The sequence below is a fragment of the Saccopteryx bilineata genome, chromosome 10 (genome assembly GCF_036850765.1).
Source record: "Saccopteryx bilineata isolate mSacBil1 chromosome 10, mSacBil1_pri_phased_curated, whole genome shotgun sequence".
NCBI classification, from domain to species: domain Eukaryota; kingdom Metazoa; phylum Chordata; class Mammalia; order Chiroptera; family Emballonuridae; genus Saccopteryx; species Saccopteryx bilineata.
In genome coordinates, this window is record NC_089499.1 from 45,981,809 (window position 1) to 46,043,744 (window position 61,936).

A 61,936-nucleotide genomic window follows, 5' to 3' on the forward strand; every position below is an offset into this window, starting at 1 on the left:
TATATAGTTTTATTAACCTATGTCACCTTAATACATTAAATAAATATTTTAAAAAATTAAATGAAATAAAAATTTCTAATTGATAGTATATAGAAATTCAGTTGATTTTTTGTATGTTGATTATATCCAGCAACCTTGCTAAATTTATTCATTCTAATAGTTTGTAGATTATTTGGGTTTCTTCATGTACAGTATTATCATCTGAAATAATGACAGTTTGTTTTCTTTCCAGTCTTTAGTTTTAAAAAGTTTTATTTCTTGCCTTATTGCAATAACCAGGTTCAATGTTGAATAGAAATGATAGTGGTGGACATACCTTTCTTATTCCTATACTTAGGAGAAAAATATTTAGTATTTCATCAACAATGATGATACTAGCTCTGTGTGTGTGTGTGTGTGTGTGTGTGTGTGTTTGACAGATACTCTTTATCAGATTAAGGAAGTTCTCTTTGATATTCCTTTGTTTTCTGAGTTTTTTTTAATCATGAATGGGTACTGAATTTTAACAATTATTTTCCTCTATCTATTGATTTTTAGCTCACATCTACAGATGTATCTCTCAAAAGCTGGGAAGTGGTTTGTGGCTGGTCTCAGGCCAGAGGTTTCAGAGGGAGTTGTATCCTGGTTAGGCCAAATGACTTGGCTGCAGGAGGACAGGAATGTTAAGTACCCCTGAAGAGACAAGGCAGTGACACTTACATGATCACCGATCTTAGGAGTCCTTGTCTCTCACTCCCCACAAAGACCTGGAATCTATTTTCTAAATGGAAACCAGTTCCTTTTATATATAATCCTATACCAGCCACTGGGGATCATGGAGGGACACATGACACAGGTACTGACTCTCCAGGGCCCTCAGGGGTTCCATGGGTCATGTCATCATGCAACTCTTAGGAGGAACCAAATTTGGGTTAGAATCATTGGGCCTGTGTCCCTCTCCTCCACCCCCACAACACCTCCCTGCCAGGGACTAAGGGCCCTTGGAGGTAGTTGGACCATATGTAAACAGGGAAAGAACAGTGGAAAATGCATCAAATTATTCCCACCCTCACCCATTTTATCCCCTGCCCAGTTGTCTTGTGGATTCTTGGCCTTCCCAATGTGGTCTGGGAAGACTTAGAAAGTTTTCTTCCAGAGCCCCAGGAAGCCAAGAACAGGAGTTGCCTCAGGCCATTTTTGTCCCTGGGTCTCCTTTCAAAGGATTTCTGGCTAGATTTCTGGCTTGTGGGCAATCAGGGGAGAAGGCCTGTCGTTTCAGATTTCTGACTTGGCTCAAAAAATTCAAATTCTCCAATTCCCACACTCAGTCCATTGGGAATAAAGGCTTTGCCTCCAAAGAATGACCAGAACATTTGTTGCTTCTGCTGTCTCTGCTCGGTCTCCCTCACTGCTTTCCAAAGCAAGTCTCTGAACCAGCCAGACTAGTGTGGACATTAGGACTCTTTGGGTTACACATAACAGAAATGGATGACAAACTATCCCAATCCTCCAGAGAGAGGGGATTTACTGGTTCACAGATCTGTAAAGTCTAGGGGCAATGGCTTCAGGTGTGGCTGAATCCAGGTGCTCAAAATGTCAATCTGGAATGTGATTTCATCTTTGGTTCTGGCTTCTTCTGCATGTGCTTTATTCTGAGGCAAGATCTCCCTATGCAGTGAGTGGCAAAGAAGATCCAGGCATATATCCTTGCAGTTTAGTAACTCCAGTGGAGAGACAAGGCCCCTTTTCAATAGATGAGGCAAAAATCCCAGGAAAGATTTTCATTGGCCAGGCTCTATTCACACACCCATATTGAGAATCAGCCCCACTAAAAACATATGCTCTGAGAATGTGGGAAGAGTAGATCCTGAAAGGGAAAAAGGGTGTTGCAACCAGAATTAAGGGCTCCAGGCAGGTCAAGTCACCAGGAGCTATCCCCTTCAGTGGCCTCTGTCCACCTTTATACCTTTGTTCAAATGTTCCCTTTCTAGAATGTTATATTCTTTCCCAGGCTTAATTCTTCCCTTCCTTTAATTCTTGCCATCCCTGGAAAACTTCTCTGGTTTTTCAGCCCACACAGAACTCCCCCTTCTTTGAATGCACCATTTGTCATTGGTCTATATATTTTATTTTATTTTAAATTAATATAACTAGATCGCTTTTTTTTAATTATATCAATATAATACTTGTTCTTCAGATAAATTAGAAAATACACTGATGAAATCCCATTACCCACAGAAGCTTCTCTGGGGTTGTGACAGTGTAAAGTTTGAGTAGAAATTAGGAGAGGAGCAGGGCTAGGTGTATATCAGGGTAGGGAACCAGCATATGCAAAGACTCAGGGGGCTGAGGAAGTGACAGAGGCTCAATGAGCAGGCACAGAGTGAGAGATGGTCAGGGTATGAGAGGAGCTGGCTGCAGGCTTGAGGCCACAGTGAGGCAGGAAGCCATTGGGGGATTTCATAAGGGAGGCAGCATGATCTGGCTGGAATTTGGGGAAGCTCTTTTGGCTGTGAAGTAGAGAAGACAGAGGGGCAAGGTTGGGACTTGGTAGGCCACTGCGGTCACCCAGGTTAGAAATGATGCTGGTTCTGCCCAAGGTGGTGGCCATGGATAGGGGGAGAAGTGGGGGGACAGTGTGCCGGTGAGGGTGGGGGAGAGGGGTTGAGTAATTTCTAGGCTTCTGGCTTGAGTAGTGGTGTGGATGGGGTATACACACAGCCATGGGGAAGACGAAGGGTAGCAGACATTCTCTTTAGATGGACAGCCAAAGTGGGTTTATACTCACATTTTACAGAAGTTGCCTGGAATTGCTTAGTACTCTTTCACCCAATCAACTGAGCATTTTTTCCATATCAATAATATATCTTTATGGCATCCTTAGCAATGCCTGTATACTATTTCATATGATCTACTGTAATTTTTTAAATCAATCTATGACAGATAGAAACTTAAGTTGTTTCTATACTGCCCATTTAGTACTTGATTAGCTGCCAGATGGCTTTAGCCTCAGTTTTTTTGTCCCATTTTTTTAAATCTACACTTTACAAAGTCCAGGAACTGCATCCTTTCTGTTCCTTCCCTCAGTTTATTGCATTTTGGCCACCAGGTGGCACTGTTGCATAGTATCCCCCAGTGGTTCCAGCCCACTCCAGTCCCAGTGCTGGGAACCCTTGAGAGGGCACCTAGCCTCCTAACTCTGACTTCTGCCTGGAACAGAACAGGACAGGACAGCCTTCCTCACAGACCCATGGTGAGTGGACTTCACATTTTCAGCGCCCAGAGAACTCCTACTCTTGCAAATGGATGTTTCCATGCTTCCCTGCAGAATGAGGTGGCTGGCTCCGTGGGCAGTGGCTTTGGAAATGTATTCAGATTGCTGACAGTGCCCGAGGTGGTTGGAGCCCCAGCCAGGACTTACATATTACCAAAACATATTTGGTATGTTTTTATAAAAATAGTGTTTATCCTTCAAATCCATGATTTCACAGATACTATTATTATTTAGAATGAAGTTAAAAGAAAAAGTATTAAAATTTAATTTAAAATGATAATTTAAAGAAAAACCACAGTAGAGGTGGCACACAGATAAATCATTGGCTTCACTGCAAATCGTGGTCTTCCAATAATGGAGCTAGATGAGAAAGTGTATGGATTCATAAAATCTTGGAATGACTGAATATAAATAACTGAGACCATGGAGAACATCAAATCTTAGACACTAGGAGCCTCAGAAGTGGTCTTGGAATCATATTAGACTTGGTTGCATTTTCAAAAATATCAGAGAAAGACAGAATTTAATAACATTATCTCACAATTCTTAGACTCCATGAGAACTTGAGATCATGGCGTCTTGAAAGATTAGACTGAGGGGGTCCTACACTCCTAGGACCCTCATGTGACAGGTCTGCTTTAGATCCCTTCTTTGTCAGAGGAGGACATTGCAATCCAAAAAGAGAAACTGAGTGACTTGCAGTAAGCCCTGCTGAATGGCGACCCTCTAGGCTCTTACCTTGTTACACCACACCTTCTGTCTCGTCTTTCCCTGGTGACCTTAGATCTCCCTCTGTGATGCTCAGGGATTTCAACTCTGACCCCTCCCTCCCAAGCAGCCTCATATTAGCTCTTTCTTTTCTCTTCATGTGCACTTATCCTTTCTCCTTCCCTGGAGCTCCCTCTCTGTGCTGGCAAACCTCAGGGGTTAATTAATCCATACTGCCTCATATTAGTGGGCAAATAAGTAATTTATATAAACACATCCTCCTTCGCAAGTAACACATGCCTCCTATAGAATGTTGCAATCTACACGGTGGTGCTGATCCTAGCATTTGAGGCAGTATGGTCAAGCAATGAGGACAGTATCTTGGGGGTCTGCCATCTTGGGTGTCCTTCATTCAAGTCACCACCTCCTAGAGCCTCAATTTTTGCTCTTCATTCCCACCTAGGAATGAGGAGATTGGATTTGGGATTGTAGAGGTTGGACCCCTAAGGGAAACTCCTTACTGTTGTGTCCTTCTTGATCTCAATGTTCAGATGTCCAACTGGAGATCAAATTTATTAGCTTTTAGAGTTTACAAATCTTTCCCATCTTTCATAACTTAGGGTGTTAACTCCTCTGGGGAGCCTTCTGGGATTACTCCCCTTCCCCCAAAGAGCTGAATGTCTTCCAGGGGCCTCATATCAGTATCCCTCATTTGTTTCCCAGCTCTATTCTCCAAACTGTGTTCACTGATAATCCCTGTGGGATGATTATTCCCCCCAGTGCGTTTCTAGTGTCTTAGAAGCAGTGACCTAGACTTTGCCGATTTAAGGGTCTGTAGGGGGCAGTTCAAAACCAGAGGATGTACCAGAGTGATCACTCCTCACCTGAGCCAGGGAGGCCATCTGGGAAAGAAGGCCCAGTGTTGCCAAATCTTTTGATTTTCCTGGGAATCTGGATTTTTGAAGTTAAATTGACCAATTTAAAATACTGATAAGCCCTGGCTGGATAGTTTAGTTGGTTAGAACATCCTCCCAAAGCATAGAGGTTTCCAGTTTGGTTCCTGGTCAGAGCACATACAGGGACAGATCGGTTTCTCTCTCTCTCTCACTCTCTTTCTCCCCCTCTTGTCTCTCCAAAACCAACAGAATTTAAAGACAATTATTTAAAAAAATAAAATACTGATAGTTATTTTTACATAAAAACTTCTTCTTTCAGGCCAAGTAAAGCACATGGACAGACTTGGTTCTTGAACTAATACTTTAGGACTCTGCTCAGGTCCTTGTCGAGTGTATTGTGGTTGGTACAGTCATAGATGACAATGTAGTTTTTGGCAGCCATGATGGTTGCTTTGCCATTCATCTATTTATCCGCTGCCTGTTAGAACATCTTGTACTCTGCATTACTGAAGGCTTGCAGCAGGAGTCATGTGTGTCAGTTTTAAAACATTACTTCCAAATTCTTTGACACTCCTTCCATCAAGGAGTGTGTCATAGGATACAACACAGAGCCTCCTTCGGACCCTGTGGTTGTTTCACCAATAGAGTGGAGCAGAAGTGACACTTCCAGTTTCTGGGACAATGGCTCTTGGAACCAAGCTGCTCTGCCCCGAGGAAGCCCAAGCAGCTCACGAAGGGGCTCTGCAGAGAAGAACTGAGACCCCACTGACTCTGGGATCTCAAGTCCTCTTCTTCCCTGGACTTCAGCTTTCTCACTTAACAAGGAGGGTTTGGTCCGCCACTGAGCAATAGTGTGAATGTGAATGATGCAGGTTTGACATGCAGCTGTGGGACTAAGAAGTGGCATCACCACCTTGGAAAGCAGTCAGGCACCACTTAGGGAAGCCAGGATGCTCAGACCCTGCACCCCAGTCATTGTACCCCTCGATCAATGTTTGCACCCAGAACAGCTGACTTATGAGGGCAAGCAATTAGAAACAGCCTAGTGTCCATCAGTGGGGAAGGGGATTAATGAATTGAAGCTTCTTTATAGACTGCCAGTGAATGATTTAGAGTTCTGTGGAGCAATGCAGAGCAGCCTCACTAACTGATGTTGAATCAAAAAAACAAGTTGCAAGTGACTCATACAATTAAGTCTCATTTATATGAAGTCTGAAAACAAGCAAAAACCAGTCATGTTTACGGATGCAGATGTATGTGTGGAACAAATATGGGCAGGATACATTCCAGATCCAGGGAGTGATTTTCCTTGGGAGGGAAGGAGGGAGAAAGGGAGGGAGGGAGGGGGAGAAATGCAATCAGGGAGAGGTTCCTGGGGCTCCTACTGTATCTCTAATAAGATCCTTGAAGAAGGAGGAGGAGCAGCAGCATGTGAGAATTTAATAGCACTGGTTGAGGAATCCACTGGCATTGTTACATTATTTTCCCTAGTTTTCTATATGTTTGAAATATTCCATAATAAAATGAGCAGAATTGAGGTCAACACTGAAGACTCTTCCAGTTTTCAGAGTCACTTTTGGATGGTACATCTGTGTCCTTGCTCTGTACAGCACCTGTTGGCTCTACATTATTACTTTTTCTAATCTTAGAATTGAATAACTAATATGTGATTCCCACCGTGGCTACTTTGAGAGAGAGAGAGAGAGAGAGAGAGAGAGAGAGAGAGGGAGACTGTATATGTTTGCATGCACCCCATGGAGTCTCCCTTCCTTCTACCCACATCCAAGTCATGGGGCCCCTCTTCACTGTGCACATTCCCTCCCAGGGCCATGCAAGAAGCCACCTAGCTAACAATGTTGGCTCCGTGGTCTGAGGAGCCTGGATCCCTGTGTGGTCTCCCTGGCTCCCTCTCCTAATTGCTCTGTGACCTTGGGTTTTGGGTTTCTTATTTGCAAAGTGTGTGGAGGAGGTCACCCGTAATTCTTGTTTTTTTCTGGGCTCTGGCATCCTTTTAATCTCTATGCCTTAGACAGCCACCACCACCAATGAGATAATAATAAAAATGACAATTGCAGCCACCATGTATCGAGCACCCGATAGGTGATTATCTCATTGAATTCCAACAGATCTCTGACAGATGGCAAGCCTGAAGGTCAGAGAGGCCCTGTAGCTTGCCCGGGAAATGCAGTGGAGATGCAGTAAAGCTGGGGCTTCCAGGAGTGGAGAGAAGAGCTGCCTTTGCATTGTCTGCCCACCCAGCGTTTCAGTACCTAACCACAGCCCCTCCCACTCAGCCCGTAGGCTCTGGATCCCCACCAATGCCTGAATCCTTCCTTGGGAAGATTTGGCCAGGCAGGGCTTGGGTCAGATAGACTTTGGCTGGCTGGGAATTCTGGGAGCCAGGCCTGGGGGAAGCTGGGGACAGCCAGTGGAGGCCCTGAGGTTCCACACATGCCAGACCCATTGGCACCAGGGCTGCCCACAGTCCCTGGCCTCAGAAGTAGAGGGAGTAGGTGTAGAGTATGCCCACTGGTTCAGAATGCCGCAGACTTCTGAGTATAAGCTCTGGCCAGGGCTGTGAGCCTTCTCAAATCACTTCCCCTGCTTCAAAACACCAATAATAATAGTTCACATCTGCTTAGTATTTGCCCCTGTGAGAGTCTTACACATATTAATTAACTTCATCCTCTCAACAATTCTGCCAAGTCTGTCCCCGTTATGCAGGTGAGCAAACTGAGACACGGAGAGGTTAGGTAACTTCTCCAGGCCACAGCCAGGGAACAGTCAAGCCAGAATTTTCTATTTCAAAAATTCTGGCCTAGAGTTTACAGCCTAAAGAAAGCACATGGCACAGCCCTGTCCTCATAGCGGCTAGGGGGCTGGCCTCCAACCATCCTCATTATGCAGACGAAGAGGCTGAGGCTGGAGAGTTGAGGTTCAAGGCTCGAGGCTCACTGTTAGTCATGAGTGGCATCTGGATCTGAAGCCAGGCAGCTACGCTGGTGCAGGGGAGGAGCAGGAAGAACTAGAGGACTGCCCTGTCCCCGGAAGAGCCCTCCTTCACTTCAGTGCTCCCCAGCCCCTCCTATGTGCCATACCCACCCTCTTAGCACAGAGTGGAGGAAGCCTGGAGGTGACAGTAAACCTGAGACTAGGGTGAGAAATCTGCTTTGTGAGGCTACTGGCCCCAGGGGGGTCCTGCTTCAACCTCCCAGTTCTTGCCTTATTAACGGCTTCAAGGCCCAAAAGAGATCTCAAATCCTGATGCCCCCACTCCCTGGCTGTGTGACTGTGGGCAAATTGCTTTGCCTCTCTGAGCCCCAGTTTCCTCCTTCATGAAGTAGAAATGACCTCTTGGGGTCATTGGGGCCCTACAGGTGGTTGTCAGGGAAATGTCTGCTTAGACGGGGCTTTGCCTCATCTCAGCTGAGGCTGAAAAGTTAAGAATAATGGGAGACAAGTACCTTCACATTCTAAGGAGAGGTGTAAGACAACATTCCACAATGTGGTCTGTCCTCCACCTGCAGGCTCAGGTTAAGGAGGGACCTTGGGAGAGCAAGGTTGGAAGCTACAGGTTGGAAGGGACCTGTGCTCTACCTCACTCCAGACCAAGCAACCCTGACTCTAGGATCTTCAGGGAACTAGGGGGGTGCATGGGTGGAGATCCCCAGGAGATTGCGACCAGTTCCTCCTAGGGTGTGAGGGGCACAGCCCTGCCTAGACTAGTCTAAAGAGCCCGGAGACTGCCAGTATGGGCAGAGTAGAGAGAGGTAGTTTGCAGGCAGGTGGGTTAAAAGGGGCTGGGAATATGTCCAGGCTGGGCCTGCCCTTAGAGACTTTTTCGCACCTGTGGCATGAGGTGACCGAGGTAGAAGTGGATTGTGTGGGGTGCCCTGTAAGGGTAGATGTCAAGGGGCCTCAGGAGTGCCTCTGCCGGTGTGTGGGGGACTCACAGAGCAACCCTGTGAGTGAGCACTGACGTGGAGGCAGCTGCCAAAGAGAAGAACGGATGCCAGTAGACAACAGCACTGCCCGGGTGGGGGTCTTTCCGCCCTCCTATGCACGCCCCACCCAGGAGGGACCAGCACTGGCCTGTGGGACTCGCCATTAGCCTCAGCTGGGGGGGGGGGAGGGGTGCAGGTCTCAGTATGGACACAAAATTCAAATGTTGATTTAATTTGGACCAGACTGGACCTCCTAATACGTAAAATAAGACCTCTGGTGACCCACAGAAGTGACCAGAAACACTACAGGGGCTGCTGTGTGTCTTGAGGAGTGGGGCAGTGCCTTCAACAGCCTTCACCTGAAAGCTGTGAGACAGAGTGGAGTGGCCTTAGCTCGCCACCACCCTCCGAGTGCCCTTCAGCTCCTTGCCAGGCACCAGTGGGGTCCACTGGGCACAGCAGGCTTCCCCTGACCTTGCGGGGGTTGGGGGGGTGGCCTTCAGGCTGGGCTGCCCCGCTAATGTGCTTCCCACAGGGTGCTATGGCTGAGAAATTCACAGCCCAAACATCCCCATGATGGCTTCTCGTGAAGTCATGAGAATATTGGCACGTACATACCACGAGGTGGCCTGCCTGTCGCCACACCCTCAGCAGACACGGCCCCTGGTCGCACTCACGTGCTGGGCGAGGAAACGCAGGCCTGCTGAGGGCCAGGCTCAGGCTGCCACTTCCCATCCAGTTAGAGGTCAGACCACATTCCTTGCTTCTGTTTGTTTTTAACTTGGGAAACACACATAAAATTTATCACCTTAGCCGTTTTTAAGTGTGCAGTTCAGTGGCATTAAGTACAGTTTGTATTGTTGTGCATCCGTCACCACCGTCCACCTCAGAACTCTTCATCTTCCCAAAGTGAAACACCTTCAACACAACTCCCCATTCCTCTCCCCCAGCCCCTGGCAACCACCATTCTACTTTCTGCCTCTATGAATTTGACTGCTCTGGGGACCTCATGTAAGTGGAACCCTACAGTATGTGTCCGTCTATAACTGGCTTATTTCACTTAGCATAATGTTCTAGTAGTGGTTGGCAAACTCATTAGTCAACAGAGCCAAATATCAACAGTACAACGATTGAAATTTTTTTTGAGAGCCAAATTTTTTAAACTTAAACTATATAGGTAGGTACATTCCTTATCGAGGTAGCGCCTGCACATGGTCTTTTGTGAAAGAGCCACACTCAAGGGGCCAAAGAGCCGCATGTGGCTCGTGAGCCAAGGTTTGCTGACCACTGTAGAGGTTTATCCATGTGGTACCACTTATCAGAATTTCCTTTCCTTTTGAGACTGAATAACATTCCATTGTGTGCCCAGACTGCATTTTGTTTATCCATTCTTCACTAGGAAAAAAATGTCAGTGGACACTTGGGCTGCTTCTACCTCTTGGCTATTGTGAATAACGCTGCTCTGAATGTGGATGTACAAATATTCCTTCAAGACCCTGCTGTCAATTCTTTTGAGTATATATCCATAAGTAGAATTCCTGGAGCATATGATAGTGCTATTTTTAATTTTTTGAGAAACCTCATCTTGTGTTCCACAGCAGCTGCACCATTTTACATTCCCACCAATAGTGTACAAGGGTTCCAGTTTCTCCAACATTTGTTATTTTTTTTTAAAGAATTTTATTTATTGATTTTATGGGGGCGGGTGGGAGAAGTAGCTGCTTCACTCTAGCTGTTTATTTGTTGCTTATTGTATGTACCTTGGCCAGGCAAGCGCAGGGTTTCAAACTAGCGACCTCAGCGCTCCAGGTTGGTGCTCTATCCACTGTGCAACCACAGGCCAGGCTGGTTTTCCTTTTTCTTTTCTTTCTTTCTTTCTTTTATTTTTTTTTATTATTAGCCATTCTAATAGGTGTGAGTGAGATGGTATCTCACTGTGGTTTTGGCATGCATTTCCCTAACGATTAGTGATGTTGAGCATCTTTTCATGTATTTCATGGCATTTGCATGACTATTCAAGTCCTTTGCCCAATTTTTAATCTAGTTGTTTGGTTTTTCGTTGTTGTTGAATTGTGGGAGTTCTTTACATTTTTTTTGGATATTAAACCGTTGACATATATGTGATTTGCAAGTGATTTCTCCCATTCTGCAGGTTGCTTACCTTTAGTTTTTTAAATAAGCCGTTCATTAAGGTATAATCTACATAAGGAAAACCGCATGGAACACAAGGCTACCGCTTGATGCGTTGTCACAAAGTGAGCACACCTGTGTGACTGACAGCCCCTCCCCTTCATTCTGCCTTCCAGTCCCTTCCCTTTCCCTCTTCCCCTGAAGCCACCAGGATCCTGACTTCTAAGAACATAGGTTAGTTTTGTCTATTTTAAATCTGTATTTAAGGGAAGTACCACAGTGTGTACTCTTTTTTTATTCCTGGCTTCTTTTGCTCATCACTCTTAGTGATTCATCATTACATGTAACTGTAATTGAGTTTTATTTGTTGCTGTATAATATTCCACGAATGCGTCTGCCACAGGTTACCCTTTCACCCCCAGGTGTCAAAGCTGCTGACTTTCTGGAGCTACTGTTGATGAGGCGTCCCCTGCCCGTGCCCGGGCGAGCCTCAGAGTGGGCTATTGAGGAGCACACTAATATGGTCCCCATCTGAGAGAAGGAAAGGGAGGGTGTAAGGAGAGATTAGAATCGCCTATCAGGGTCAGAGCTGGGGCTCTGCCCATGACTTTCGGACCAGCCTGCCCCAAAGGTGGCCTCTGCTCCGGCTCAGGCCTGCTCACTCCCCCTTTCACAATCCCTCCACCTCATGTGGCATGTTTGTCAGCTGCCTGCCCTTCCCCAGCAAGATCCACGAGAAAGCCCAGTATCTAGGTGTGCTTCTGCCTGACTCCCTCCCCCCATTCTTTCCACCAGCCTGGGTGAGGGTGGCAGGGGTGCTCCAGGCTGGGAGCCTTTTCCCTCCACACCCCAGCCCCCAGTCCAGCAACTGCTGTGTGGGATTCTGTCCAGAGGGCCCAGGGTGGAGGTCCTAGGAGTTACAGTGCTGCAAACTCCAGGTGGGACTTCGGGCAAGTTACTTCACTTCTGTGCCTTGGTTTCTTTTTTTATGCAATGATGTTGTTTAGAGTTATGTGAGTTGGCCCCTGGGAAGTGCTTAGTTGAGTGGCTAGGTAAGTGTCTATCATGGTGACTGTGATTATTAACCCTATTCATTATTGTTGTCATGGAGACAAAAGAGGCATCATTTTTCTGGGCCCTACCAACTGGAGCTGGGTGCTCTCACTGCTACACCCGTTATTATTTTGTGTTTCTAGCCTCCCTTGAGCTTGGTAAGATATTACCTTCCCAATAAAATCTTTGTGCTTGGGACACTGCCCCTCTCCCCTCTGGCCCTCTGAGGATCTCTGTTCTCTCATAGCCAATTAAATTAAAAGTTTTTAAAGGTAATAGATATAGTATAAAATTTAAAAATCTCAAGAGAAAAATGGAAAACTCAGGATTTTTTCCTTTACTCTCATCGCTGTGCCCCGATGTCTAGTCCCCTCCCATGGCTCCAATACTCCCAGTCCCTTGTGTATGTTTCCAGAAATACTGTCATAGACAGGAGAAACATCCGAACTTCCGTTTCACACAAATGAGACTCTTTCGCACACATTCTTTACCTTGCTACTATTATTATTTTTTGCTATTCTTTTTTTACAACAAAAAGATCAAGTTAAGCAAAGCAGCCCCAAATCATTGCTACTGTAATTTTTTTTTTATTTTGAAATAGCTTAAGACTCACAGAAGTTGCAAAAATAGTACAGAGTTCCCGTGCACCTTTCACCCAGCTCCCCCTGTTACCCCAGTGATAACATCTTACATAACCCTGGTGCATTGTCAAAACCAGGAAATTGAAATGGGTACAATATTATTAACTCAAAACCAAACCTTATTTGGACTTCACCAGTTTTAACATACAATAATTGTTTTGTTTTGTATTCCAGTGCATAGTTCTATGAAATTTTATCAAATGGACAGGTTTTGGGCCCTGGCCGCTTGGCTCAGTGGTAGAGCGTCTGCCTGGCGTGCAGAAGTCCCGGGTTCGATTCCCAGCCAGGGCACATAGGAGAAGCGCCCATCTGCTTCTCCACCCCTCCCCCTCTCCTTCCTCTCTGTCTCTCTCTTCCCCTCCCGCAGCCAAGGCTCCATTGGAGCAAAGATGGCCCGAGCGCTGGGGATGGCTCCTTGGCCTCTGCCCCAGGCGCTGGAGTGGCTCTGGTCACAGCAGAGCAACGCCCCGGAGAAGCAGAGCATCACCCCCTGGTGGGCAGAGCGTAGCTCCTGGTGGGCATGCCGGGTGGATCCTGGTCGGGCGCATGCGGGAGTCTGTCTGACTGTCTCTCCCCGTTTCTAGCTTCAGAAAAAAAAAAAATGGACGGGTTTTGTAACCATCAGAATATAAAATTGTTCCAATCACCGCAAAGAAACTCCCTCACGTTAACACTTTATAATCACACCCTTTTCAACTCTATCCTCTAGCAACCGCTGATCCGTTCTTCATCACTATAATTATGTCCCTTTGACAGTGTTATATAAATGAAACTATACAATTTGTAACCTTTTGAGATGGGCATTTTTTGCTCAGCATAATGCCCTTGAGATAAATCTAATGTGTTGTGTTTATTGATAATTCATTCCTTTCCATTGCTTTGTAGTGTTTCGTTGGATGAACACAGTTTGTTTATCCATTCACCTGTTAAGGATAGTTGCATTTTCAGTTTTGGTTTTCAATTACAAATCAAGCTGCTATGAATGTCCACACAGGTTTCTGTGTGAATCTAAGTCTTCAGTTTTTCAGGATAAATACTCAGAAGTACAACTGCTGAGTTGTATGGGAAGCATATGCCTAACTGGATAAGAAACTGCCAAACCATTTTCCAGAGTGGCTGTACTGTTTCACATTCCCACCAACAGTGTTGCAGAGTTCTGGTTACTGTGTGTCCTTGTCAGCCCTTGATTTTGTTACTATTTTCTTTTTAATTTTAGCCATTTTAATAGGTTTGTAATGCTTTTATGTCAGAGCCTTATTTTGTATTTCCCAGATGGCTAATGATGTTGAACATCTTTTCTTGTGCTTATTTACCATTTATATATACTTTTTGGTGAACTATCTGTTCAAATATTTTCACACACACCCCCCACCTTTTTTGTGTGAGAGAGACAGAGAGAGACAGACAGGAAGGGAGAGAGATGAGAAGCATCAACTTGTAGTTGTGGCACCTTAGTTAATTGATTGCTTTTTCCTATATGTCTTGACCAGGGAGGCCCCAGCCAAGCCAGTGACCCCTTGCTCAAGCCAGCAACCTTGGTCTTCAAGCCAGTGACCTTTTTAAACTGATAAGAACAGATACTACACTTGATCTTAGCCAAAAGGCCGAGAAGCGATATAGCCAGTGACCTTTTTAAAAAATTTTTATTGATTTTAATTTATTGTGTGTTCCACCAAATATATCTCTCCCCCACCCCCATGTTCCCCTCAACATCACCCTTATGCCCCTCTCCTCAACACCTTCCCCCCTTCCCTCCAGGATTTGCTTTCCTGCTCTCTATAACGCTGTGTTGTGTATATATAATTTCACCAATCTCTTTCCCTTCTCTGATCCCATCCTCTCATCCCCTTTCCCTTTGTCTGCTTTCCTTCTGGTTCTTTTGATCCCGACTCTGCCTCTATTCTGCTTCTCAGTTCACATTGTTCATTGAATTCCTCAAATGAGTATGATATTTTTCTTTCTCTGCCTGGCTTATTTCACTTAACATAATAGTTTCCAGGTCCATCCATGTTGTCACAAAAGGTAAGATTTCCTTCTTTTTCACGGCTGCATAGTATTCCATTGTGTATATGTACCACTGCCTTTTTTTTTTTTTTTTTTGTATTTTTCTGAAGTTGAAAACAGGAAGGCAGTCAGACAGACTCCCACATGCACCTGACTGGGATCCACCCGGCATGCCCACCAAGGGGTGATGCTCTGCCCATCTGGGGTGTTGCTCTCTTGCAACCAGAGCCATTCTAGCGCCAGAGGCAGAGGCCACAGAGCCATCTTCAGAGCCTGGGCCAACTTTGCTCCAATGGAGCCTTGGTTGCGGGAGGGGAAGAGAGAGACAGAAAGGAAGGAGAGGGGGAGGGGTGGAGAAGCAGATGGGTGCTTCCCCTGTGTGCCTTGTCCGGGAATCGAACCCAGGACTCCTGCATGCCAGGCTGACGCTCTACCACTGAGCCAACCGGCCAGGGCCTGTACCACTGCTTTTTAATCCACTCATCCATTGATGGACACTTGGGATGTTTCCAGATCTTGGATATTGTATACAATGCTGCAATAAACATGGGGGTGCATTTCTTCCTTTGAAACAGTGATGAGGTATTCTTGGGATATATTCCTAAGAGTGGGATGGCTGGGTCAAAAGGCAGTTTCATTTTTAATTTTTTGAGGAATCTCCATACTGTTTTCCACAGTGGCTGCACCAGTCTGCATTCCCACCAGCAGTGCAGGAGGGTTTCCTTTTCTCTTCATCCTCACCAGCACTTATTATGTATTTTGTTAATGAGCGCCATTCTGACTGGTGTGAGGTGGTATCTCATTGTGGTTTTAATTTGCATTTCTCTAATGATTAGTGATGTGGAACATTTTTTCATCTGCCTATTGGCCATCTGTATGTCCTCTTTGGAGAGGTGTCTATTCATTTCTTTTGCCTATTTTTTGATTGGATTGTTTGTCTTCCTGGTGTTGAGTTTTACAAGTTCTTTATAAATTTTGGTTATTAACTCCTTATCAGACATTTTGTTGAATATATTCTCCCATTGTGTGTTTTGTCTTTTTATTTTGCTCATATTGTCTTTAGCTATGCAAATCTTTTTAGTTTGATATAGTCCCATTTGTTCATCCTGTCCTTTATTTCACTTGCCCGTGGAGATAAATCAGCAAATATATTGCTGCGAGAGATGTCGAAGAGCTTACTGCCTATGTTTTCTTCCAAGATGATTATGGTTTCATGACTTACATTTAAGTCTTTTATTCATTTTGAGTTTATTTTTTTGAATTGTGTAAGTTGGTGATCCAGTTTCTTTTTTTTTTTTCTGGTAGCTGTTCAAATTTCCCAACACCATTTGTTAAAGAGACTGTCTTTACTCCATTGTATGCTCTTACCTCCCTTGTCATTTGTTCATAACGGTGTGGGTTTCTTTCTGGGTTCTCTGTTCTGTTCCATTGATCTATATGCCTGTTTTGAGTACAATGGCCTTGTAGTAAAACTTGACATCAGGAAGTGTGATACCATCCACTTTATTCTTCTTTTTTCAAGATTGCTGAGGCTATTTGTGTTCTTTTCTGGTTCCGTATAAATTTTTGGAATATTTGTTCTATATATTTGAAATATGCTATTGGTATTTTAATAGGAATTGCATTGAATTTATAAATTGCTTTGGGTAATATAGACATTTTAATGATGTTTATTCTTCCTATCCATGGACACAGTATATGCTTCCACTTGTTTGTATCTTCCTTGATTTCTTATATCAATGTTTTATAATTTTCCGAGTATAAGTCTTTAACTTTCTTGGTTAAATTTATTCCTAGGTACTTTATTATTTTTGTTGCAATAGTGAAGGGGATTGTTTTCTTAATTTCTCTTTCAGACAGTTCATTATTGGTGTATAAAAATGCTTCTGATTTCTGAATATTAATTTTATATCCTGCCACCTTGTTGAATTCATTTATCAGGTCCATTAGTTTTTTGACTGAGACGTTAGGGTTTTCTATGTATAGTATCATATCATCAGCAAATAATGATAGTTTTACTTCTTTTCCAATTTGGATGCCTTTTATTTCTTTTTCTTGTCTGATTGCTGTGGCTAGGACTTCCAGAACTATGTTGAATAAGAGTGGTAAAAGGGAGCACCCTGCCTTGTTCCTGAACTTAAGGGGATTGCTTTTAATTTTTGTCCATTGAGTATGATGTTGCCTGTGGGTTTGTCATAGATGGCCTTTATCATGTTGAGGTATGTTCCCTGTATTCCCACTTTGCTGAGAGTTTTGATCATAAATGGGTGCTGGATTTTATCAAATGCTTTTTCTGCAACTATTGATATTATCATGTGATTTTTCTCTTTCTTTTTGTTTATATGATGAATCACATTGATTGATTTGTGAATATTATACCAGCCTTGCCTCCCTAGAATAAATCCCACTTGATCATAATGTATGATTTGTTTCACATATTGCTAGATCCAGTTTGCTAATATTTTGTCAAGAATATTAGCATCTAAATTCATCAGGGATATTGGCTTATAGTTTTCTTTCTTTGTATTTTATCTTTGCCTGGTTTTGAAATGAGGATATGCTTGTCTCATAAAAAGAGCTTGGAAGTCTTCTCTCCTCTTGAATTTTTTGAAATAGGAGTTATTTCTTCTTTTGAATATTTGGCAGAATTTGCCTGTAAAACCATCTGGTGCAGGGTTTTTGTTTGTTGGGAGTTATTTATTTATTTATTTATTTATTTAGTATTTTTTCGAAGCTGGAAACGGGGAGGCAGTCCGACAGACTCCTGCATGCACCCGACCAGGATCCACCCGGCATGCCCACCAGAGGGCGATGCTCTGCCCATCTTGGGGCGTCGCTTTGCCGCAATCAGAGCCATCCTAGTGCCTGAGGCAGAGGCCACAGAGCCATCCTTGGCGCCTGGGCCAACTTTGCTCCAGTGGAACCTTGGCTGCGGGAGGGGAAGAGAAAGACAGAGAGGAAGGAGAGGGGGCAGGGTGGAGAAGCAGATAGGCGCTTCTCTTGTGTGCCCTGGCCGGGAATCGAACCCGGGACTCCTGCACGCCAGGCCGACGCTCTTCCACTGAACCAACCGGCGAGGGCCTGTTTGTTGGGAGTTTTTTGATAACTGTTTCAATCTCATTATTTGTAATCGGTCTGTTTAGGTTTTCTGATTCTTCCTGATTGATTTTTTTTTTTTTTTTTTTTTTTTTTACAGAGAGAGAGAGAGAGGGATAGACAGGGACAGACAGACAGGAATGGAGAGATGAGAAGCAGTAATCATTAGTTTTAGCGCATTGCAACACCTTAGTTGTTCATTGATTGCCATCTCATATGTGCCTTGACTGCGGGCCTTCAGCAGACTGAGTAACCCCTTGCTCGAGCCAGCGACCTTGGGTCCAAGCTGGTGAGCTTTTACTCAAACCAGATGAGCCTGTGCTCAAGTTGGTGACCTCAGGGGTCTTGAACCTGGGTCCTCGTCATCCCAGTTCAATGCTCTATCCACTGCACCACTGCCTGGTCAGGCTCTTCCTGATGGATTTTTGAAGGATTATATGTTTCAAGGAATTTGTCCATTTCATTTAGGTTGTCTAATTTTTTCACATACATTTCTTCATAGTATTTTCTTACAATCCTTTGTATTTCTGCTGTGTCAGTTGTTACTTCTCCACTCTCATTTCTAATTTTATTTATTTGAGTCCTCTCTCTGTTTTTCTTGGTGAGTCTGGTTAAAGGTTCATCAATCTTGTTTACTTTTTCAAAGAACCAGCTCTTGGTTTTATTGATCTTTTGTATTGTTTTTTAGCCTTCATGTCATTTATTTCTGCTCTGATCTTTATTATTTTCTTTCTTCTACTTCCTCTGGGCTTTGCTTGCTGTTCTTTTTCTAATTCTTTTAGATGAAAGGTTGTTTATTTGAGCTTCTTCTTGCTTCTTAAGGTATGCCTATAATGCTATAAACTTCCCTCTCAGGGCTGCTTTTGTTTTGTCTCATAAATTTTGAGTTGTTGTATGTTCATTTTCATTTGTTTCTAGAAAATTTTTGATTTCTTACTTGATCTCATTGTTAACCCATTTGTTATTTAATAACATGCTATTTAGTTTCCAAGTGTTGGAATGTTTTTCATTTTTTCTATTGTAGTTGATTTCTAGTTTCATGCCATTGTGATCAGAGAAGATGCTTGATATGATTTCAATCTTCTTAAATTTATTGAGACTCATTTTGTGTCCTAATATGTGGTCTATCCTAGAGAATGTACCATGAGCACTTGAAAAGAATGTATATTCTCCTGCTTTAGGGTAAAAGGTTCTGAAGATATCTATTAAATTCAATTGATCTAGTGTGTTCTTTAAGTTTGCTGTTTCTTTGTTAATTTTCTGTCTGGAGGATCTATCCATAGATGTTAGTGGGGTATTAAAATCCCCTACTACTATAGTATTGCTGTTGATCTTGCCCTTTATGTCCATCAAAACCTGCTTTATATATTTAGGTGCTCCTATATTAGGTGCATAGATATTTATAATGGTTATATCTTCCTGTTGGATCACTCCCTTTATCATTATGTAGTGAACTTCTTTATCTTTTACTATAGACTTTGTTTTAAAGTCTGTTTTGTCAGATATAAGTATTGCTACCCCAGCTTTTTTTTTCATTTCCATTTGCATGAAATATTTTTTTTCTATCCCTTTAGTTTCAGTCTATGTGTATCTTTTGTTTTGAAGTGGGTCTCTTGTAGACAGCATATGTACAGGTCTTGTTTTCTTATCCATGCAGCTACCCTATCTTTTGATTGGAGCATTTAATCCATTTACATTTAAGATTATTATTGATATGTAGTTCTTTATTTCCATTTTATTCTTTAAACCTACATTCCTCTTTTACTAGATTTTTTCCCCCTTTGTTCTGTTTACAACAGGCCCCTTAACATTTCTTGCAGCATTGGTTTGGTTGTAATGAATTCCTTGAATTTTTTTTGTCTGGGAATTTTTTATTTTTTCTTCAATTTTAAATGATAGCCTTGCTGGATAAAGAAGTCTTCATTGTAGGCTCTTGTTTTGCATAACTTTGAATATTTCTTGCCATTCCCTTCTGGCCTCAAGTTTTTCTGTAGAAAAGTTAAATGTCATTCTTATGGGGGCTTCTTTGTAGGTGATTGCTTTTTTCTTGCAGTTTTTAGTATTCTTTTTTATCTCTTTGCTTTGTTTTTTTCTTTTTTCTTTTAGAGAGGAGAGGGAGAGACAGAGAGAGAGAAGGGGGGGAGGAGCTGAAAGCATCAACTCCCATATGTGCCTTGACCAGGCAAGCCCAGGGTTTCAAACCAGCAACCTCAGCATTTCCAGGTCAATGCTTTATCCACTGCGCCACCACAGGTCAGGCCTGCTTTGGTATTTTAATTATGGTGTGTCTTGCTGTAGGTCTCTTTTGGTTCCTCTTTAATAGGATTCTCTGTGCTTCTTGAACTTGTGTGACTTTTTCCTTCATCAATTTAGAGAAGTTTTCAGTTATGATTCTTCAGTCAGGTTATCTATCCCTTGTTCTTTCTCTTCTCCTTCAGAAACCCCTATTATGTGGATATTGTTTCTCTTCATGTTGTCACAGAGATCTCTTAGAGTTTCCTCAGACTTTTTGATCCTCTTTTCTTTTTGCTGTTCTGCTTCTGTGCTTTTGTTTATTTTGTCTTCCAAATCGCTGATTCGATCCTCTGCTTTATCCAGCCTGCTTTTAATTCCTTCTAGTGTAGTCTTCATTTCTGATATTGTATTTGTCATTTCTGTCTGATTCTTTATAATAATTTTAAAGTCCTTTTTAATGATTGCTCTCTCTCTATTTAGGTGCTCATTATGCCTGTCTATTGTTGCTCTAAGATCCTTGAGCATCCTAACAATCATTATTCTAAACTCTGCATCCGGTATCTTGGTTATTTCCATTTCTTTCGGTTCTTTTTCTGGGTATTTCTTTTGTTGATTTATTTGAATTGCATTTTTCTGTCTTCTCATTTTGTTTCTGTATTGACTGCTCCTTTGGGTGTTCTGTTTGTGTAGCTAGCTGAGTACAGAGTTGGTGTTTTCTGCCTCCAGCTTTCAGTTGTGTTGTTTTTAGACCTTCTTGGGTTGGCCTCAGCTGTTGTTTGTAATCTGCTGTGGGCTACTTGTCTGCTGCTACTGCTCTATTTGCTGTTTGTGACAACATTTTCTATGAGGAGCCCTTCCTCAAGATACCACTTGAAGTAGGGTTGTTAAGTCCTGAGCTGATGCTCTCCATATCTGGCCACTGGATGTACCAGCCCTGGTCCTCCCTGGTCAGAACCTGGTGCACACCAGTGGGGGTCAGTGCTTATGACTGGCCCTTAGCAACCTTCTTGTACCTACAGGTGATACAGAATTTGTGGCCGCCTCTGCTGGGCTCAGATGCCATTGTGAATGTCAGCTGTACTCCTAGGCTGGCTTTTTATCTACTTTTGGCTAGTGTGCATGGCCTTTCTATTCCCAAAATGTGATCTTTCTGCCCACCTGCTGCTGCTGCCTCCTTGGGCACTCTGGCACTGGCACTGCTGGGTACGTGGGCCACAGCTCAGACTGCCCCTCGGGCGTGTGGGCTGCCTCACCGGGCTCCACCCCACACTGCCGCTGTGCAAGCTGCCTCACCAGGTTCCACAACACCACCCCCGTGGTCACCCTGGCAGCGGGCGCTTCCACCCTTTAGAGGGCTCTCAGCAGTTTGAGGGGGCAGTGTAGCCCAGACCTCAGCACTCAAAATCTGTATCCCTGATGTGCCCCCTGCTTCTAAGCGACTCTTTGCACTGACTGGAGCAAGAGAGCCTCTGGTGGGCAGGGTAATTGCTTCCCTTTGCTGGCGTTGGTTCTCCCAGGAAACATGGCCACTTTTGGTTTGGTTTGGGGAGTGACCCAGTACAGTAGTCAGGGTGGCTGTCTCCCACAGTCTCTCCCTATACCCTGGAGACTACACTCTCCTCTCACAACTCCAGTTCTCTCAGTGCTCCCTGCTCTCAGAGCCCTCAGTAAGTGGCTGTGAATGAGGTTTTCTGCATGGTCCCTTTAAGACAGAGCCTGGGTCTGAGAGTTCTGTCTCCCTCTCACAAACAGTAACCCAGCTCTTCTTTCAGCTAAATACTGTCCATAAGCCTCCTCTAGTCTCTGGCACCTCAGGCTGGAGTTCCGGTCTCGGGGCTGAGGACCCACAAATCTCTGGGAAACCCACCCCACCATGAGAGATCCTCTGGGCCGCCACTCACTCCTGGGAGTGGGGCAACCCTTTTTTCCTCTCTACCCTTCCTACCAGCTCAGGGTGGTTTCTTCAGTGTTGCTTGGTTATAAATTCCTCTTAGTTTAGTCTAAAGTTGGTTTTTCAAGATGATTGTTCTTAAGTTAAGTTGTAATCCACTTTGGTTCTGGGAGGTGGGAGTTGTAACATCTGCCTACTCTGTCGCCGTTTTCTCTTCCCCACCAGTGACCTTTTGTGCTCAAGCCAGTGACCTGCACTCAAGCTGGTGAGCCTGTGCTCAAGCCAGATGAGCCTGCGCTCAAGCAGGCAACCTTGTGGTTTTGAACCTGGGTCCTCAGCATCCCAGGTTGACACTCTATCCCAGGGGTCGGGAAACTTTTTGGCTGAGAAAGCCACGAATGCCACATATTTTAAAATGTAATTCCACGAGAGCCATACAATGACCCGTGTATGTTATGCATTATCCAATAAAAATTTGGTGTTGTCCCAGAGGACAGCTGTGATTGGCTCCAGCCATGGCTCCTCCTTGGCTCCACAACCATGAACATGAGTGGAAATGAATGGATTGTAATACATGAGAATGTTTTATATTTTTAACATTATTATTATTATTATTTTGTATTTTTCCGAAGCTGGAAACGGGGAGAGACAGTCAGACAGACTCCCGCATGCGCCTGACCGGGATCCACCCGGCACGCCCACCAGGGGCGACGCTCTGCCCACCAGGGGGTGATGCTCTGCTTCTCCGGGGCATTGCTCTGCTGTGACCAGAGCCACTCCAGCACCTGGGGCAGAGGCCAAGGAGCCATCCCCAGCGCCCGGGCCATCTTTGCTCCAATGGAGCCTTGGCTGCGGGAGGGGAAGAGAGAGACAGAGAGGAAGGAGAGGGGGAGGGGTGGAGAAGCAGATGGGCGCTTCTCCTTTGTGCCCTGGCCGGGAATCGAACCCGGGACTTCTGCACGCCAGGCCGATGCTCTACCACTAAGCCAACCGGCCAGGGCCAACATTATTATTTTTTAATTAAAGATTTGTCTGTGAGCCAGATGCAGCCATCAAAAGAGCCACATCAGGCCCTGGCCGGTTGGCTTAGTGGTAGAGCGTCGGTCTGGCATGCAGGAGTCCTGGGTTCGATTCCTGGCCAGGGCACACAGGAGAAGCACCCATCTGCTTCTCCACCCCTCCCCCTCTCCTTCCTCTCTGTCTCTCTCTTCCTCTCCCGCAGCCAAGGCTCCATTGGAGCAAAGTTGGCCCAGGTGCTGAGGATGACTCTATGGCCTCTGCCTCAGGCACTAGAATGGCTCCAGCTGCAACAGAGCAACGCCCCAGATGGGCAAAGCATTGCCCCCTGGTGGGCATGCCGGGTGAATCCCGGTCAGGTGCATGCGGGAGTCTGTCTGACTGTCTCCCCGTTTCCAACTTCAGAAAAATACAAAAAAAAAAAAGAGCCACATCTGGCTGGTGAGCCATAGGTTCCCAACCCCTGCTCTATCCGCTTATGCCACCACTTGGTCAGGTAATGTTTTGTCTATTTTTAAATTAAATTTTTGTTTTCTTACTATTGAGTTTAGAGTGTTCTTTATATGTTCTAGATACAAATCCTTCCTGAGGGTTTTGCACAATAGCCATTTTTAATTTTGATGAGGTCCAATTTATTTAGTTTTTTCTTTTTATAGATTGTGCCTTTGGTGTCCTGTCTAGACATCTTGCCATTTACTTGAATATATCTTGTAGATAATTCCATATCAGCATGCTATGAGCTTTCTTATTATGTTTTTGTGGCTGCAAGTATGCCAACATACAAATAAAACATAATTAATTTAACCAGTTCCCTGTTGGGGACCTCACTGTTTAAACTTGTGCTACTGTAAACAGTACTGTAATAAATAACCTTGAGCATACATTGTTCTCACTCTGTGGCCTAATGTCTGTGGGTTAAATTCCCAATAGTGTGGTTGCTAGTCTAAGGGTTCAAACATTTGTAATATCTTCCTTGGGACCTCCCCTTATAATGTCTGAGCAATTATTATTCCTTCCACCTCTTAACCTCTTAATTTCATCAGATCATTTTGATCTTTACCGATTTGAGAAGTGAAGAATGATTTCTCCATGTGATATTAGTTTAGTTCTCTCTTAAAATGCTTCCTGTGTTTTCTTTCCTTTGAATGTCAGGCTCCTCTCCTGTGCCTACTTTTCTCCTTGGCTCCTGGCCTGATTGGTTAGGAAGAGCCCACCCTTCACTTTCTGCATGGGGTGGGCTGTGGAACCAGGGACTCCCTCCCAGGCCGGTCCTCACTTGCTGATGGGGCAGAGACCTGACCTGCTGCTGTGAATCTCTTCCCTTGTGTTGGCTCAGTGTACCTATCTGTGAAATGAGGATGAGAATAGCACCTACACATAGGACTACTGAGAGAAAATCTTGAGTAAATATGCACAAAAGCACTTAGAACGGTGCCAGGCACACAGTAAGTGATGTAGCAGTGTTAGCTCTGGTTAACTGTAGCTAGCAATACTATCCTGTAGCATGGACAGAGGCCTTGAGATGTGAAACTGCATGAAATGTGTGGGGAGCTTGAAGCTGCTGGGTATTTCTGGGGTAAGACATGGAGAGTGGAGGGGAGACGTTGGTGCTGAGAGGAGGGTGGGACCAGGTCAGAGTCCCTCAGCCAGAAGTCCCCGTGGAGATGGCCTGTAGCAGCAGAACCTGCGGGCCAGAGCAGTGGCAAGAGCAGTGGGACTCTGAGCTTGTTGCTAGGACAGGAAAGCTGAGGGACATAGAGGTCCAGGACCCAGGAGTTCACGTATGTGGGACCTCCAGATCACCTCCTCAGTATGGATGGGGTAGGGAGGGTCGAGCCTTCCCTTGTGGATGGCCTTGGAGATGCCAGAGCCACTAATGATTGTCCACTCTGCACCCCACTGCCCTCAGAGAGACCCACTAGGGGGTAGGTAGTTATCCACATTGTTGGGGAAAACTGAGGGTCAGAGAGAGAAAGCACTTACCCCAGTTCACAGAGCCAGAAAATGGCAGAGTGAGTCTTGAACCCAGGATTTCCTGACTTTCCTCTGGGCTACCTGTCACCCCAGGGTAAGCTTTAGGCCATCCTTGCCCATTGCCACTGCACCACTGGAGATATCTTGAGAGACTTTCACTTAAAAAATGGTTGCCTGTTGAGCTTTTAAAAAACTATAGAGCCAAAATGCTTTGGTAAAATATAAAAAACAAACAAAAACACCTAAAGTACCCCAAAAAACTGAAGTGGAAAATAAAAGTTTCCTACCTCTCTGGCTCCCATAGCGGACACTGTTGGTGTCAGCCCAGATCCCCTCAGTGGTGCTGGGCCCCCTTCCCTGGCTTCTGCAGGCCTTGCTTCTAGCACCCACAACTGCAACGTTCCCCAAAGGACGGTCCTTGGGCTACTGGCAACATTTTGCCCACGAGTAAGAGAGCCTGGAATGCTCAGGGGGTTATGACCTCCATCCTGACTCCAGGTGGCCAATGAATAGATGATACAGGAGTCAGAACAACTCTGTAGTGTAATTTACCCTGAAACCCTCCTGCAGAATCAGCCTCGGGCTACTGTTTTGCCTGGTCACACCATGGCCTGATTTCTCCTCGTTCCCTGTCCTGTTCCCCCTGTTCCCCACTGCCTTAACAAGTCTCTCATATAGGAATCCTGGTCCCAGGATTGGCTTTTGTAAAAGACAACCACAGCAAGTTACAAAAACAGCCCCAATTCTTCTCCCCTCCCAGATCCATGTCCTTAGCTACCAAGATGCTAGGCTTGGCCATGTGACTTACTTTGGCCAAAGGGACATTAGCAATCTAGATACATGAGAGGCTTGAAAGCATTTTGCACAATCAAGCTTGCTTGGTCTTGTGCCTCTGTCATTACCATGATGATATGTCCAGGCTAGTAGGTTATAGGATGAGACCAAAGGCCCCAGGCTCAGCCTCTTCAGTTGTCCTAGCTGAGGCCATCCTACACTAGCCACTATGCCACTGGCCCCTCTCATCTAGCAAGCCTAGTCAAGATCAGCCGAGCTGCTAGATCTCAGCCTAGGGGAGATGCCTCCAGGCTACTGAGCAATCAATGCTTATGATCGTGTGCCACTGGCAGGTTTAGGTTGCTTGTTACACAGTATCATTGTGGTGTGATAGGTAACTGATCCAGCAACCTCACTCCACTCCCTTGGGTATCTTTTTGGTTATTGGTTTTTGCACATTGGAAAACATGACTCTTATACTATCTTAGTTGCAGATCAGTCTTCTACTTGATACCATCTCAACTTCCCCTTGACCCACACAGGTCCCCTTTATTCTTTTCAAGATGTGCATAATCACTATCTATGGGGCCACGCTAGCTTATGCCCAGTCCTTTATTGATGAGCATTGGGTCCTTACTTCATTTTCAGTATAGTAAATGCCTCTGTATTGATCCTTGTGCATTCATCTTTAAGTATGTATATAAGGATCTCTGGGATGCTCATCATGAACTTGAGGATCAAATCTCTATATTTCAAGGTTTGATAGATACCACTTAATTTGAAAGGCCAGACTTTCAGTACTCTCCATCTACCCTCCGATATTGAACTCATAAAACAAAAAGGGCACCAAAAGCCTTGTGGTATAGTAAAGTACCATGCAAAGGATTTCCGAGCATTTCTGGGTGTTTTATAACATCTATCCATGCATCCACTCATTCATTCATCCAATAAATATTTATTGAGTATCTGCTGTGTGCCAAGTGTCATTCTGGGCCCTGAGGACAGAGCAATGAATACAACAGACAAAAATCCCTGCCTTGATTAAGCTTATATTCTATGAGAGTTAACAGATCTCTCTCTCTCTCTCTCTCTCTCTCTCTCTCTTTCTCCCTCCCTCCCTCTCCCCCCCATCTCACACACACACACACACACAGACACACACACACACACACACACACACACACACACACACACACACGAAAACCGAAAACATTAAGGACATTAGAAGGTGATAATGTTACAGAGAAAAACTGGCAGAAAAAAAGGGACAGAAACCATTGAAGTACAAGTGGAAGGAGAGGCTGTAATCTTTAAAAATATGGCAAGGGCAATATATTAGTTTGTTATGGTTGCTGTAACAAAGTACCACAGACTGGGTGGCTTAAACAACAGAAATTTATTTTCTCATTTTTGGAGGCTAAAGTCTGAGATCAAGGTGTTGTCAAGGTTGGTTTCTTCTTCCTTTTTTATTTTGTGACAGAGACAGAGAGACAGACAGATAGGGACAGAGAGACAAGAAGGGAGAGAGAAGAGAAGCATCAATTCTTTGTTGTGGCACCTTAGTTATTCATTGATTGCTTTCTCATATGTGCCTTGATGGGGGGCTACAGCAGAGTGAGTGACCCCTTGCTCAAGCCAGCAACCTTGGGATCATGTCTATGACCCCACACTCAAGCCAGCGACCCTGCACTCAAGGTGATTGAGCCTGTGCTCATGTCGGATGAGCCTGCGCTCAAGCCAGCAACCTTAGGGTTTCGAACCTGGGTCCTCTGCATCCCAGTCGGATGCTCTATCCACTGCGCCACCACCTGGTCAGGCAAGGTTGTTTTTTTCTGAGGCCTCTCTCCTTGACTTGCAGATAGCCAGCATCTCTCTGTGTTTTCACATCTGTCTTCCCTTTGTGTATGTCTGTGTCCTAATCTCTTTTTATAAGGACATCAGTCATATTGGATTAGGATACCCTATGACCTCATTTTAACTTAATCACCTCTGTAAAGATCCTATCTTCAGTTATGGTCACATCTAAGGTCCTAAGAGTTAGGACTTCAACACTATCTATTTACTTACTTACTTACTTATTATTTACTCCTCTTTCCTCCATCCCCTCCCTCAGGTAAACATAAATTTTTTAGTGGGGGGACACCATTCAGCCCATAACAGGGAGGCTTCAGTAAACTTGGAGGTGAGGCCTATGGATGCCTTTAGGAGCACTGCAGACAGGAGCAAAGACTCTGAAGTAAGAGCATGCCTGGTGTGTTTGAGAAAAAGCAAGGAGACCAGAGGAGAGTATAGGGAGTGAGGCGGAGAGAGTTGAAGGCAAGATCCAGGAGGTCCCAGGCAGCAGATTGCACTTGTTCTCGTAGATCATGGTGGGGACTCTGGCGTTTATCCTGTGGGAGGCAGGAGCCACAGAAGAGTTCTGAGCAGAGGAGGTACATGACCTGCTTCTGCTTTAACAGAATTCCTCTGGCTGCTATGCAGAGGAGAAATGGAAGGGATTGCTGTTGTCATTAGCACTGCTCACCGTGGGTTTTCAGGTCCGCAGCAGAGCACTGCTCTTCCCCATCCCTTTGGAGCCAGGCAGGGCACGTGACTTGCTTTGGTCAATAGAGTGTGACCAGAGTGCTGTCATGGCTTCTGGGGAATACTTATGAGCATACTCTAGACCAGGGGTAGTCAACCTTTTTATACCTACCGCCCACTTTTGTATCTCTGTTAGTAGTAAAATTTTCTAACCGCCCACCGGTTCCACCGTAATGGTGATTTATAAAGTACGGAAGTAATTTTACTTTATAAAATTTATAAAGCAGAGTTACAGCAAGTAAAAGCATATAATAATAATTACTTACCAAATATTTTATGTCAGATTTTCGCTAAATTTGGCAGAATAAATCTTTATAAAATAACTTACTATAGTTAAATCTATCTTTTTATTTATACTTTGGTTGCTCCACTACCGCCCACTATGAAAGCTGGAATGCCCACTAGTGGGCGGTAGGAACCAGGTTGACTACCACTGCTCTAGGCCATATTCTCTCTGTCTTTCCATGGCAACTGTCAGAGTTGAGTTCTTACTGGCTGCCCCATCAACCTGGGTCCCAGACCATGGTTAGAGGGACATGTAGTGTGCTTTTATGGTAATTAAACAAAGTAAATATGACAAAATTAAATTTATTCTGACATTAAAAAACATTCTTATGTTACATTTTTTAAGTTATGCTTTTTAGAATTTGTAAAAAAGAGGGGTTAAAAAATTTAAAAATGACATAAAAGTTATATCTATATCTATATCTATATCTATATCTAGATATAGATAGATACATTCTTAGTAAGATTTAGTAAATTTGGCAGGTCCTGGAGCAAATGTGTTAAGTTTTTTCATTCTTGTGTTTATGAGAAACATGAGCCTAATGTGTCCTAGTGATTTCTTTAATGTTTGGGCATATATTTGAAAGGCAAACTCTCATTTCCTCATTAATACATTGAAGAATTCCTCTCTTTTTACTCTTGTGTTGAGTGCAGAAAACCCTCACCATACATATCATCTTAACTTTACACCAAACAAAGGATAGAAGAAACTTGCCTCCAGTCTTTCCAGGGAACATGGGGGGTAGTGTAAACAATCCAGCACCACAGCTTAACAGCCTTTGCAACCTAATCAGGCAAGTGAGGTGGGGGTTGGACAAACTGTCAGTTTACAGCCAATTCCCCACACCTCTGTCCCCCAAAAATCTAAACTCCAAAAACCCTGTTGGTTTTTTGGTCCCCAACAGGCACATATTTCTCTGGAATACAATAGGGCTCACCTGGAAATCTTCTAGGGTGCACCAGTGCACCCTGGCGCACACTTTGAGAACCACTGGTTTATACCATTGGGATATGAGGCTTGTTTGTTACCACAGCACAACCTGTTAGTTAACCTTTTCTGACTAGGAGGGAAAGGAGACAGAAATAGGGCCACAGTGAAGAAGAGACTGATATATCCATGTGGGAGATGACAGGCCTTGGGCCATGGTGGTGGCAGTGGGAATGGTAAAGACATGGCTGGTCACTGGACATATTTTGAATGTGGAGCCAATAGAATTTGCTGACAGATTGAATGTAGATTATGAAAGAGATGAGCAAGGATGACTCCAAGATTTGTATCCTCAGCAGTAGAAAAAAATGTAGGAGCCATCAACTAAAGTAGCATGACCAAGGAAGACCATTGGGGAGGGCAGCCGGCCATGTGGAGTTGGACAGGTTCACTGAATTCAGTCCTAGGGGAGGCATCGAAGGGGCGGAAACCATGAGCTGTCAAAGTGAGCACAGCACACCCCTGTATTGTCTATGGGGCCTGGGACCCCTCTTACCACCAAACACGGGGATTCTGAAGAGCTGGAGTTGGTACAAACCCCTGGAAAATCTAGGGTTTAAAACAAGCCCAAACTGTTTTCAGCTGTATGGATGGACCTGGAAACTATTATGTTAAGTGAAATAAGCCAGGCAGAAAAAGAAAAATATCATATGACCTCACTCATGTGAGGAATCCAATGAACAATGTGAACTGAGGAACGGAATTGAGACAGAGGACAGATCAAAGGGATCAGAGGGAAAGACGACAGAGGTAAAGGGGATGATAGGATGGAATTAAACCTGAAGGGAATGGGGGAGGGCGCTATGGGGAGGAGGGGAAAGGAGATGTTGAGGGGAATATGGGGGAGGGGACAACACTAGAATCTATGTGAACACAATAAGTTAAAATCAATAAAAAAAAAAAAGAACTGACCCTGGCCGGTTGGCTCAGTGGTAGAGCATCAGCCTGGTGTGCAGGAGTCCTGGGTTTGATTCCCAACCAGGGCACACAGGAGAAGCGCCCATCTGCTTCTCCACCCCTCCCCCTCTCCTTCCTCTCTGTCTCTTTCTTCCCCTCCCACAGCCAAGGCTCCATTGGAGCAAAGTTGGCCCGGGCGCTGAGGATGGCTCTGTGGCCTCTGCCTCAGGCACTAGGATGGCTCTGGATGCAACAGAGTGATGCCCCAGAGGGGCAGAGCATTGCCCCCTGGGGGGCATGCTGGGGGGATCCTGGTCGGGTGCATGCGGGAGTCTGTCTGACTGCCTCCCCGTTTCCAGCTTCGGAAAAATGTAAAAAAAAAAAAAAAAAAAAAAAGAACTAATACCACCTGACCTGTGGTGGCACAGTGGATAGAGCATTGACCTGGATGCTGAGGTGCTGAGGTCGCCAGTTCGCAACCCTGGGCTTACCTGGTCAAGGCACATATGAGAAACCACTGCTATGTGTTGATACTTTCCACTCCTCCTCCCGTCTCTCTTTCTTGCTCTCTCTCTTCTCTCTAAAATCAATCAATAAAATATTTTTTTTTTAAAGGAATTTATTGAGTCTTGTAACAGGGAAAAAAAATTCCAAGGTAGTTTGGATTTCAAGTACAGCTGGTTTCAGGTGGTTAAAAAAAAATGTTCTCTCCCTCCCTCTCTCAGTTCTTCTCTAGGTTATGGTTTCTGTGAAGCTCTGCCCTGAGAAGGCAGACCTAGCTCCAGCAACTTCCAGCTGACCTCCTTCCCTTGTGGAAACTGACAGCCCTTTTTCTGAAAGCTCAGCCAGGGTCTCTGCCAGCTCACATAGCACTTGGGTGCAAACTAGAAGAAAAAAAAATAGGTAGACACAGGCAAGGGGTTTGGGCAGAATATAACTCACTTGCCCAGTGAACAACCTGGGCTAGTCTTCGCAGCCTCCCTAGATCCAGCAAATGGCCGGGAAGGCTCTCATTGGCCAGGCTTAGGCTGCATGCCCATCCCTGAACCAATCACTTTGGCTCAGAGGAGGTGATGCTCTGATTGGCTAGACCTGAGTCTCAGGGTCCCCTTGAAGCTGGGGGGTGGGGGGTTGAAGTGTACCATTAAATACAGTGGCCTGAGAGAGGGGCTGATTTCTGGGAAGAAAATGGGGAGGTGAGCGAGGTGAACTGTAGTCAAAAAGGAAGGCCAGGAGCTGGGCAGGCAGAACCAAGTGAGAAGATGGGGCTGGAGTTCCGGGCAGGGGCGTTGTGGCAGCTCCTCACCCCAAGGGACAAGGTGGCAAAGGAGCAGAAACAGCTCAGTGAATGTTTGTTAACTGAAGCAGTGAGAGTCAGGGTTTGTAGGAGCTGCCTGGGACCCGCACATGCAGTCTCCCTGATTAATGAACCTGAGCCCCCTAGTTCCCTGCCTCAATTCTCACCCCATCTCTTCTCACTCTTAACTCTGGATTCCTGTATGACTGCTATTGTCTCTGGGTTCATGGGAGCCTGGCCTTGGGATCCCTCCTTCCAGCATCCCAGACCCCCACCTTATATAAGCCTGTACCCCATATCCACCCAGCCTTGGCCACATTTAGGTGGTTGAGCTGGAAGAAAAGCAGACAGAGGGAGAGCTCGTCTCCTAGGCCCTGAGAGCTGTGCTGGGTCAGGGCTCCTGGAATAGGAGTGAGAAGGCTGCAGGGAAGGCAGCTCTAGAAGAGGGCCCTTCCTGGTAGGACTCCATCCATGGGCTGACTGCCCGGGGAGGGAGTGTGAAGATGCGGGAGGGTGCTATCGAAGTGATTTTGGAGCAGTCAGAGCTTGATCACTCTGCTGCATATCACCCAGGGCTCACTGGGTCTCTGGGAGGCCTAGGAATCTGCATTTTTAAAAGTGTCTCAGGGAATTCCCATGGGAACCAACTGGCCCCAAAGCATCTGGGAGTTTTTCCAACTCTGAGGTTCCTGGAAAAGGAAACTGTGCCCAAGGCCAGCATCAGACAGAGTTATCCAAGAGCTCTTGGCCTTCCCTTAAGGTGGGGCTCCCAGAGTTATGGGGATGGAACATTTGATAGGAAGGCTGTCTGAGCTGCCCACCTGCCCCTGAGCCCCTGGGCCCAGCTGTGCTCATGTCTGCTGTCTAGACATGGGCTTTGTGCCCAGGCAGCTGTTGGCAGCCAGATGTGACCACTGGGGCTCAGAGGGCTGAGGTCACTTGCCTGGGGCCTCTCAGGTAGTCAGTGGTGGAGCCAGGATTTGAACCCATGTCTGCCACCCCAACGCCTCTGTGGCTGTAACTGAAAGAAGTATGTGGCATTTGTCAGGCTCACATCTGGCCCCCAGTGGCTTGTTTTTGTGCCCTTTTATAACAAACAATTAAAAAAAAAGTACCCAATCACTGACATTTATGGAGTGTCAGTTACTGAGAGCCAGGCCCTTCCATGGTGATATCATTTAATCCCCTCAATTGCCCTCAAAGGGCCAGACCATTTTCATCCCTGTTTACAAAGAAAACTGAGGCAGAGTGACATAGTAGACATTTGTTTTCCTTGCCTGCTTAGCATTCTTCACCCCTTTTATGGGGGGACACCCCTATTTCCCTTTGGGGAACCTCCCCACCCTCAGTATTGGCAGTCCAGTCAAGACTGTCCTCTGACTAAGGGGCAGGCACAGGACCCAGGCTTGGATGCTTTTTCCTGGAAGTTGAACTCTTGAATCCTGAGACACATTTTCACCTTGAAAACTCCATCTTGCTCTAGGCTTCTCGTGTAAGCACCGCGGATTCTGAGACTGACTCCAAGAGTGGCCTCCCATCCTGCTGCTAAGGTCCCGTATCTTTGGCTGCACTTAGCTGAGCCCGCTTCTGTTGCCTGCAAGCCGGAGTCCTAGCCACACCAAGAACCTCCTCAAGTTTGCACAGGTGACTCAAGCCCAGATGGCTGGACACCAGAGTCCAGCTTAGCCACTGCCTGGGGTGGCACCTCTCAGGTGAAATAGGGAACAAACAATTCCTGGGGCCCAGGGACACTACCCAAAGTGGCTCTGAAATTTGCATTCCCTCCCACAGTACAGGCACACTGTTTTTGTAAAAGGGTAATGTTTTAAACTACACAGAAGATGATTTTCACTGTCCTCAATCTTCGGGGCTTCACAAACTCCGCAGATCAGATCCTGGCACTCCAAGAGGTGCATGTACCCTAGTTTGAGATATTTGGCTCCTTGTTACCACCCCAGGCTCAGAACCCCCTTCCAACCCCTTTATCCCACTGCTCTGGGGTTGTTGGCAGAGCTGGGCCATGGGCCCCTCTTCAGTGGTTGGGGTCGCGGGGGGCCAGCATGGCAGTGCTTCTTAGAACCCAGTGATTAACTCGCTCAAGTCTCCCTGGCTTTGGGTATTCTCACCCAACTCCACATTTTTGTCATGTCCACATCCCTCCTGTTCTATCATTTTCTTAACATTTTGTGTTCAATCGCCACATATTTGTTCTTTACTTTAAAAGACATCATTCATATCACTGCTGGAAAGAGCACTGTGTGTAATAGAATACAGCAATGCCCAGAAAACCACATTTATCACAGTCCAACTAGACACTGCCGTCTGCCCTGAGTGCCAGGTCAGTCGGGTCTTTGCCAGGGAGTTCCACAGGGGTTAACTAGGTGTTAAAGGTCCCCAGCCCCACACTGAACCTCCCTGCTGGGTGTGATCAGAAAGAATGGTTCAAAGGGAACCCAAAAAGCATCACTTCCTCTGTGTGTGAGCTGATGTTATTTCAGGCCATGTTGTGTACATATGCTTCACATTTCGGGGAACACTGGTCCTCACAATACAGGTGAAAACAGAGGGAGAAGGTCATGTCCATGGCTACACAGCACATCAGAGGAAGGGGGCAGCATGGCCACTCACATTCCAGCTCTTCCTGGAGCAGCTTGCTCTTTCTCTTTAAAGCAAGCACTCCAGATGCTCCCAAGCAACTCCTGTAGGTCTGGGGCCACATTTCCATCTCCAGCAGCCACTCCCCTGCCATCTGTTGGGCTGGAGCCCTCCTCCTCGCCCCCTGCTGCACCCACAGTGCCAGTTGGTGTGGGCTCTGCAAATGCAAACTCATTTAAATGTCAGCTGGAGCAACACCCAGCTAGAAAGGCAAACAGGTGACAAAAATAGATGTGACAATCACTGTATCCTAGACTGTCAGCAGGCGCTTCCAGGCCCTCTTAACCATGCCTGGGGTAAGTAGCCCTTGAAGAATCAAGATAACCAGAGATGCCTGCCCAAGGAAAAACTCATGCACACACGTCATTTTGCACGCAGTTTTGGAAGGGTCAACAACTCATGGTTTTTATCCGTCTCATGGACTGGTGTTCCAAGAAAGTTTGCTTGCAAAAAGCAATTTGATGCCAAGAATTTGGAAACAACTGGTCTTGGTGATTTTTCAGGCAGCTCCCAGTTAATGAGCTATGAGGAAAGGCTGAAGTCCACTGCAGAAGCAGTGGTTCAGGGTTCACCTTTTGCAACCAGAAACCTCACCCCCTGACTTATCTCTTTGGGAGGGTGAGCCTTGAGGTTTATCTTAAAGGTGGGGGCACTTCTATAGCATCAGTAAACCTCTTTAACCTCTTTGAAGAGGATCCAAGGTGAAATGCTGGCAGGGGAGGCAACACCAAGTCTCTGGGTCTCTGTTTCCAGCCTCCATGGCCATGGCCCCTACCCTCTGCTTGCACTCTCCCAGGACACCATCTAAGCAGAATACAAAAGCAGCCACGCCCTCTGGCTTAAGCAACTCTGAGGTCCTGGCCAAGGTCCTGAGGGGCCTTCATGTGTGTGCCTTGCCTTTGTCATCTGAGTTCCCTCATCTTCACAAGGGGAGAGTAGATCACTGGGACTAGGACCAGACCCCACAAGCTCTCCTCATTCTAAGACTTTGTGTGCGTAAGGTCTTGACTCGGCCCCACTTGAAATCTCTGTTCTCATGGTGGCTTTGTTTCTTAGCAAGGGTTTGGGTAAAACTTGTCCCATCCTGAAAGGAAGTGGTAGAGACAGAAGCTGAACAATAGGGCTGAAGAGAGAGGCCCTCAGGATAGGAATAATGGATAACTGATGAGAGGGAAATGAAAAATTGTTGAAAAGTGGCCTGCAGGGAGATGAGAAGTACGGATGGTGTCTGGCCATGGGACTAGCAATTTGAAGGTGCTGATGGAGCGTGTCATGTAGTTGGGAAGGGGCAGTTTTCAAGTGCCACGAGACTATCAGAAAGTTTATGGCTTGCCCTGGCCAGGTGGCTCAGTGGATAGAGCATTGTCCCAGCATGGAACGACTAAGTGAAACAATGAGTTAATTCTTCTCTCTCTCTCCCTTCATCGCTCTCTCTCTGTACCTATCCTCCTCTTCTCCTTCCTCTCTCTCTCTCTCTAATCAATGGGGGGGAAAACCCCAGAAATGTTATGGCTTGGTGCTAAAAGCCTCAGGGAGCTGACTCAGTGCAGGTGGATCTGAGAAGACAGTTCCTGTGTTAAGCTGGGCCAAGAGGCAGGCATGATGTGCCTACTGAGTCCCTCCCACAGGCCCCTTCCTGTGTGTGCCTTGCCTTTGTCATCTGAGTTCCCTCATCTTCACAAGGGGAGAGTAGATCACTGGGACTAGGACCAGCCCCCACAGGCTCTCCTCATTCTAAGACTTTGTGTGCGTAAGGTCACAGGTTTTCTGCACTCTGTATGCTGTAGAACATGCTCTCCGGCCAGGACTGTTGGGCTCTGTGTGCCACCAAGCACAGGATCTGAGGAGGACAGATGGTCCACCCTCGGTTGTCTCAGTTTCCTCATCCATGCAGTGGGGATGGAAACTCATCTCCAGTGTTGCTAGGAGTCAGAGATGGGTGGTGGGTGTTCAGGATCTGTCCAGGGTCAGGGAGTGGCGCACATGCCTCCTCCTTGGGACATCCTGCAACCAGGTAGGTAACCTTCTTGAGCCTACAAATCAGAGGTTACAAACTCAGATGCCTCTGGCATCTGAAAATGAGAGAACAGTGTTGCTGGTGGTTGCATATTCAACCCCAGGACCATTCCTTTAATCATGGAGAGGCAGAATAGTACTGTATAGTAGCCATGAGCATACTTAGAAGCCATATCTGGATCCAAATCTTGGTTCTTCCACTTACCAGCTGTGAACCTCTGAATCTTAATTTTCTCATCTACATATAAAGGGATTAATAAATGACAAGATGCATCATTGGCAAATAGCACACCTGCTGTTTTCTTTTCTTGCATCAGTAGCAGGCATTGCTAATCAATCAAGATATTTGTTTTCTTTTTTTGCACCATGGAAAACATTGCGAATTGATCAAGATATTCTTTCTCCCTGAGCCTCCAAATCTTTCTGTGTGTCTAGAGTTCCAGGCAGCCATTCCCAATAGGTAAGACTTGCCATCTTTGTTATAATGCCCTATACAGAACAATTCCTGGCACAAAACTAACCCTGTATAAATGTCAGTTCATCAGTCTCTGCTCAGTGCAGGTATCCTTATCCATTATCCCCAACTTCTTCTGACTCACCTCCAGTGACAGGGAGCTCACTACTTCCTCAAACTGGACGTTTTGTTGCCAGACAATTCTGATGATTAGGAAGTTCTCAAATCTCCCTCCTTGTATTTCCCTTTTCCTTCAGTCAATAATTCTGTGATAAAGTGCTCCCTTCTTTCCTGGTTTAGCTGCCACTACAGATTGAGGCGATTTATTCTGAGGTAAAGATTTGAACCACCCAATGAGTAAAACCTTCTCTCAGCTTGCTTGTATTTGATCCCAGACTAGCTAAGCTGCTTCAGGATTTGATGGACATGTTGGGAGAGTATGTGAGCATGTGTGTGTGCATGTGTGCATTAGAATGTGTGGGTGAAGGAGATTGAGAGAGAGAGAGGAAAGAGAGAGTAAGAATGTATTTTAAAGCCTCATAATACACCAGGCCAATGTCACTCCTTATGTAAGCCTAATAGCTTCTCTGTGGATTGGGGCTGCATTCGGGGCCCCATCATTAGCTGATTAAGGCTGATTATTCCAAGGGGAGGGACAGTAAAGAGGGACATGAAGTTACATAACTCTCCATTCATTTGGATTTAATCCACGCTTCTAAATTTAGGAGCTGAAGGACTGCAAAGATGAGCTCCTGGCATTGGGAGGTGGCACTGGCCACATGGGGAACGTGGGTCCAGTGAGTGCTGGAACCTCGTGGCACCCACAATCAAATTGTGGGGCTCTTTTCAGGGGGACATTTCAGGAGCCATCGCACAGTGCCAGGAGAACAGACATTTCACAGCCCAAAGTAGGTGACTATGCAATGGGGGTGGCGGGGAGCAGTGGCACTGAGGGTGTATAGTATAGTGATGAGGAGGTAAACTGGAACCCAATGTCCTGATGGGCTGGGAGGTTCTAGGGAAACCTGGGCAGTCACGGTTACCCCCGAGGCACAGCATGTGTTTGTGTGTGGTCTAGTTTGGCCACTTTCAAGTGGGTCTCCTTCCTGCTGGGGCTCCTAGCTTTCCTCTTCTAAATAGTTTATGCAGGGGCATGGAAAAGCACTCCAGTCATTCAGGCTGTGCACTGCACAAGGGTTCCATGTCTAAGCGAGTACCTCACACTCGGGAAGCTCGAAGTCAAGTATCTTGAGCAAAGGAAGCCTTTTTCTGATTTGCACAAAGACACTGTATGGGCTAGCAGCAGCCTTCTCTAACATCCACTGGGACTAGCTGGATCCAACTCTGAGTTCGAGCCACAGTGATCCTGTTCAGAGAGAAGTTGGTGAAAACTGAGGATAAAGAGCAGCTTCAGAGCTGTGACTAGTCATTCAAGGTCTCAGAAACATTTCCCAGGCTATGGCAAAGAGGTGATAACACTCAGTAATAGCACATGAGATAAAGTGTAGATTAAAAAGCACTTTATTAACTGTAAAGAATCCACACCCATTTTAGGAAGTGCTATGAAGTTGTGTCCCAGTAGAACATGAGCCAGACTTGGGTTCAGCTACTTGCTGGCCTTGTAACATGGGATGAATCACTTCACCTTTCTGGGCTTCAGTTGGATCAGCTGTGAGATGGAAATTAGGTGGCCCATCGCCACATAAGACTCAAATGGAAAAATGGCCCCATCTCAGAGTATTTCAATACTACTTTAAAAAGTGTCCAGGCCATTTGAACACTAGAAGCGTGTGTGTGTGTGTGTGTGTGTGTGTGTGTGTGTATGTTCCTTAATCCTATGTACTTAGAAAAAATTCATGTTCAATATCCTGGCTAAAAATATCCTTTATGTCTGACTCCCTGCCCATCAGTCTAAGCTTGTCGCCTGCCACACTCCCCAAGCTCACTCCAGTCTTTGCTGTTCCCTGAATGTGCCAGGCCTGTGCCCACCGCGTGACCATTGCACTTGCTGTTCCTCTCCCTGGAAAGCTCTCCCCTCATCTTTCCATGACTGGCTCCTTCTCACTGGCCAGGCCTCAGCGCAAATGTCACCTCCTCCCTCAATGTAGCTCCTGGTACTTCCTTCCACCTCACCCTGTCCTAATTTTCTGCATTGTTCTTTATTACTTTCTCATGCTTTATCTCTTGGCTCGTTTGTTTATTTTCTGTCTTTATCACCAAACTCTAAGCTGTACTAGAGTAGAGATTTTTTCTGTCTTGCCCACTACAGAATCCCAGACCACAGGGATCTAATAAATATTTGCTGATGCCTGAGCAGTGTTTGTGAGGAGAATGAAGCGAGGTCAGCTGCTTCCAAGCTCACCAAGCCCCTCTCTCCACCTCATCCTGCCTTGTCCCTTGCTCCTTCTTCCTACCTCTTCGTGGGATGGCCTCTCTCTTTGTCCACATTTCTTTTCTCTTCCACTAGATGTCTTCCTAGGCTCTTTCTTGATTTCTTTGCTTGTCTAACAGAGCTTACACCATCTTGTTCTTTCTGTTTTCAAGGTTAGGGTGATTTTCTCATCTTATGGAATCTCTGCTTGTCAGCTTGGGTCTTCCTCTCTTTGATGAGGGTAGGGACAGGCAGACACATGGAGCCAGAGTGGGAGACATGGGTGGAAGGTGGTGTTAGATGAATAAAAAGCCTGTTGCCTCCAGAGGTAGTGAGATCCTCACCTCTGAGGCTGTGAGTGGAGGCTGAATAACTGCTTCCTCAAGGTGCTCCCAGCTCCACCCTGTAGGGAGAGCCTCAACCCCAGCTGTTGCTACAGACAAGTTTACTTCTCTTCTTATAACCAGGCTTTTACAAATCTGCTCTGCAAGGGCTGCAATGAATTAGTTTGGCTCATATCAATTTTTAACTGGACTGAAGAATGTGAATGGCCTTTTTTTTTTTTTTTGTATTTTTCTGAAGCTGGAAACGGGGAGGCAGTAGACAGACTCCTGCATGCGCCCGACCAGGATTCACCCAGCACGCCCACCAGGGGGCGATGCTCTGCCCATCCAGCATCTGGGGCGTTGCTCTGTCACGACCAGAGCCACTCTAGCGCCTGGGGCAGAGGCCAAGGAGCCATCCCCAGCGCACGGGCCATCTTTTGCTCCAATGGAGCCTCGGCTGCGGGATGGGAAGAGGGAGACAGAGAGGAAAGAGAGGGGGAGGAGTGGAGAAGCAGATGGGCGCCTCTCCTGTGTGCCCTGGCTGGGAATTGAACCCGGGACTCCTGCACGCCAGGCCGAAGCTCTACCACTGAGCCAACCGGCCAGGGCCGTGAATGGCCCTTTACTTTGTGGTTTATAAGTCTCTTTTATTGGTCATTCAAGTCAGCAAATGTTTAAATAAGCACCTACTATGTGCCAGATAGGCTTCCAAGTGCTTTTCATATAATAATTTATTCATAAGGCAGGTAGTATTATTATCATTATCCCATTTTACAGGTAAGAAAGGTATGGTCCAGAGTAGAGTTTTTTATAAAGTTCAGTGTCTTAGACTGTTCCAAATACTGTAACAAAATACCACAGACTGAGTGGCTTATAAACAACTGAAATTTATTGCTCTCAGTTCTGGAGACTGGGAGTCCAAGATCAGGGTATCAGCATGGTCATGTGAGGGCCCTCTTCCTGGTCTCAAATGTCTTATATCCAAACCTGGTAGTAGAAGCAAGGGAGCTCTCTGGAGCCTCTTTTGTAAGGGTACCAATCCCATTCATGAGGGCTCTAACCTCATAACCTAATCACCTCCCAAAGGCCCCAGCTCCTAAAAACAATCACCTTTGGGATTAGGATTCAACATGTGAATTTGGGGGTGAGGGAGGGCATGGGGGCACACATTCAGCCCATAGCACTCAGAAAAGTTTTCAAAGTTTTCAGGATTTTTTCTGTGCACAGGCTCCTTCCTTATCGTCAGATGGAGCCTCAGCCCTATGTTCATGTGTGTAAAATTCTAAAAAGGAATATATTGCACCCGAAAGCAGCTAAGGGGATCCAGCTCAGGGGAAGTTAAGTTGTGGGTACATTTAAATTGAGTTTACTGATATAAATGCATGTGGGTTCAAAGTTAGCCATCTTGGTGTAGAAGACGGCTTCCCTAAAGTTCACCATGCACACTCACCTGGATCGTGGTTCTGAGATACTAGTCCAGAGTTTGTATAACCATATGAATGTGCTCTGTCACCCAGCACAGAAAGTGTGCAGAAAGTGAAGGAACATCAGGCCTGACATGTAAGGAGTCAGAAGCTGTTCTGCAGAAAGTCCTTTCTACCGATCAGATGTATTACATTGTAAATGCAGGGTTTGCTTCATCCTGCTGTCATCCACCCCTAGTGCAAACCAAAGTTCCTTCCTGTGGGAGAAGACAGAATAATGCAGAGTATACAATCACAAACATGATACATTGTTTTCATCTTTGGGGAAGATCATGCAAAATGCAATGATCAGACTTCTGTGTTTGTAGAGCACAAACTTATGGCTGGCCTGAAAACAACAATGGTCTTTGTAACAGATCATATACAAAAAAAAACTTGATGGGGGTTTTTCCAAATTTAATAATGGTGCTGAAATGCATGTGTTTATATGATCATTCCAAGTACATCTTGTGAAACTGAAACTTTCCTAAATAGTCTGTAGTAGCAAGAGCTTTATTCAACAGGCCCTGTTAAAGGAAAGACTGAAGTATCTTTTAATTCCCTGTTAACAATATGACAAACTGTCATCATGTGGAGGTGATCAATGAAATGTTGGGGAAAAGGATTACAAAGGTATGTCAGATGGTTGATTAATAAAAAAAAAAAGTTATTTTTCTGGACTTTGTGATGTTTGTGGCATTTGTCAACTTTCTAAAATTTCTAATTTTCTATGACTCCTTTTCTTATTCTAAATCTCACCTAATTTTCTGTTTTTCTCTGTAGGCTTTGGGCTTCACTTCTAAACTGTATGGTAGCTACCAGAATAGGGTGACTTCCTCATGCAAATACAAAGTCATACAATCCGTGCACTTTTTCTGTCCTTTTAACACAAAAGGTAGCTCACGACAATCACACTGGCAGCTGCAGCTGTGTCAGCTGTGCAGCAGGACAAGGTTGGGGGGGGGGGGTGAGGATGCGGTCTGAGGGAGAGGATGGTGGTTGTACACCCAGGGAGCAGTAGGAGGTAGAGGAGCCTCTGGATTTGGGCTCTGTTCTACAGAGCCAACAGGACTTGCTGACGATGAGGGGGCCAGCAAAAGAAAGGAAGACATCAAGGACGCTCGCCGCTGCCATTCTGATTTTCCTTCGGAGCTGTGACTTGGGGAGTCAGAATTCTGGAAAGGCTACTGTGGGCAGAAGGGAAGAAGGCCTCTCACCGACTGGCTGGACGTTATTCGCAAGCACCGATGCTCCCCCAGCGCCGACGCCCTCGCAGGACTGGAAGACGCCCCGGAAGCGCGCCCGTGGCGGGGAGCCAGCGGCCGGCCGCAGCCTGCCCGACCCTCCCAGCGCAGGCGGGCTGGCGCGGATCAACACGTGCGGCTCCTCCCGTGCGCGCCCCACGTGCAGCCCCGCGTGCGCCCCAACCTCTACCTCCCTGGCCTGGGGCCGGCTGTCCGGGCTGCTGCCAGCTCCAGAGAGGAGAGATGTGTACTGATGGGGGTGTCGGTGGAGGTGGGGCAGCGTGAAACTGGGATGCAGGAGTGGGAAACAGGGTCCCTGTCCCACCTCTGCTGCCCAGACCGCTCTGTGACCTGTGCCAATGGTTGTGCTTCCCTGAACCTCCCTTTTCTTTTAGACATATGAATGCATCCTTCTTGGAGAAGCCTGTGCTGGCTTGCCGAGCTTTACCAGGAGTAAAAGGACAACAGTGATGATAAAAACAGTAATAACAATCATAACAAACATTTACTGAGTGCTCACTCTGTGCCAGGAACTCTTACTCATATAATCCCCCAGCAAGCTCATGATGCCAGCCCTTTTATTGTCCCCACTTTACAAATGAGGAAATTAAGGCAGAGGAAGATGTTCATATGATAATTGTAATTACTACTAATAATCACAAAACAATGGCTATTATCAATAGGAGGGATGCTGATGGGGCTTTGGCTTAAGGACGGCTTGCGGTGTACAAGCAATGGACACACAGGATCATAATATATCCTATTCTAGTTAAGGATTTTTATATCATCCCCATTTTACAGATGAAGACAGGGAAATAAAGTCATTTGCCCATAAAGACAGCTGATAAAGGGGGCAGAATCAGGACTTGAACTCATCTCTGTCTAAATAAACTCTCAGCCATGAGCACTATTGGCCTTACCTGGAGGGGTCTTTTGCCTGTGATCCCTCATCTCCCGCCCTGACTCTGTCCCTAAATTGAGTAGAGCAGTAACAATCTCTGACCACAGGGTGCACATTCCTGCTCCAATGATCCGATCTGATCTTTGGGAAAAGTGGCTGCTCACCCCCGGACGCTCAGCTGGGCCCAGCAGAAGCTGGACTGAGAGTGGGCCTTGGGACATGCACTCGCCTGAGCCTGCTTCCTACCCTGGGACTCAGCTGAAGGAGCTCAGAAAAGCCACTTCTTGTAAATGGTCTTTTTTGTGGATTTTGGGCTGGCCAGCTTTCCAGAAGACACGTCTTTTTTTCTGCCGAGTGCCTGGTGTATTTGCCATCTTCCCTAGATCCCCTGGCCCTGGCCCTCATGATTTCTGATTTCTGCAGACCTGGACTACGAGGCTCCTAGGGAGGCCTGGAGCACTTCTGAGGAGTGGCTACCTTGCCCACCTGTCCAGAGGTCTCCCAGTCTTGGCCCCAGTGCTTCCTGGAAACCCTGCTTCGCTCCCATGCCATGCTTACTCCAACCTAGAGAGCCCCTGGGGCTGGTCGGAAACCTGGTGGGGCTATTAGGGTGGGGGTCAGGAAAGGTCACACAGCAATTGAGCAGCTGAGGCTGGTGTTTGTCACTTGGAAGGAGGTGGGTGCGGACCTCATGGCCTCCCCACTCCTGAAGAGGGCTGTGCAGCCCTGCAGTGTTGCCCGTCTCTGTGTGCCTGATGTCAGCTATGTGGCTCTCTCTGACCCACCACGTTGGGCTGCTGGGACATGAACTGAAAATCAGTCTGGGGTCAGCTTAGACCCTCAGAGGTTGGCCTGGGACTTTGTTGGCAGATGTCCTTGGCATGTGGATGTCTTCTTCCTCCTACTATGGTCTTGACCTGAGAGACCTTGATTCCTTACTGAGGGTATAAGGTGGTGCTTCTCCTTCGTATAAGAACCCCGAACTTGGAGGAGGTGATGTGGTTGATGGAAGAGGCCAGGCAAGAAAGGCACCTGAATGTTTATCTGCATTGGCCGTGTTCTGGGCACCTCGCTGAGCAGGGGGAAGAAACACCTGCAACTCAAACCTGTACCTCTGCCTCCTGACACAGTGTTTCCCTGCACTGTCTGTCCCCTCAAGGAAAATATATTCCAGGCCTTGATACTTCCCTTCTGCATAATGCACACATGTGCCCTGGGTGGGTTTCAGTTGTTCTTTTTTAACAGACTTTATTTTTTTATAGCAATTTTAGGTTTACAGCAAAATTGAAAGGAAGGTACAGAAATTTCATATGTACTTCCTGCCCCTGCACATGGACTGCCTACCCACCAGACTGGTGTATTTGTTATAGTATAGTATGATACAAAGTGGTCTCACTGCCCTAACCTCTGTGCTCCACCTATTCCTTTCCTCTTTTTTTTTTAAATAAAGATTTTATTTATTAGTTTTAGAGAGAGGAGAAAGAGAAACAGAGAAAGCAGGGGAAGAACAGAAAGCATCAACTCATAGTTGTTTCTTATATGTGCCTTGACTGGGCAAGCCTAGGGCTTTGAACTGACAACCTGAGAATTCCAGGTCATTGCTCCTTCCACTGTGCCACCAAAGGTCAGTCTCTCTCTCTCTCTCTCCCTCTCCCTTTCTCTCTTTAACTTTATTTCTCTATTTTGAGAATAGAAATGTCTTTCCTGTGGTTTCTGCCAATTTAAAAATCATGCATAGAAGTCCCTTGTTAATGGCACCCACCCATTCCTGGGATAACCACTGCTAGGAGTGCTGGTATGTTTCCTTCTCTTTGTTTTATGTCTTGGTAAATATACACCGCCCTGCAATTGTGAGAGTTAATCACACTAGAAGCCATGAGAGCCAGTCCCAGGAGCTGGCATTGACTGAGTGTCTGCTGTGTGCCTGACCTTTAATCTCCACAGCACCTCCGTGAGCCAGGCATGATTTGTATCTCCATTTTGCAGCTGAGAAGACTGAGGCTCACTGGTCCCAGGGAGGGTAAGTGTCAGAGCTGGGATTTGAGCCCAAGTCTCTCTGACTAGGCGCCGAACTCTGCACTTCGAAAAGCAGAAAGCATCTTGGTGTGTGAGGAATTCCGCTCTTACATCACGACCCTGGGGACGGAGACTATGAGCCAGCATGGGAGAGGCCTGAGGAAACAGCTTGTCTGGTGGCGGGGCTCCCGAAGGTGGAGAGAGAGGCCTCTGCAGCCTGCCGCGTGGCTCTTTCTCTTCTCAGGCATGGTTCCTAGAGGACCCAGGAGCCCAAGCCTGGGGGGAGGGAGTGATTGACCCCTCTCCCAAGTCCATGTCCACAGGACATGTCAGCAGAAAGTACATACCCATTCAGAGGAATGTATTGTTATATTGTACGCATGTACGCACATGCACACCCTTCCCCTCATGACAAGCAAAGCTCTCTCTGGTCCATGGTCTCATCTCATCCTCACATCCCGGCTGCCTCCTCTAGTTGCCCATGCTGCACGCTGCACAGTTGCAAGGGGCACCGGTCACATGGCCTATGATGTGAATGGCACACCCTGGCATTGTCTAACGCAGTGGCACTGGTCCCTGCTCACGGTGACCTGGGAGTGAGCCAGGGAGACTTGGCCCATTTTACCGCTGGTGGAAACTGATGCTCAGAGACAGCCAGTGACTGACTTCCCCATGGGTCACGGAGTGAGTCAGTGCTTGGAACAAAATCTGTGTCATCCTTTATCTCCCTTCCCCCAGGCATTTCAAAGAGAATTCTTTCTTTCTGAAACTTTGATTTACTTTAAAGACAAATCATTTTTAAGCTTCTACCTCTCTATTTTTTAAGAGGAGCCATATTCACATGATATACAATCTTAAGGGTACAAAAGAGTGCACAGAGAGAGCCGCTGCCGTCCACGCCGACCCCAGGCGGCCGCTGCTGCCGTTGGCTGCCCTTCCAGAGAGAGTCCACACACTTCTCCCACAGAGGGGTGCGTGTGATGCTAACCACACCTCGTTGTTTTCACTGTGTGCGCCTAGCAAAGTGTCTGAACATTTCAGACTGCTTCATTCCTTGTTTTGCTGTGACCAAAATTCTACTGTGTGGAGGCCTTGGCACTCACTGCTGCTTGCTGCGGGTGCTTCTGTCTCCCGCTAGAGCACTCGGTGCTGATGCACTCCCTGCACGCCTCATTTCACAAGTCTGAAAAAAAACACCTGAAGGGTCAAGTCTTTATTTTTCTAAATGGAAGTATTTCATTTTTGAAACAAAAGTAAAGGATCATGAAAGGACATATGTATAATAAAGTAAAGGAGAAGGTTTAACCTGCCCATCCACATAGATCCTGCTCTCTGGAAGTGATCACTCTTTCATGTTGTTTCACAGCTTGCTTACAATATGTGGTTGATTGCAAAAATGGCCACAGTCCTTTACACCTCCCTGTGTCCTTTCTAATGGGAATATGCAGTTCCTCCCATCAAGAGGCAGAGTTTATTTCTCTCTATTTTGAATCTACTTAGTCACATTTCTTTTTTTTTTTTTCTTTTTTTTTTCTGAAGCTGGAAATGGGGAGAGACAGTCAGACAGACTCCCGCAGGCGCCCGACCGGGATCCACCCGGCACGCCCACCAGGGGCGAAGCTCTGCCCACCAGGGGGCGATGCTCTGCCGCAACCAGAGCCACTCTAGCGCCTGGGGCAGAGGCCAAGGAGCCATCCCCAGCGCCCGGGCCATCCTTGCTCCAATGGAGCCTTGGCTGCGGGAGGGGAAGAGAGACAGAGAGGAAGGAGGGGGAGGGTGGAGAAGCAAATGGGCGCTTCTCCTATGTGCCCTGGCCGGGAATCGAACCCAGGTCCCCCGCACGCCAGGCCGACGCTCTACCGCTGAGCCAACCGGCCAGGGCTTCGTCACATTTCTTGTTTTGTCAAGCAGAATGTGGCGAAAGTGATGAAGCAGAATGTGGCCTGCCAGTCCTGACCCTAGGCCTCAAGAAACCGTGCATGCTGCTTCCAACTCTTCCAGGGCCTTTCTGCCCACAGTGAGCAAGCTGGGCTAGCCTGCGAGAGCAGGACTCTGGGGCCGTATCTGGGTCAGAAGGAGACTGTGCCTTGGTTGCTTAGTGGTACCTGCCATGTGCTTGCGGCAGGAGTAGTGAAAGAGGGGCGTGTGTCATTGTTCATTCATATCTCCATCTGAGCCTAAGAGGAGCTCGCTCCTATTCATTCAGAGGATTCTGAGAGACCAAATGACCTTCAAGACCTAAGAGGTGGGCACTGGGAGGATTTGGACCCAACTTGCTGTGTGATCCTGGACAATTGCCCTTTTCTTCCTGAACCTCAGTTTCCCTGTTTGTACAATGATCAGGTTGATGAGTGTAATGCCGGTGGCCGAGGCCAGGCAGGTTCACATTGGATTTGAGCAGACGGAAGAAAAATGGCGGAGTCAGAAAGGGTTGGGCCATTCCATTTAATAAAGTCTCACAACGGCAGACAAGCACACAGGCAGGGGAAACCACCCCTCAGGCAAACAAACAGCCAAATGGCCCCTCACAGTGGTGGGCAGGCAATCCATGCATCTGCAATCTGCAATCTCTAATCTCTCTAGAGCACTAGTACCCACAGCCTTTTATAGGCTATGCACATGTGCCTCTGCCACGTGCTCATGCACTAATCAAGCAAAGTACTTGCAGCTGGTATACCAGCGAGCAAGCCTAACACAGTTGCTCCACAGTGGCAGAGCTGGGACTCAATCCTGACTCCCATCCTATCCCTCTGTAACTGGAGGCTGGACCATCACGTGGTCTGGGGTGGGGTGGTTATGGCTGGAAGCATGCCACGCTGTGGACCCACAGATGTGAATATCCAACAGAGTCCCACTGTGGTCTCCCCAGGACATGTTACTCTGGGAGGCCACTTGCTGGAGACGGCAACCACATTGATGATTCTTAGCAAGACTTGTCCCCTTCCCATTTATCAATACATTCACCCTGAGGGTATAGTCCTTTGTATTGGAGGAGGTCCTAGCTTTTTGTGGTGAAGGTTTCCTATTTTAGACTCTGTCTTGAGCAGTCCTGCTTATACAAGTAAAATTTAATAAAAACTAAAGAAAAAGGATTAGAGAAAAAGAATACTAGAGTATGTAATAGAGTATAGCAAGGCTAAAATAAATGACATATTGCAAGAGAAGAGGAGGTTGAGAAAGAGGTCTTCTTACCAGACAGGGGATCTGGCCCTTCGGGTCTGCTTATGGCTAGCCAGTAATATGTAGGTTCTTGACTTTGTGCTAGAAAAATTTTACAACATGAGTCCAGGTGAGTTTTGAGAGTAAGTTTGTTAAAGCTGTAGTCAGTGAAACAGGGAAGGGCCTAGAATAAAAGAAACAACAGGTTAACCTACACCGGAAGTCAGAGAAAAGGGGCTCTGAAGACAGGTTCAGGGGGTTAGTCTGAAAAGAGCTGCCGCTGCCCATGCTCCCCTGGTTGCAGTCTCATGAGGACCCTTAGATTTTAGGAGATACATGCCTGTGGGGGAAAGGGAAAGCTGTGGGTGTGCGCCCTGAGGGAGAATGGCTCTGGGTCTTCCATCCTAAGATCTTTTATTTTATTTTTTTATTTTTGTATTTTTCTGAAGCTGGAAACGGGAGGCAGTCAGACAGACTCCCGCATGCGCCCGACCGGGATCCACCCGGCATGCCCACCAGGGGGCGATGCTCTGCCCATCTGAGGCATCGCTCTGCCGCAACCAGAGCCATTCTAGCGCCTGAGGCAGAGGCCACAGAGCCATCCTCAGCACCCAGGCCAACTTTGCTCCAGTGGAGCCTCAGCTGTGGGAGGGGAAGAGAGAGACAGAGAGGAAGAAGAGGGGGAGGGGTAGAGAAGCAGATGGGCGCTTCTCCTGTGTGCCCTGGCTGGGAATCGAACCCAGGACTCCTGCACGCCAGGCCAATGCTCTACCACTGAGCCAACTGGCCAGGGCATCCTAAGATCTTTTAAGAGTGAAAATCTTAGGGTCCCAGAATATTCATCAGCTTTCCAGGTGTGTCTTTTTGGAGTGGTGGTCTCCACTGACTGGTTGGTGCCAGGCAGGGGGTCCTGAGGTCAGCCATGGCATCCTTTGTCTGGTTTTGCTGCTTTTCTGGCCTGGAGCTGAAACACACTTGAGGCTTAGATATATTTGATGCAGCTCAGAACCTCCTTGTCCTGGAGGCTTTAAATGCTTAAGGGCTGTTCTCTGGCCCCCTTGTTCAATCCCCTGGTAAGGGAGCCTAACCCATATGACTGGCAACATGCCAGGGGAGGAAAGGTGAGGAAGCTCTTAACTGCGTCACTAGAGATAGGAAATCAGGGGGTCTAAACCACATGACCAGCAATATGCTAGTGGAGGAAAGGTTACCCTGGGGGCCAGATTCTTGTTTTCCCAGTTTTGCCCATTTCTCGGTATCTGGGGCTATCCACCCTGGTGGCCTTCTGTGCCTGGCCTATAGTCCCTGCTCTGCTCATGTCTATCTAACTGCCTACCACAGTCTCTCTTCTCCCCTTTCTCACACTGACTTCCCTGCCCCACGTCATTTGCCCTGATTTTTTTTTGCTTTGTTATAACTATATTATGTACATCCAAAACATGACATTAAATTATTACTCTGTATTACCAAAAAGAGAGTAAAGCTTTTTATTATTTACATTAAATAGCAAGTACCTTTAGAACAAAACAACAAAGCTCTATTCTTCCTTCTCTGACATACCCCTGGGCATAGGAGATTTTATGTCCCCTTTGAAATGACCAAGGCCCATTGCAGGGGCTGTGCCCTGTGAAGTCAGCCTTCCTTCACTTACAAACATCAGCTCTGACTGGAATCGCGTGGGCAGATGGGGGCAGGCAGATGCTTCTCCTTCCTTTGCCCTCCGCAGGCATGGCTAATCAATCACAGCACTTTTCTTCACTAAGCCTACATGCAACCTCATAATCCTTCTCGACACAGTTGTCTAGATAGCCATTCTCCATTCAGCAAAGTGGAAAACTCCTGTCCATCTACTACAGCTTAAAATTACACCCTTCCTGGGGATCAAATTATCTGAGGGAGAGGGCTGAGGCTTTGGTGGTAGGATTTCTAACACTAGCCTATGGTTAGGCTAGGAATTAGGACTAGAAGAGTGAGGCATGTTTAACTATGGGAAGTCAGCACTTCCAAAGGTACATACACACACAATCACACACACTCTCACACATACACACAGAAATGCACACACTCTTATACACACCCTTTCCCCCCTCACAGTAATGCTCTTCTGCTTCAGTATTTCTTTTCTTTTTAATATTCATTTCTTCTTTTGATATTTCTAACAGCTCTTTGTTCTCCTTTGGAGCTAGAAGGGTCCTTAGAAATCTGACCAACCCTAAACTACTATTCTAGTGACAGATGTAGAATCTGAAGAGACCCAGATTTCCCCACACATCTCACATTGAATAATGCTCTCTAAAAATAGTTCCCCCTATACTGAGCCTCAGCTTTCTTCCACTGATAAGGAAGGTAGTAATCCCTACTTCTCAAAAATTACTGGGCACCTTAAATGAGATAGTGCCTAACAGACTCTGAGCACAATGCCTGGCACTTAGTAAAGTTTCATTTATAAAGTGTTATCATCATCACTGCTATCATCAATATTGTTACTGTCATTGTCATCATCTTTATCGTCAGCCTGACTTCCGTAACAGGAAGTCAGCCTACCTTTCCCAGGGCCAGCTTGCTGGAGAAAGCAATCCTGGGTGTTGGCTGTGTAGAGAATGGTGGTGGGAACCAAGCAGACAGCAGGGCCGTGAGCTCTGACCTGGACCTTCAACTCCAACTCTTCCCCTCCCCCATGCCAGCACCCCCAGCAAAATCACAGCCCCTCCACCCCTCCCAGGCCTGACCACTTCTGCCCACACTGGGGCAAAATGCAATGACCTAGAGGCTCTGCAGAGGTGAGGGAAGCAGGGCTAGAGGCTCAGGCCTCAGAGGAAGCCATATATCTACTTGCTCAATCTTTGGACCAGAAAGTAGCAGTCTTTCAAACATGTTTTTGGGGAAAAAGTTGTAAGATGGTCACTAAAGACTGCCTCTCATCACCTCCCACCTGCTCTACTTGGTCTTTCATTCGCTCATTATATTTGTATTGAACACTTACTACATGCCAGGCACTATTCTGGGTGCCAGGGATATAGCCATGAGCAAAACTGGTAAGGTCTCTGCAAGTTACCTGGTACGGATGTGACAAAAAATAAGCATATAAGCCCATGAGTATATATTATGAATTGATAAGTGTTCAGAAAAAATAAAGTAAGATAGAGAGACAGGTGATGGTGGGCAGGGGATGTCGAAGGAAGGCCCATCAGGAGAAGAACATGTGAGCAGACATTGGAGTGATAACAAGGAGCAAGCCCTGCAGACAGGGGTGGAAGGCATTCTAGGCAGAGGCTAGCAAACATGCAAAGGCAGGAGTGAGTGTGCAGAAATACTGGAGGAACAGTCAGGAGGCAGGTGTGCTGAGGCAGAGTGAATGAGGAGGCTGGGGAGTGCTGAGAATGTGATCAAAGGTATCTCCTGCCATTTCATTCTCTTCTTCATCCTCAACACTCCACCCCACCATTTACAAACCAACCTCTGCATCCTTCTTCCTTTTGCCCACTCCTCTGTCTAAGGCTGGTCCCTTCCCTGCTCTCTGGATCCCATTCTATCTGCCCCCACCCTCACTCCCCATCCCCTCAGACACCTCACTCCAGCCTCAGGGCCTTGGTGCACATTGTTGTCTCTGCCTCCAAGTCCTCCCCATCCCTTTTCACCTGGCCGTGAATGTTTTTGGGTCCAGGCAGGTCCTGCATCCCCCCCGCCCCCCAGAGCCTTCTCTGGTGCCCTCCCTGGTCTTCCTCAATTGCCTGCGCTTCCCCCATGTGGGTCTGACTCACCAACAAGGTTGTTCGTGAATTCCCAGGCCAAGAGGGTGTCTGATTTCTCTACATCCCAGCTAGGAGCTTAGGGTTTGGGGAGGTGTGCAGGTGATACTCTTATGGTTTGGGACTAAGGCCTCTGGCTCCCCAGAACTCCTTGGGCCCTTGTCTCCCTCGTTCATCCCCTAACCTGGGAGAGTTTAGTGCCAGTCACCCTGACTTGCTTGCTGCCCACTAAGCCAATCTAGTGCTTTGTGTCTCCCCCTTCCCCAATGCCACTCCCACTCCCATCTTCTTAGCCTAAGTCTTCTCCATCAAACCCAGCTGGATCCCGTTTTGCTTGGGGCAGCAGAAAGCACACTGGACTCAAGAACCAATGTGACCAGCGATTTTTCAACTGGTGTGCCGCAAGAATTTTTAAAACATGCAATACCTGACTATTTAGTCAGGGGCACTGATCTCCTTTCTCTTAGATTGTCCAATAAAAATATGACAACAGCCAACACAACGATAGCTGTCCAGTGTGAATATATACCTATATTTTGTCAGATTGGCAAAATATATATATATATATATTTTGTTGTTCTGCAGAATTTTAGTAATCAGTTTATGTGTGTCATGAGATGAAAAGGATTGGAAATCACTGAACTGGACTTCTGCACCATGTGGTATCTGCCTGGCCCTCAGCCTCCTCACCCATAGCCTGAGATACAGTGCTACCCGGAGTACAGGGAGGGGCAGGAAGCAGGTGGTTTGTATCTGCCCTGTCTCCTCCCCTCGGCTTTGGGCTCCCTGAGGTGCTAGAGTTCTCTCTGGATCCCTCTCAGTGCCCAGAATATAGCAGCTTCTCAGAAAATGTATACAGAAATGTACAGAGAGGCCATACTTTATGTTTTACATTTGCACAAACATCGTGTTTCATCCTCATGGAAATTCTTGCCAGCATCTATCTGTTCCTTGCACATGTGCAAATGGGGAATGCTGAGCCAGAAGGACTGAGAGGGAGGGGCTTTACCATCAGCTTTGGAAAGACCCCCACCAGTTATAGTGTGAGACCCACTTAAGGCCAGCCCTTGTACCTGGGTCTGCAGATTTTAGGTCCTAAGCACAAAACCCTTGCACATTCCTCAGTCCTCACCATGACACATGAGGTGGGCAATATCACGCCTATTTTATAACCAAGAAAACAAAGGCACAACCAGTGAGCAGCAGAGGCAGGAGCTGACTGTGAGTCTAGGAACCATCTCTGTGTTCCTCACATGTCTCCAGACACCTGCTGATTGATAATAAATGGAGAGGAGTTTTTTTCTTTCCCTCTCTTTCTTGCTTGGCTTTTTTCCCATTTCTGGGCACTTTGGATGCAGCTTTTGGAGTAGCAGCTGTGCTGCAGAGAACAGGACACTCAGTGCCCAGCAGGAAATGCCTGGCATCAAGCTGAAGGTGGGAGCTGAGAATTGGTCGGCACCTCCGTGCCTTCCTGCACGTCAGTATTGTGTTGTTGCCTGGAGACCCGAAGGCAGGAGCGGCCTCACCTACGTGGTGGCTTCGTGTGGACTGTGGAACTGGGGTGTAACTCTAGGCACTGTTTACAAATGGAAAGTGGCCGGAGTCCCAGGAGGGAAAAATAACTGCCCTGTTGGCATCTTGTCATTTGTCTTTGCTGTCCCTGGACTTTGGGACTGATTATGGTTGTGAGGGCAGGGGCATAGCCATAGGATTTGGTTGTATCTTGGCACCAGGAGGCAGAATGTGGGGATCCTGCAGCATTTAGCCAGCACTCATAATCAACGCCGCAATCACGGTCTGCTACCTGGACACACAGTTACCTCCCAGCAACACACACACACGGGTTTGGGGATCCCCAAAGCTGGGAATCCCGCAGCTCCTGAAGCATTTATTCAGCACCTACTCTATGTGAGACACACACTGACCACATATTGGCTGGGGGTGCTGCATTTGACCTTGGCAAACTTTTCTTTTTTTTAGAGAGAGAGAGAGACAGTAAGGGAGAGAGATGAGAAGCATCAACTCATAGTTGTGGCACCTTCGTTGTTCATTGATTGCTTTCTCATCTGTGCCTTGGCTGGGGTCAGGTGCTCCAGCAGAGCCAGTGACCCCTTGCTCAAGCCAACAACCTTGGGCTTCAAGCCAGTGACCTTTGGGCTCAAGCCAGGGATCATGGGGTCATGTCTATGATCCTACATTCAAGATGGAAACCTCATGCTCAAGCTGGTGAGCCCTCACTCAAGCGGCAACCTCAAGGTTTCAAACCTGGGTCCTCAGCATCCCAAGTCGAAGCTCTATCCATTTTGCCACCATTTGGTCAGGCCTTGGCAAACTTCTTAACCTCCCTGAGCTTCAGTTCCACAGCTCGAAGACAGAAATAAGATTACTGCCTCACAGTTTTGTAGGCAAAGATTAGGATGAATGCCAAAGACTCGAGTGGAGCTTCCAACTGCTAAACCCTATTCAGGAGCTAAGGCCTGCATAGGTTTGTACAAATTAAATCATTTAGGTTTTCCAAATCTTAGGATATTTTTATTAATTTCATGTCATAAACTGGATGGAATTGAAATTAAAGTCCTCATGTCTTTGAAATAAAATACGTATGGGAGTTTGAAATGAATGTCACCCCAATAAATTTAATTTAAAAAATACATATGGGGAAGAAAAGAAGAAGAAAAAGATTTCATGTTAATTACTCACAATAGCCACAACCTAAGTGTCCATTAGTAAATGAATGCATAAAGAAGCTATGGTCTGCCTGACCTGTGGTGGTGCAGTGGATAAAGCGTCAACCTAGAACACTGAGGTCGCAGGGTAGAAACCCTGGGCTTGCCTGGTAGAGACACATATGGGAGTTGATGCTTCCTGCCCCTTCCCCCTTCTCCCCCCTTTCTCTCTCTATCTTCTCTCTAAAATGAATCAGTAAAAAAGAGATAAAAAAGAAGAAGCTATGGTATATACATAAATACAATAGAATAGCACTCAGCCACAAGACAAAAGGGAATCCTGCCATTTGCAACAACTCCGATGGACCTTGAGGGCATTATGCTAAGTGCAGTAAGTCAGACACAGAAAGACAAATACTATATGCTATCATTTATATGTGAAATCTAAAAAGACAAACTCAGAGAAACAGAGAGAGTGTTGGTTATGAGGGGTTGTGGGAGTGGGAAAATGGGGAGATATTGGTCAAAAGTCCAGTTATAAGATTACTAAGTTCTGGGGATCTAATATACAGCAATATACCTATATGGATCTAAATATAGATATAGGTAATAATTTGTTAATACTGTTTCATATATTGAATTTTGCTAAGAGAGTAGAGTTTAAATGTTCTCACCACAAACAACAAAAACAAGAACTAAACAGTAACCATGGAACAAGATAGAGGTGTTACCTAATACTATGGTGATAACTTTTGCAATCTATAAGTGCATCAAGTCAACTCATTGAACACCTTAACCTAAGACAATGCTTTGTGTCAATTATATACCTTAAGAAAGCTGGAGAGAAAAATTTTAAAAAGAATACATGCTGAAGAATGTAGGAAACCATCAAGGTAATGATGAGCCAAGGCCGGAGGTATGAACAAAATGTTTCCTCCCAGCCTGGGGCTTGCCCTTTGACTTTCTTAAGGGTGTCTTCTGATGGAGAAAAGTTGTTCATTTTAACCAATTACAATGGATCCATTTCTTCTTTTTTAGCACTTTGTCCCCTGTTTAAGAACTACTGGTCTCACCAAGACCATGGTGACTCCTTCTGATGCTCCACACTCAGGCCCATCATCCATCTCGAATCATTTCTGTGCACAAAGTTGGGTGGAAGGTCAAGGCTCATGGTTTTCCATATGCTACCCAATCCTGCCATCACCATGTGTTGAAAGTTGTTCCTGTCCCCACTGAATTGCAGTGGGGCTTTTTGGGTATGGAAAGCTACATGCAATGAACACAAGAGGCGCTGCCTCCTGCAACAGCCTGGGTGAAGTCTACAGATTTTATGGTAAACGAGTGAAGCCAGACACACAGAAACACCTTCCAGAGCGGACTCCTCAGTGACATAGGGTGGCTGTGGACACCCCTGGGGAGGGGTGTCGTCTGGAGAAGGCACAGGAATGCCTTCTAGGGTGTGGAAATGTTCTGTATCTTGACCTGGGTGCGGTGGCTCCACAGGTGTGTGCAAATGAAAAAAAGAAATCAGTGAGCCATGCCATAAGATGAGCTCACTAAACTGTTTGCTTGCTTTATGCTAATTTAAAGGAATGTTCTTGGAGCTTGAAGGAGAAAAAGATGTATTCAAACAGAGGTGTTTGTTGTGGAAGCTGTGCAGAGGCTTGGCAGAGATGGAGACTAAGATGACAGGGGTAGCGCCACCATCCGGAAGCTGGCGTGGCTCCCACTGGGCCCTGCTGTCCTCCTGTGGGACAGAGACATGCTCGCAGGACACCAACCGCAGACAAGGTCATTTTGGGGCCATGAGTCAGTGAAACACAGCAAGGCCACACTTCACAGTTGTGTTTCAGCTCAGACAAAATAAGGTCCCCACGGCACCCACGAATACCCAGCACCCCTCTTCTCTCACCTAAAATGAATAATTACTAAATCTTTAGCAACTATAGTTGTAGCATGTTTTCAGTCTCTCCTTTCTGTGGATGAGAGCTATTGAGATCTGCCGTCATAGAATTGCCCCCTCTGGCTGCATCTAATCTACCCAAGACCCTGCTATCTTAGGCTCTCACAATCACCCAAGGAAGCCCAAGTCCTATGTAATGGGTTCCTGCCGGCACCCTCTACTGACAAGCCAGCATCCCTGCAGGTGTGATCTCCCTCTCACAGTGAGTAGTAAACCGACCTCTTCAACTACCGGCAGCTCCAGGTGGTCTTTGGCTGGAGGACATCTACAAGACATTTGACCAAAGTCTTAGAAACTGATTACGTTTGCCCAGCAGGGAAGGAAGGAAGGGTGCTCCAAGCTGAAGGCATCAAATGAGCAAACACTTTCACAGAAGGTGGAGGGAAGGGTGTGTTGCACGTGTTTGCCTGGGGAAGGGTGATACCGTGGAGGAAGGTTGGGGCCAGAGAGTAACCCATGTCAAATGACAGGCTACATACAGATCAAGGCCAGGATCAAGGTGAGGCAGACCCTCCTTCAATCTTACATCCACGATGCCTCATTCTCCTCACCCTCTCCTGGCCCTATCTCTGATTCTGTAACTATCTTTAATTCAGGGCCAAGCCCCACCCCTGAGCTGGCTGTCAGCCATGCTGAGCTCTAGTCAGGACTCAGTTCCTTGTGAAGTTAGTGGATGAATGAGGCTGTCACTAGTGCCATCTCTAAGGTCAGCCCTGTCTCCTGCTGTCTGCAGGAACCATCTCCACCCTTCACCTCTCACAACACATCCCCTCACCCTTTGTCTTTCCAACTCTTGGCACGAGACTTGGTGTGGAGTGTGAGCGGGGGTCCAATCAGCCTCCCACCCTAATCACCAAACCCACCCAGCTTCCTCCCACTGGGGTTTCATCTCTCTTTGCTGGCCCTGTTGCCACAGAAGGAGTGTGGCAGCAGCTCCTCCATCATGAGGTTAGTCCCTGGGCCTCAGGGCTCCACAGTCTCTGCCCCCTGTCTTCCTCTTCCCCAGGGCCCCCTCACCTCCCTCCCACCCCCCAAAAGCACTGGATATGCCTCTTGCTCACCATCTTAAACACCAACAACCAAACCTCCCTGGAGCCCAGGCCCCTCCACTTCCCTCTCCCCTCTTCTCCAGGCTGACCTGCACACCATCCCTCCTGTCAAAAGGCCTGGCCCTCTCTAGCCAGTCCTAGGCCCATTTTGGATCTCATTTGACTTCTGACACTTGGAGGCTCGCTTCTCCCTTGGCAACAACACCTTCTGGTTCTTGACCCCTGGAGCCTCTCCTGGGCTGACTCCTCCTCCCTGATCATTGAACCTTAGATGCCAGATCACTGGCTGTCTCTGTTCACAGCCTCACTTCTCATTGTGTGACTTCACCTCCTCTGCTAGTTCCCAATGACCTTGCTAACACCCAGTTTTCTCTCCCAATCTCCAGACCCCTGGATCCTACCATCTGCCAGATGCTTCCACTTGAGCCCCCCAAATTCCAAACACCCATCCAGGCTGGGCTTTAAGACAGGGGTATTAAAGATAAATTCACAAGGCACACAATAGGAAGAGCTCCCAGAAAAGCTAACAAGGGCAGGGGGGAAGCGGGTCTGGAAGGGGAGGGAGTCTAGCAAGGGCTCTGGAGGGTGAACCACTCTGCAGGCCTACCCTGGCTGCAGGCAGGATCTCTGAGCTTGCACATTACTGCACCCACAGTCCAGAATTGGGGCTGCCCCACAAGATGTCTGCCCCCAGGCATAGCAGCATCAGGAAGGCAGCCTGCCTATGAGGAGATGAAGGGACAGGCCAGCCAAAGAACACAAATTTAAGGGGAGGTGGGGAGGACAAAGATCCAAGAAGACAAGAAGGCATCCAAGACCGTGCCCACCATCAGCCCAGGAAGCTCCTCTCTGGGATTTTTCACCCCAGTGAGTGGTGCCTCTGGGACCCACGCTGGAAGCTGGAGCCACCCTTTAGCCCAGGTTCACTTAGTCCACGCATCTGGGTCAGCTCCTCCTCCACGCTCTGCACTGGACATAGGCGAAGTTAGGGGTGGGAGGCGGCCCAGAGAAGCCCGGCCAGGCCTTGCCACAGGAACTTCTGGTGTCGCAAGAAAGGCACACTTCTAAAGAGGCCACTAGGAGCCCCTGAGACCAACACATGACAAAGGGAAAGGGCTGCTGTCACCCCCCACCCAACTCCTCGAGGAGTAGGGGCTCTGGGGACATTAGCAAGGGTAGTCAGCTTAGAATTTGGGCAAGAAAATGGGGTCAAGGAAGGCTTCACAGAATGAGGAGCTATTAATCAAGTGAAGAGGTGGAAAGGGTGGTTCCGGCAGGAGGCACAGCCAGAGCAAGGTGGGGAGGCAGGACGCAGCCTGGTTTACACAAAGATCAGCAAACTGGTTTCATCGAGAACCCCCATGACTTGGTCCACCAGCCGCCTGGACTGGTTTTGACTTAGTGGTTTTCTCTAAAGTACGTATTTATTTTGTAAATTTATTTAACTTACGTAAATTTATTTCAAAAGGAAACTTTATATTATTTACCTCAACTAGAAAATAAATATCGCTTTGCCAGAAAAAGAGAAGTGACCAAAAGTAAAGATGCTTCTAAGTGCTAGCTGCAAGCTGCTGCCTGGCTAAGCTCTGAGCCAGCGTCCTGGCCCCCCTTCCATTGAGACAGTTCCACAATAAGAGCACACCAACCTCTGTCGGAGACCCCGCCTGCGGCAGTCTGAGAGAGTCAGGCTGCGGGACCTAATGCCGCTGTATGATCTAGCATCATTCTATGCATCTCAGACACTGTAGGGCCCTGACCTTGGTCAGGTGAGAGCACAGGGGCAGCCCAGGGTCAGGTTCAGGGAGTTCTTGGGAGGTGGGCTGAGCCAGGCTGAAGAGTTTGGGTGTTTTCACAAGGGCGCTAGGGAGCCATGGGAGAGCTGCAAGCAGGTATGCGACATGGTCGGACATCGTTTAGATTGTGACCTGATAGTGTCCAAGGCTTGCCTTCTCAGGTGAGGGTGCCTGAGACAGTCTTCTCTGGGGTCCATATGCTGAACTTGGCCCCTCACCTTCCCTCCTGGTGAATGTGGTCTGTGGACACAGGGACAAAGGCATGCTCTAAACCCGGACAACTCCCTGGGCCCAGAGTGGCAGAGCTGAGAGCTGCAGGTGGGGTTCATCAACAGCTCTTCAAGTTAGGACAACCACTGTCGCTCACATGCAAATTAAAAGATCTCTGTGTCGTGTGCCAACTCAGAGGTAGTGATAGAACTGCTGTGGATTTAGAGATCACTGTCGGTGTTCCAACAGCTGACTTTGGTGAGTTTCATCATTGCCTTCCCTCTCTCTCCCTCCTTCTCTCCCTCCCTTCTTCCCTTTCTCTCTCCCTCCCTTCCTTCTATCCTTCTTTCTTTCCTCTCTCCCTCTCCCCCTCTTTTCCTTCCTCTCCCCTCTCTTTCTCTCTTCCTTTTATTTGAATACAGGCTGTATTTATACAATGTTTTGTAATCTACAATGTTTATTTGGGTAGAGGTTGTCCAGAGAAGGTGTCTTTCCCATCTTATTGAGAAGGAAGTGGAGGCATAGTGAGAGTGACGTGGTTCCACGGACACTCTGGCGTAAAACTTGATCCCAGATAATCTGAATCTCAGTCTCATACCAATTAGGATACTGTTGAAATAATCCAGGCAAGAGGTGGTGGTGGCTCAGACACAGTGGTCACTGTGGAAGTGGTGAGAGGTAGTCAGATTCTGGATATGAACTGGCTGCGGTCCAGGAGGGAAATACAGTGGTCAAAGGTGACTCCAAAATTTTTACCTGAGAAATTAAGAGACGGGCAGGTTTTGGGGCAGGGAATCCTTAGGATAGTTGGAGCCAGGTAAGGTTTGAGATGTCCATTAGACAAAGGGAAGGGGATGTCCTGGAGGCAGCTGAACACAGGGGTCTGCAGTCTGGGGGTGGGGAAGGGGGAGTCTGGACAAGATATGCACATTTGGGGTGATCCGTATGTAGACTGAGGGGCCACCAAGGAGTGCATATAGACAGAGAAAAGGGCCAAGGACTGAAGCCCAGGCCGCCCTAAAAGTTGGGGAGCAGCCCTGGCCGGTTGGCTCAGCGGTAGAGCGTCGGCCTAGCGTGTGGAGGACCCAGGTTCGATTCCCGGCCAGGGCACACAGGAGAAGCGCCCATTTGCTTCTCCACCCCTCCGCCGCGCTTTCCTCTCTGTCTCTCTCTTCCCCTCCCGCAGCCAAGGCTCCATTGGAGCAAAGATGGCCCGGGCGCTGGGGATGGCTCTGTGGCCCCTGCCTCAGGCGCTAGAGTAGCTCTGGTCGCAACATGGCGACGCCCCGGATGGGCAGAGCATCGCCCCCTGGTGGGCAGAGCGTCGCCCCATGGTGGGCGTGCCGGGTGGATCCCGGTCTGGCGCATGTGGGAGTCTGTCTGACTGTCTCTCCCTGTTTCCAGCTTCAGAAAAATGAAAAAAAAAAAAAGGTTGGGGAGCAGAGAAGAACCAGAGAAGGAGCTGAGAGGAGTGATCACAGAGTTAGGTGCAATAGCAGAGAGCAGTTGAGCTGCTCCAGAGGGCAGGGAGCATAGGGAGCTGAGGAGAGGGGCCCCCGCTCTGGGAGATCATGCAGCCCCCTGCGGATGCAGAGACTTAAACAGCAGCTTCCTTCTTTTGGTACATAGGCCTCACCATTTTGCCATAAGATCCTTTTTCCACTCCTTCCCCCCCCAAATGTAAACTTTCCTTTACATTTTTTTTTTTCACAAGAAAAACAAATGATGATTAATATCTTTCCAAAGGATTAAGTAACTAAAACCCAGCTTTTATGTGATTTAGAAGTTGATATCTGCCACACATCCTTTTCCAAAAATAATAACAAAAAACTCACACCCAAACACAAACAGGGTCTATTAGGCACCAAAGTGGGAAGGTTTCCAGAAAAATAAAAAAATATTTGTCTAAGGTTTTAACAACCAAACTGACACCCCCCTTGGCTTCCAGACGCTAATCAGAGCTGAACAATGGAGTGAAGAGAGGCGTGTTTACCCTGGGGTACAGGCCACGTCAGCACATTCATCAGCGGTGGGTCTGGTCCTGTCCAGGATTCCTGAGTTGGCTTCATGCTCCTGGGCTGACAGGAAAGTGACTCTCTGCTGGGCGGTCACCTGGTTTGGATTTGCAGTGCCTGTGTTTCTCCCCACAGTGGGCATCCCTTCCTCCAGGAGATCCCTGGTTTGACCACCAGGGGCCAGTTATAGTAGAATGTGGCTAAGGCCTCCTCTCTCCTT

At 46.8% G+C, this 61,936-nt stretch overlaps 1 long non-coding RNA gene and 1 pseudogene across 1 annotated transcript; both read right to left on the bottom strand.

Annotated features, from left to right (window-relative positions):
• Positions 1 to 14,083: 14,083 nt before the first annotated feature.
• Positions 14,084 to 14,241, bottom strand: LOC136314767 (U2 spliceosomal RNA; annotated as a pseudogene).
• Positions 14,242 to 27,961: 13,720 nt separating this feature from the next.
• Positions 27,962 to 56,960, bottom strand: LOC136314600 (uncharacterized). The gene is made up of 3 exons (XR_010727339.1): positions 56,869 to 56,960; positions 30,861 to 30,949; positions 27,962 to 28,006 (listed from the first exon to the last, which is right to left on the bottom strand). It is a non-coding gene; the product is annotated as an uncharacterized lncRNA (long non-coding RNA).
• Positions 56,961 to 61,936: the final 4,976 nt, after the last annotated feature.